Source organism: Lontra canadensis, unplaced genomic scaffold (assembly GCF_010015895.1).
Source record: "Lontra canadensis isolate GAN:19392208 unplaced genomic scaffold, GSC_riverotter_1.0 scaffold21, whole genome shotgun sequence".
Taxonomy (NCBI): domain Eukaryota; kingdom Metazoa; phylum Chordata; class Mammalia; order Carnivora; family Mustelidae; genus Lontra; species Lontra canadensis.
In genome coordinates, this window is record NW_022631015.1 from 24,099,720 (window position 1) to 24,156,436 (window position 56,717).

General features: G+C 45.0%; 1 protein-coding gene and 9 non-coding genes across 10 annotated transcripts; 7 read left to right on the forward strand and 3 right to left on the reverse strand.

Moving 5' to 3' along the window:
• Positions 1-1,835: 1,835 nt before the first annotated feature.
• TRNAV-CAC lies at positions 1,836-1,908 on the reverse strand. The gene has a single exon. It is a non-coding gene; the product is annotated as a tRNA-Val (tRNA).
• A 6,536-nt stretch (positions 1,909-8,444) lies between these two features.
• Positions 8,445-8,525, forward strand: TRNAS-CGA. Its single transcript has one exon. It is a non-coding gene; the product is annotated as a tRNA-Ser (tRNA).
• A 1,466-nt stretch (positions 8,526-9,991) lies between these two features.
• Positions 9,992-10,064, forward strand: TRNAR-ACG. The gene has a single exon. It is a non-coding gene; the product is annotated as a tRNA-Arg (tRNA).
• A 5,351-nt stretch (positions 10,065-15,415) lies between these two features.
• Positions 15,416-15,498, reverse strand: TRNAL-UAA. The gene has a single exon. It is a non-coding gene; the product is annotated as a tRNA-Leu (tRNA).
• Positions 15,499-19,076: 3,578 nt separating this feature from the next.
• TRNAV-AAC lies at positions 19,077-19,149 on the forward strand. Its single transcript has one exon. It is a non-coding gene; the product is annotated as a tRNA-Val (tRNA).
• Positions 19,150-22,642: 3,493 nt separating this feature from the next.
• Positions 22,643-29,536, forward strand: PRSS16 (serine protease 16). The gene is made up of 12 exons (XM_032861690.1): positions 22,643-22,712; positions 22,789-22,949; positions 23,237-23,336; positions 23,425-23,554; positions 24,754-24,877; positions 25,106-25,183; positions 25,264-25,311; positions 25,933-26,223; positions 26,948-27,089; positions 28,958-29,137; positions 29,217-29,362; positions 29,468-29,536. Exons 1-12 carry the CDS (start codon positions 22,643-22,645, stop codon positions 29,534-29,536), a joined length of 1,539 nt encoding a protein of 512 aa, XP_032717581.1.
• Positions 29,537-33,894: 4,358 nt separating this feature from the next.
• On the forward strand, positions 33,895-33,968 carry TRNAI-AAU. The gene has a single exon. It is a non-coding gene; the product is annotated as a tRNA-Ile (tRNA).
• A 12,299-nt stretch (positions 33,969-46,267) lies between these two features.
• On the reverse strand, positions 46,268-46,340 carry TRNAV-UAC. The gene has a single exon. It is a non-coding gene; the product is annotated as a tRNA-Val (tRNA).
• Positions 46,341-52,624: 6,284 nt separating this feature from the next.
• TRNAT-AGU lies at positions 52,625-52,698 on the forward strand. Its single transcript has one exon. It is a non-coding gene; the product is annotated as a tRNA-Thr (tRNA).
• Positions 52,699-56,116: 3,418 nt separating this feature from the next.
• TRNAV-AAC lies at positions 56,117-56,189 on the forward strand. Its single transcript has one exon. It is a non-coding gene; the product is annotated as a tRNA-Val (tRNA).
• Positions 56,190-56,717: the final 528 nt, after the last annotated feature.

Sequence of the window (56,717 nt, forward strand, 5' to 3'; positions counted from 1 at the left end):
AGATTGCTCTCAGCTCTCCGTGCTGGCTCTTCGCAGTTGAATACAAAGTGCCTTGCACCGGCATTGCCCCTGCGGGTGCCTGGATGAATATTTCTCTCCACTTCGTGGCCTTTTCCCTCAGGCCCCTTTTGGCTTCGTCTCCTCCGCAGAGACAATCAGCGGTGGTTTGGGCTGCATGGAATTCTCTGCTTGGGTCAAGCAGGCCCACCAACAAACCTTAAAAATCTCTTGGAGTTTCTTCCAGTTGCTCCTAATGGGGTCTTCATAGGTTTGTCTTTCTCTGCCCCTCTGCTCCTCTGCGGGGGATAAGGGCAACCAGAGGCCTCTTTTATCCTATGAAGGCCTCCTTGTGGAATTTAGTTTCCTTTGATTCTTTTGTCTGGGTTCAGAAACCGGATATTCTGAAGCCTATGGCCTTGCTTTAATCAGTAGGTTGAGAAGGACACAGGGTTGCAACTTCGCACAACCCAACCAAGTGTTTCCAGATTGCCAGGCCAAAATTGCTACTGAAACTAGTTCCCTTAAAATACATAGGGTAACAGCCTAGCTGCTCTTCATAAAGAAGCTGTTTGTGGTCCGACTCTGTGCCAGGTGATCTGCATGTCGGATATCACCACACCGAAATGACACAAGGAACAGTGTAATGTGGGCTTGAACAGAAAAGACCTGCATATCAACGCGAATTTTACCTGTAACTGGTCTTGGCTTCAACACTGCATCAAAGAAAAGAAGAATGTCCTGAAGGCTGCAGGCAGTTCAGTGAAATGTTACTGGAAAGGAAACAAAAAGTAAAAATATCCTACAGTATGGGACAGGAAGAAAAAGCCCATGTCATTAAATACAGGTAATATGTTTAATTTGTCCTATTGTATTTGTTTTCCTTTTGAGAAAAAAATATTACATATATGTACTTTATGCAGACACAACGTAGTCTACAAAACCGAAATATACAATAAGTTTAAGTTTCTGCGTCAGAGGACAGAAACTTTATAAAAATATTATGTTTCCTCACATATATTATTTGTTCATTTAGTCCTGCTGTTAGTTACTCAAGGCTACTTTTACCTGGTCCTATTGTTTCTATTAAATAACAGTATTCAGCAACAAACACCCATATTTTTATGTTACAGTAATAATACATATGTGTATAATCATTCCTTTTGCATTTCGTGATTGTTTTGACCTGGTACGGCGCTTGTCCTAGATTGGGCCTCCAAAGACTGGGCGACACGAGCCCCCTCGGCTCGCCTGAGCTGGGAACGGCCCAGGAGAAGCGCGCGGAGAGCTGCAGGGCGCCTTTCCCACCGCGAGGAGGCGGGGACTGCCTCGTCCCCCAGAGCCCGGGACAGCCGGGAAAGAAGCCGGAGCAGAAGCCGCTGCGCGCGGAGAGCCGCGCGGCAGGAGGGAAGAATCGGGGGCCGCGGTCCCACCTGCTGCCGCCCGCGCCCGGGGCCGCGCTCCGAGCCCCCGAGAAGCGCGCGCCCCCTCGGCGCCCCCGCAGCACCTGCTCCCGGGCGCCGGGGTCAGCGGATCGGGGGTGAACATCTGTGCCTGCCAAGAAACAGGGGCTGGCGGCTGGGGTCCCTGCCACTCGGCTTCGTGGGTTGGGGGGGGCGCCTTCCGTGGAGACCCGACCCCAAGACTGTGATCCTCCCCGCGCCTCCCCCGCCGCCCAAGGGCCCGGGACCCGCAGCGCAGGGCTCTCAGGAAAACTCGTTTCTAACAAACAGGAAGGGCGACGACTTGACATTTTCCGTGGTTTGCAGATAAAAGTTCCAATCTCTAGAATCTCTGAAATCAAGTTAAGTGCATTTCAGGAAAAATAAACTAGCGCATGTTTCCGCCCGGTTTCGAACCGGGGACCTTTCGCGTGTGAGGCGAACGTGATAACCACTACACTACGGAAACGCTGTGTTGCGGCTCTCGCTTCGGTACCTCTGACCCCGCGCGCGTCATTAAGGCGGTTTGCGTCCACAGGGCCCGGGCGTACTGACTCCAGGCCGGCTCAGGAGATGGTCGTTGTGCTGCGTTTCTCCCCCTCCTTTCTACTCACACAGAAAGAAAATCCTCATAACCGAGCGCAGGCTTCACCCAGGGCCCTAGTTCTTGCACCAGCTTCAGCCATGAAAAGCCCAGGCAGCATCCTGGAGTACTGGGGGGGGGGGGGGGGGGGGGGGGGTGGGGGGGTCAGACTTGTAATGACCTACAATATAAGGGTTTTTTGTTTGTTTGTTTGTTTGTTTGTTTTTAAGTAAAACTTGACGGACAGCATTGTATAAGTTTAAGGAGGGCAGCGTAATGATTGGACTCATACACAGACCGTCAAATGACGACCACAACTGGAGACTTTGATCTCAAGACCTCCCCATGCTGGCTACGCTGTTTCTCGGCCTCTGCAATGGGCCCTGATACTCATCTCTTGGTGACAGAAAATGACTCTTTGGGAACCGGAATTGAGCGGCTTGAGCTCAGGAGATGGTCAGAAGCCACGGAGTCTTCCTTTGGAGATAATTGACTAGAAACAGTCGTGGGGCTTCATCTCACCACCAGGCTCCTGAGACCCATACAGGAGAAAGTGAAGTGTTTCGAGAACATTCGCTGGCACAGAATGCAAATGCAAAAAGTCTTTGACCTCGAGGAACTCAGAGTCTGGAATTAGTCTTCCTTACAGAAGCATGGTTTCTTCGTTCTACTGTTTAATTTGCCGGAACTTAGAGCTGGTACGAACAAGAATCAAGACAAGATTGTCACCTCACGCTCGAATGTCATGCTCTCGCCATCATAGTTGAATAGGACACATGATATTAAAGCAAAAAAAAATTAATATAAGGTATTATGCCAACCAAATTGGCAATATTTGGCAACAAAATGTAACGCCACCATTACTCTTGATGAAACTCAGACCGAGAAACAGTCTTTCTAAATTTATTGTTAAAAAGTAAACTGACTCCAATAAAAATGAACTGATTTTAGGTAAAAGATAAATTCTAATCTTGGGGAATGGGTAAGGCTAGGATAATGAAACAGGAAAGGAGGAAATTGCATACTAATTTAATAATAGGTGGGTCTGTATTTTAGTCAGAGATTTTGCTAAAAATTAGAAATATTGCAAACTTTATTTTCTGGATGAGATAAGCTTAGAAGAGGGAAACTATCACCTCGCTAAACCATATTTAGGGAAATTATTCTACACGTCCAGATTACAAGCCCCTAGTGCTAACTGGTAGAAGCAGACCTTCGACAGCCTGAAGGGGTTAGTGTCCTCTTGTCTGAGATGTTTGTAATGGCCTCTTTGGTACTTGTCTCATAAGCTCAGCTGATTCTCTCTAGACCCTATCACTACCACCTGTCTCCTTTTTTGAGACTCCGGAGGGTCAAGTACAAAGTGTGACCCATGAGGGGTTGTGATCCACATCAAAATAATTGCATGAGTTCCCCCAATTTATATCGACAGATACCTGGCCAGTGTGAATGGGAATGGGTCTTAAGTGGATAGGAACAAGGTGGCAGCACACAAAGTTGTGTCAGACCAAGCTCACTGACAGTATCACTTGGCTGAGGGCCCCAAGTCAATGTTTTAACTCGAGGGCCTGGGAACAGCTCTACATTTTCATTCATTAAAAAATCATAATTAATAAATGATTAATATATGAACCAACACAATAAAATTGAAACATCAGTTTTTCCTTAGTGTCTGCAGAGCAAACTAGAGGTGTAAGGAGATTGAAATTCTAGGATGAATTTATCATGGGCTTCTCCAGAGGAACGTTCACCAAGGTTGTGAGAAAGAGATTCACAAGGAGAGCCTCGGCATCCCCAAGTTGTTCTGCCAACTTGTTGTTTTCCTCAAGGCCAGAAGTTACAGGGGGACCTGCTGCCACGAGACTGGGACCCCTGAACATAATGGACATGATGGGATCCCAGGATGAAAGGAGCCAAATGTTGGCGATGAATTCCCAAAGACTAGCTGGGCGTTGTTACAGACTCGAAATTCACATGTTTAAGCCCGAACCCCTAATGTGACTGCATTTGGAGATAGGAACTTTCGGGAGGTAAATAAGGTAAAATGAGGTCATAATGGTGGGGCCTTCATCCAATTGGACTGGTGTCCTTATAGGAAGACAAAGACATACCAGAAATTGCTCCCCAAGTTTGCACAGAGGAAAGACCGTGTGAGGACACAGTGAGAAGACAGCCATCTACAAGCCAGAGAGAGGTCTCATCAGAAACCATCTCTGCAGGCACCTTGATCTTGGACTTGATTTGCATGAGCTCCCATACCGGAGCCAGTTTTGAAGATAGAGAAGTCCAGTTTCCCTTGAGAAAGCCCATTGACATGTTGCCAAAAATTGATATCGTTCTTCTTCTTCCTAGCCTTTCCTAAAAGGACCTGTGTCCTTTTACCAAAGTGTGCATTAGGGAAAAGGAAATAGAATTTTACTGGCATTACTAGGAAATGACTCAGAGCTGGCATTAATTCCTAGAGGTACAAAGCAACACTGCTGTCCACCAGGCAAGGTAGGGACTCCATGAAGTCTGCTTCTGGTCCATTTCACTGTGGGCACAATGGGTCCCTAAACCTATCTGGAGATTATTTCCTTAACTCCAGACAGTATCTTTAACATTGTTTCTTTTATTTATTTTGAGAGAAAGAGCATAGGGGGAGGGGCAGAGGGGAAGAGAGAATCCCAAGCAGACTCCTTCCTGAATATACAGCCAGAGGTGGGGCTGGATCCCACGACCCTGAGACCATGACCTCAGCCGAAATCAAGAGTGGGACGCTTGACCAGCTGAACCTTGCAGGTGCCCCTAATATTGTTTCTATGACTGATGGAGGGAATGCTAGTACCTCAAAAAAGGCCAAGCGGAAGCCACTAGAAATTCCTCTAATCGTGGCAATAGTAAGCCAAAAGCCACACTGGCGGGGTTGCAGAGAGTAGTGACAACATCAGGGACTGGAAAGATACAAGGGTGGAGATTGCCGCCAAACCTCTGCTCAGCTCGCTTACTCAGCTGGAGAAGTCAAGTGCGCTACGGAGAACGACAGTGAGCACCTGCAAATTTATTTATTTATCAAGGATTTATTCCCATTATATCTGCTCTTCAGGGGGCGTGTCATTAATGGGAAAAATTAACAGGTGCGCTGATGCCCAGTACACAGCCACCAATGTGGTGCATGCTGTTTTCTCTGTACTGAACCAGAAAACCCATCAGCAGCAGGGGGCTTTCATCTGGCTGAGCCAGCCGTTCCCCTTACCAACACAGCCTCACGGGGAGATCAGCACTCGGGTCCCATGTCATAAATGAGCCATAGAGCCCCTTACCATGTTGCCATGCTCTAAAGTTGCAAGCTGATCGTTGTCTCACATTTGGACATTTTGGGCAGATGTACATGAGGCAAACCGTTCTCAAGGGGCATAGACCTGCCTTTCCAGAATAGCTCAGTCTTACCGCCTCCATCCCAGTCGTAGTCCACTCGGGCTGCCTGGACCAGGCAGCTGAAATGACAAGCACCTTACCTCTCCTTGTTCTGGGAGGCGGGAAGTCCAAGCTCAAGCAGGTGCAGATCCGGAGTCTGGTGAAAGTCTGCTTCCTGGCCTCTTGGCTTCTGAGGACAGACGTCCCCCCTGGGTCTTCACGTGCAGGAATAAGTCAAAGAATTCTCCACAGTCTCCTTGATGAGCACCTTCTCCCATTCTTGGGGGCTCCCCACACATGACCTAATCACCTCCCAAACACCCCTCCTCCAAACTGCCCTCCCTCCAGACACCATCATCGGGCTGGGGATTAGGTTTCAAAATACCAATTCTAGAGGAGGACAGGCAGTCTACAGCAACCCCCTCAAACACTCCTTTTTTTTTTTTTTTTCTGATTTCAAACTCTGTTTGTCCGGAGTAAGGGGACACCCACGTCCTATGCAGGGAGACCAGGGGCCAAGGGGTCCCAGGCATGACTGGGGTCACAGGTCACTGCTGACTGTCTCAGTTTTCTTTCTTCTTTCTTGTGAGAAGCATCTTTCTTCCTATATTGTTCAAAGAAGTGATACTGAACCACGACACTCAGTCTGGCGCTGAAAATAGTTATTACAACATTTTGAGAGAAAATTATCCTGAGTTGATTCGGCACATCCAGACCTCCTGGGGTCTGCTGAGCCTGAAGGTCTGGAGAGGCAACAAAGGAACCATCTTCTAAGATTTCTTTTTACCTCCCACTTCCTGAAACTGAAAACAGACGTTGACTGAGAAAGTCTCTGGGACAAATTTTGAAATCAAAGACTCTTTAAAGAAAATTATAATAATTCACCAGGTCTTTCTCTACCAACTTTTCCCCTGTTGGGCAGCATCCACACGGGCTTCTCAGGGTTCCCTGTCCGGGGGGGGGGGGGGCAGTCCTGGAGGGAAGAGAAAGAGCATCTCTTTGGGGGATGTCGATGGGGGCAAGAACACGGCAAGTTCCCAGTAGCACAGAGTCTGAGAAGCCGTTTGAGATTGAAAAGAATCTCTGACAAAAGTTAAACTCCCCAGGACGAAGCAGGAAGGACGGGATGAGCTGTGACAGCTCCTGGATGGTGTCCTTTTATTTTAAATATATATATATATATTTCATTTATTTATTTTGGGAGAGAGAGCAGCAGAGGGCGAGGGACAAAACCCCAAGCAGACTCCACACCGAATGCGGAGCCCTACCCCAGGACCCTGAGATCATGACCTGAACCGAAACTGAGAGTTGGCAGCTTTACCAATGGAGCCATGAAGGCATGCCTGGATGGTGTCCTTCCAAACAAATGGCTCCTTTCTCTGTTTTTTCCTTAGGGAGTCCTGGATTGCTTGGTAGGGTAGAGGGACTAGGAGAAAATCACGATCTAACTAAGAACCACAGGCATTTCTAAGGAGCCTTTGATTTGTGGATGGACTCGACAGTCTTCATCGAAAGATTACTTCAGTCTCCAGAGGGTTCTGTCAAACCAATCAAACTGTCCCTTGGCTAGCCTTGGGTTGGTCCTTGGTCTGTTGCAGAGCTGTGAACTGGATAAATGGCAAAGCTGGGAATGGGGACTGGAGATTGCTACTGAGTTACTGCACTCAGTGCTCTTTGTTCCTAAAGCCAAGAAAAGATTTCCTGTAGAAACAGCTCCTAGAAACTGTACATTGTAAGGAGGACTGTGCTCTGGCCCAGACAAAAAATACTACTTTCTCTGCAAAAATAAAATACACACACACACACACACACACACACACACACAGGTTTTGGAAGTTGTTACTCTTAGATCCAAAGGAGGAAGTTTAAGCTACTTAAGTTCTGTGGTTTGGGACAAAATAGCCCAAGATTGCACTGGGGAGAGAGGACTTCTTCCACTTCTCCCAGAACATCTAGAACAAATCAAGATGGCTCTCCCAACAAGCTTTGAAATCAGGTGTGCATTCCAGGTCTCCCTGGCCCTGGGGACAGGCTAGAACCCCATTCCAGAGCCTTCCTGTCTTGTTGCCTCAGGCTTCTCCACTCACTACAGACTGACTCCAAAATGCAATTCGCTCTCTCTGGGGCTCCAGGTGAGGCCTCCTTCCGAGCCCTCCAGGTTGCTGTGTTCTGAAATAGGAAACTCCCCATCCAGCATTCCAGAGGGGGCCTCTGGTAAAAACAGTTTCTGTCCCCTACCTCCTCATTTGTAGTGTTTTCTTGAGGCTTTATTTAATATTTTTTAGTAGGCACATCCGAAGTCCCAAATGCAGGCGGTAACTTGCTCCCTCCTGCTCCGGAAGTTCCATCTCCTCCGTCTCCAGCCCCTCAACCGGTCACTGTTGTCATGAGTTTCCTAAATATCCTTGAGATATTTTTTTGTAAAATACATATATAATCTAACACAAATGTACTTGTAGTGGTAGCATTCTATGCCGATCGCTCTGACCGTTGCTTTTATTTTAAAATATGTATATGTACACCATGATCTTTCTCATTTTCTCTTCAATACGCATAGCATTCCACTCTTTAATTATGCCATGATTTATCTAATTAAATAATTCTGAATAATTAGGTTTTTTCCCAATATTGTTATTAATGCTGGAAAGACTAGACTTCAGCACAGTATAACCTCTCATGTGTGCCAGTATTTGAAATATTGGCGGGTCCTGACAAATTGTCCTCCCCAGCAGCAAAGCCTCCTGGATATTCTGTGACGAGCGTGGCTGAGTAGGATACCAGCACTCAGCACAACTCCTCACTTCACTTCCTGCCAACTATGAAGTAAATCCTGAAAATCAAGGATTCTTGTGATGCTGGAATATTGCTTTCTCTGGGAGAACCTTGGGAGTGATTTCTTTCTGGGTCCCACTTAGAGTAAACGTGCCAAACGAACAGAAGCAGCCAGCATTGGTAAGATGGGAGTGTGAGAGCCAGGGCCTTGCACCAATGTGAACTCTAGTGTCCAAAATGCCCACCTGCGTGGGGCTGTGATGGCCGAGTGGTTAAGGCGTTGGACTCGAAATCCAATGGGTTCTCCCGCGCAGGTTCAAATCCTGCTCACAGCGCTTGGTGGTCTTTTTCCATCCAAGTTACAACATCACATTCTCACCATTCTCATTCTCACCAACAGATGTGTTTTTGGCTTTTCATCTTATTCCGCAAACTGGACTGTAGTAAGGCAGCTTCCTACCTCTCCGGAGGTCTGAACTAACCACCACCGCCACACAGCACACATCACACACACACCCCGCGGTGTATGTTGGCCCTGGTATCCTTCTGGAAGCCGCGCACCTGTGAATCGCCCGCCCCGGCGCTGGCGCGCTGCTTCCCGAGGCCCCAGCGAGCAAAGCCAGAGACTCGGCGCTCAGGACCGTCTGTTCGTTCTGCCCTGGGATTATGAAATCTGGAGGGGCAAAGAGAACCAGGAAATTTTACTTCTAAAACTCTTTAATGAAGACCTCCTGCTGATGATAGCAACGTAGGTCAGTTTCCTTAAAGACTTCTCTGGTGTTTAAAAAAAGGAAAAGGAAAAGCAAGCAAACCAACCTAAAACAGACTGGTAGGAAGCATTAAGGTCTAGGATCGTAAAGATCCATTAGTATGCGTGTGTGCCAAGTGCTCTTTAAAACATCGCACAGAAATGAGGAGATGGAAGCAAGGAGACAAAGAACAATTTGGCCAAGGCAAGAAGCCTAGTGGGGCAGGTGTCAGGTTCTCCCTGGCTGGCCTGGGACCCCAGCTCCTGTCCTTCTCGCCCTCAGAGGAGGGGACCCGAGTCACTTACAGTTGCTCTTGTGTTTCTATGTGTCTATTCCGCCTGCACTGACTGCTTTAATTTACTAGCCGATTTAGGTAATGATGGCTGGTAGTCTTTAATTTTATAATTATAAATCCAAACTTCTAGGTTCCTATGTGAATTGAGTTCTTAAAATGTTTACCTTTTTTGAATTCTTGCCACCCCGCGGCTTAATTTGGGAAGGTGGGTGTTTCTGAATGTCTGTTCTGTTGCACAGAGTCTGAAATCATCTCGTCCAGCCCAAGTTTGGCTCTTTGGAGAGTGAGGTGGAAAACATATGATTAATAATCAGTAGTGTATTTTATTCCACTTTCCTGGTCATTATATGAAAATTGTAAATGATGCAAATGTATGTAAATGATGATGTAAATGACCACTAATAACTGATCCACGTACATAGCCTCAGTATTAAGTACAGAAGAAAAATGCGATGCTGATGGACCAGAGAACCCATTGCATAAACTACTGAAGAGTTCACAGATAGAAAAAATAGAAACAAGCATGCACATAAATGAAAAAAAAATGGAAGTGACATCGTGTCACACACATGATGTTTCAAGGCAGAAAATCCTTTCAGAAATGTAATTTTTTACCGGAACGTACTCATGCAATCTAGCTAACCCTGATCGGTCTGCTTTACTGGAATCCACAAGTCTTTTTTGTTCAATTCTCTTCTTCCCACGTCAGGAAGCAACTCAGTGATTCTAATGAATAATCAACACCCTTCAAGCAGGAGGGCCAGTGGCGCAATGGATAACGCGTCTGACTACGGATCAGAAGATTCTAGGTTCGACTCCTGGCTGGCTCGAGTTTCCTCTTTTTTCTTTTCTCACAAGAATGTCTTTTTGTATTTCTTCAAGTTGGTAAGAGAAACCCTCAAAGTGCTCTGGAAGGTAATTCATCCGATCTGGCTCCTCACCTCAGTGGCAGCCTTGGCCCTCCGGTAAGTGGGAGTAAGTGCTCAACAGCCCCTCTTCTGCATGTCCCTTTTGCCATACTAACAGGGACTGAAAGATCTTCAGAAAGACAACTTCCAGATCAAACGAGGTATATTATTTGGCCATGAAAAGGAATGTTGTCATATATGGTACAACATGGATGAACTTTGAGGACATCTGCTGAGTGAAAGAAGCCAGCTGTGAAAGGCCACATGGTGTGATTCCACTTATAGGAAAGGTCCAGAATGGGCCTCTCCACCAAGATGGTAGCTCCCAGGAGCTGGGAAAGGAGGGAAGGTACAGAATTTGCTGGGGCTGATGGAAATGTTTTGCAGTTAGATAAGGGTGATGGTTGCACAACTCTGGGTGCACTAAAAACCACTGAACTGTACACTTTTCCGTGAATTTTATGGTATGTAAACTGTATCTTAATTAAAAATCAAAGAAGCGTCAAAGAGAAAAAAACAAACAAAAAAAACCACTACAAACCAGTATTTTCCTCGCGACATTTTCCTGCATTGGGCAGGGCTCTCTCTCCTGCACACTTTTCTGTCCCTGAGCATCGGTCCCGGAGGAAAGAGAAGGGACATGCCCTGGAGAAATGTTGAAGCAAGAAAGACCCGGCTGTGGACAAACGGAATCAGAGCCTCGCTTAGACCCTCAATTCGCGGATCTCCGCAAAGATGCAAGTTGACACCGAAGAAAACGACTCAGCCTCCTTGGCGCCGCCCCGCCCGCCCCGCGAGGTCCCCAGAGAACCGACACCCGGAGACTGTTCAGGGTCGTAAAGGATCCCAGACAGAAGTGGAGCAGACGAGGGGGCTGAGGATGTGAGGGAGACCAGGGAGCGACAGCCTTTGGCGCGGGGTCTCCAAACAGGGGCCTCCTCTGCAGGCGCCCCTGCGCGTGCCTCCCGCGGCGGGGCCGGGCGGGGGGCGGGGGGCGGGGCGGCGGGTGGGAGCACCTGAGAAGCAAACGGAGCTGAAAGAGTGGTGGGAGGGGCGGGTGGAGGGGGACACGGACGAGCGAAAGTGACCTTCAGGGGCCGATGTACACGTCTTTATCCTACAAAAGTGGGCTGGCGCTGGGCAGCGTGCGTCGTAAGGGGGAGCCCGCCGCGCGCCCAGACCAAGCTGGATCCACCAAGGTGAATTAAAAGGTAGGGAAGGACGAAGAATGGTCCAGAGGATTTGGAGTCTCCTACAGGAAATGCTTCTCAAATTTCCGCGCGCAGCAGAGTCCCTGCGAGGGAGGCGTGAGCGCAGTTTCTGGGCCTGGCTCCGGAGAGGACACCTGGGCTCGCAGGAGGCAGCCGGTGACTTTTTAGCAAGGGGATCCCGGCGCGACTAGTCCGCGGGCCACACTTCACTGCCCGACTCGGGCTTTTCAGTTTATCACCCGCTTTTGACAGCTAACACCACCACGGAGCTTCCACGGTAGAATGAAAAAGAAAAGCGCGTCTATACGGACAGGAAAATCACTGCTTTAGCACTATTCCCCTAGGCTTGAACCAAGGTAATCAATTTTTTCCCAGGGTTATTCATTTTAAGGTAACCGACCGTTTCTATTCTCAAGATTTTTGTTTTCCTCAAGATTTTTGTTATAAACGTGTCGATTTCATCGAATACTTTTTATTTTCCTTTTTGGTGTCTTGTTTTAGAAAGAAGTACATTTCCATCTCCCCCTCAAACAAAAAGACCTTAGATTTAATAATCACAATCTCGAACCTAAAGAAAATTTAGGCTTCTTCTTTTTTTTTTTTTTTTTGTAATCTGCACGTCGGGAACTTCTCTTCCCCATAAAAACATCAACAGAATCAACAGATTGTTTTGTGAAGAGAAATTTTTTTTTGTTTCCCCCCGGAATGTTCTAGTGCTGCACTGTCCAAAACAATAGTCATTAACACATTTCTAAAACTTAGTTCTAGGGATGCCTGGGTAGCTCAGTCGCTTAAGCCTCTGCCTTAGGTTTGGGTCATGACCCCAGGATCGTGGGATCCAGTCCTGCATCTGGGCTCCTTGCTCAGCAGAGAGCCTGCTTCTCCCTGTGCCTGCTCATGTTCTCTCTCTCTCTGTGTCAAATAAATAAGTAAAATTTAAAAATAAAACTTAATTCCAGAAAAAAATGTATGATTTCTTATTTATGGATTTTTTTTATTGATTCCATGTTGGATTATAATATTTGGGAAAAAGCATTACAATTCATTACACTTGTTTATACTTTTTAACTATGGCTACTTGGAAAATTAAAATTACTTATTATATAGTTTTAAGTCTCACATCTTCTTGTGGTTATTGATGTGGTAACACCAGTAAAGGGCAACCAGTTTGCCAGGATGCCATTCTTTGGGGCAGACTCCGTGGTGGTGACACATTCCAAAGAATCTGTTTTTCACTTAAAAAAAAAATGCATGTATTCTTCTCCAAAAGCAATTCTTAGGGTGTGAAAATGAAAAAAATTTTGAACTTCATTTCTTTACCTGCCTTTTTTTTTTCTATGCAAGAGGGCTCTGTGTGTTGTCTGCTTAGTAAACAGAAGAACCTGGGTTGCAGTTTGGTGAGGCTCTGTCTGCAGGCTTTGTCACTTTGAAAATGTTAGTCCCAGTTTTGATGCAGCCCGTTTGGTGGATTTATTCTTGAAGCAACCTGAGTTACTCAATTGTTACATGATGTGGAAGACTAAAATCCTGACATTTACTTTATAGATGCCTTCAGTTTCAGAAGGTGGTGATAATAGAAGTTTTCAAAGAAGAGACAGAAAGACTGGCTGGAAGGTGTTAAAATTTGCATGAAAAAATCACTCCTCACTGCTCGAGACTGAAACACCATTAACTATTACCTGAACACCAAAAAATTCAGAATTCTCGTCTGATGACAATGCCCCTCCCCTATGCAATGAGATTATCGGTGATTTGTTTTTTTTTTTAAGATTTTATTTATTTATTTGACAGATAGAGATCACAAGTAGACAGAGAGGCAGGCAGAGAGAGAGGAGGAAGCAGGCTCCCCGCCGATGTGGGGCTTGATCCCTGGGATCATAACCTGAGCCGAAGGCAGAGGCTTTAACCCACTGAGCCACCCAGGCGCCCCTCAGTGATTTGTTTTGCAGTGATTGGAATATTTTGTCTTTGACCTCTGAATTTATCATCTGACAGCTTATAAGAAGAGCTCCAGCAGTTACTGAAAATGCTGATTTTTATTTTAAATGATCCCCACAACTGCTTTTAATTCTTTTCGCTTCCTGAAAGAGTCACCATAGGTGTGATTCAACCTCACACATCAATAGCTTACTAAAAGCAACATATCCATCTCAGCCTAAATACTATTTGTCCCACAGGCTACCGTCCTAACACTATAAAAATGATGAGACGCTCATAAATGGGAGAAGAAACCATGCACTGTCGAGAGAAAAACTAATCAACAAAGTGGGATTCAGAGATGTCCCATGTAATGGAACAGTCAGAAAGGAAGTTTCAAATACCCATGAGTATGATGTGAGAGGCTCTAGTGGAAAGTATAGACCACATATGTCAGCAGATGAGAAATTTCAGTAGATTGTTGGAAACTGAAAGTCAAATGGATACGTTAAATTTAAAAAAAACATACACAAGGTAATAGAGCTACAGGATGCTTTTAATGGTTTACCAAAAAAAAAAAAAAAGATGAAAAAAAAAGATCATTGAAGAGTTAGTGATTAATGTCAAGTGGTCTAACATATTTATAACTGAAATCCCAGAAGGCAAAGAAAGAGAGAATAGAAAAATTATTTGAAGAGATAATGACTGATTACTTTCTCAAAATAATGAAATCAAGCCACAGCCCCAAGACCATAGAACCCTAAGCATTTCATATTGGGGGGGGGGTGACCCTATTTACCTCCAATTCAAACTGCTGAAAACAAATAGAAGAGAAAATACTGAAGGCAATGAAAGAAAAAAATACATATTATATATAGCTGAAAAAGATAAAAGTTGCTGCAGACTTCTTACCAGAAATTACATATGTCATGAGACAAGGAAATGACACTTCCAAGTGATGAGAGACCAAAAAATCATAATAATTTTTAAAACCCCAAAAAACTCTTAACCCTGAATTCTCTACTAAGCAAAAAATATTTTTCAGAAATGAAGAAGATATGAAGATATGTCCAGACAAAAAAAAAATCTAGCAGACTTGCACCATGGGAAATGTGAGAAGGTATTGAAGAAGAAGGAACAGGAGACAAAAGAGATATGAAGGACTGAAGGTACACAGAAATGGTTACAGTGCAGGCACACAGAAGACATACATTCCCCAATTTTAATCACACTTGATAAGATTGACTGCATAAAGCAGTAGTAACGTGCTGTACCGTAGACATGAAAGCAAACACATGACAATGATAACACAAACCAGAGAGGGCTAGTCTCTCACCCCACACAAGCAGCAGCAGGGGACCTGGGCTAATTGTACGTGTGTATATAGAAAGCCCTAGGGAAGCCAGTCCAGATCATTTTAAAAAACGTGAAAGACAATAAGGCAATAGTGAAGATAAAATTAAACCATGTATCAATCAGAGAAAGACAATTATCATATGATCTCCCTGATATGAAGGATTTGAGAGACAATGTGGGGGGTTTGGGGGCTAGGGAAGGAAAAAATGAAACAAGATGGGATCGGGAGGGAGACAGGCCATAAGAGACTCTTAATCTCAGGAAACAAACTGAGGGTTGCTGGGGGGAGGGGAGTGGGAGGGATGGTGTGGCTGGGTGATGGACATTGGGGAGGGTATGTTCTATGGTGAGTGCTGTGAAGTGTGTAAACCTGGTGATTCACAAACCTGGCGATTCACAAACCTGTGAATAATACATTATTTATTATACATTATATAATACATACATTAGTTACATATACAATAATATAATACAAAAATTAGTATTACAAAGTAATACAACAATATATTATACATTAATAAAAATAAAAATTTTTAAAAAAATTAAACCATGTAAATGTTCATAAATTTCAAAGACAGGAAGAAAGATAAAGGAAAGAAACACCTAAAAAAATTAAGAAGACAGTGGATTTTAATAGCAATATTAGTGATGGCAGTGATGACATTATATATAGATTACCTGAAGGCATCAATGGTAGAGTCTGTCAATTTCTGGATAATAAAAAACTGGACCCAGCTGCAATGCTGGAGCAAACCCCAGCTCTTAACAAGGGAATTCTAATCTCACACCTACCGGGAGTGGGGTTCGAACCCACGCGGGCACACGCCCATTGGATCTTAAGTCCAACGCCTTAACCACTCGGCCATCCCGGTGGCATGTGCAAGCATTCTTTTCAAAATTACTAAATTAGAATTTATTAAAATTCTTGTCTCTGGAAGGTTATGAATATACCTGAGAAATCTGTGACCAGGCATCCTGGAGGGGGGAAAAAAAAAACTAACAAAATGTCTATGTGCAACAAATATTCTAATCACTAATTTGTACCATACATTACAGTGGGTGTTAGGGAAAGACTGACACATCCCTGATCTTGCAGACTTGCATTAAAATGAGAAATATTATTAAAGAAAAAGCACAAAAAGAAAGAAATACTATGAAAGAAAAAAAGAAAGAAAAAGAATACTCACATTGTCAGATTCAACTCACTTTATCACCACTTATGCTCAAGGGAAGACCCTTTTCTTAGTGGATTTGGAAAGAAAACCAAAAAGGAAAGGGAGTGGAGTAAGAGACAGAGAGAACCCAGCCACATGAACTGTGTCTCTTAACTCTCCAAAGGTGGTCTCTACCCTGCTCACTTCTCATCAGACAACACGGGTTTGCCTGCTGAATCTAAGCCCCCATTCCAAACCCATTGAATCTGACTGTCCAGGTGAGGGTTTTGGGTCTGGAACCAGAGAACAGTCAATATTGAGACAAGCTACCCTTGGACTAAGTTTAGAAAACCCCACCGTATACATACGGAGTTTGGAGTTTAACACATGATACTGGTTCAATAAGGACGTATCCTAACCAAGGGTTCTAACTCTCCACTAATGACATCTCTTTCCTGAGTACCTAGTATGTGCTAGGCACTGGGTCAGGTGCATATAATCTACTCAGGCAGTAATAAGACGCTGTCCAGACACTTCAGTTGGGACTGAGTTTAAGAACTTATTAAAACAGGTTCCAGATATGCATTCCGGGGGGGTTGTACTGAAAGTCTGTGAAGGCTTCTAGAATCTCCAACAGGGCTCCTTTTTCTCCATATTCCTGCCAACCCTTGTTTGTTCTTATCTTTTTTATAATAACCATTCTGACAGGTGTGTGGTGATAACTCACGGTGGTTTGGATTTGCAGTTCCCTGATGATGAGTGATGTTGAGCATTGTTTCATGTGTCTGCTGGCCATCTGGACGTCTGCTTTGGATAAATGTCTCTTCAGATCCTCTGCCCACTTTGTTTGTTTGATATTAGTTCTGTGAGTTCTTTATGATTTTTTTGGATATTCGCCCCATATCAGACATATGGTCTGCAAATATTTTCTCGCGTTCCATAGGTTGCCTTTTTATTTTATTTATGATTTCCTTTGCTGTGCAGAAGATTTTAATTTGATGTAGTCCTACCTGTTTATTTTTGCTTTTGTTGCCTCAATTATTGTGATTCTTAACACAGAGTAAAATTATCTATAGAATTTGTAAAATATACTGAATTAGAGAGTGTAAATACCTAAATGGGAGAAGTAAAAATTAGTAGAAATGTAGGTAGAGAAATGTCTTTGTGACCCAGAGGTCAGAGAGGACCTAAACAAAAATTCTAAAAGCACAAACAGTTGGTATAGTTTACTTCATCCAAACTAAAATCATGTTCAATGAAGGCCACAATGGAAAGGTCAGTGGACATGTGTGAGTAAAGTAGAAGATATCTGAAGCATTTAACGACAGCTTCATCCAGGTCATGTAATAAGAAGCCAAGAAAATCAGCAAAATCGGGCAGAAAATTCAACATAAAATGGGTAAAGAATAGGAACAGTATGCTCATAAAAATGAAGATAAATAAGACTCTGAAAAGATTAACTGATTTACAGCAATTAATATGAATGAAAATGCAAAATAAAATGAGATATTACTCTATCAACATAGAGTTTGAAGAATTAAAAGCTTGGATGCGCCCATTATTGCAGAAATGAGGATATCAGAACCCTCGTGTCCTGCTGATGCAAGTTCATGAGGAAGCAGCCATCCTGGAGAGCAGTCTAATAATTTTAACTCAAAATTAATCAGATCCAATGATCCAGATATTCTGCTGCTAGGTGTATATGACCCCCACTCCTCATTGCCTCCCCCAAATCTCAGAAAGTCACAGATCGAGTCATTTGTGGATGTTAACTGCAGCATTATTTTTGGTCCTTCAGAATCAGACTCAGCCATGCCCCCATCATTAGTGATAGGTAATAGATGATCGGTAGTAGACCAGTAAGTGTGGTAAATGCATAATAATGAGTGTTATGATACTATGAGATGTAATAGACTAGATGTTCATGAAACAACACTCGTGAACCCTAAAAAGAAAGGTTTTTTAAAAGATACCTAATGAAGTTCTTTCCTTCCTTACAGGATTATTCTGCTCCCTGGTCTTCAAAATCCTACTGTTGCTCCCATGATTCGTCTTTTTGTCCTTATACATTTATGCCTTCAAATACCCCTAGTGCTCTTTCTAACATAAGTTAGGATAGAGAGAAAGCAAATGCTGTGCTTATTTTCCCATAATTATAATCGGGTCCATCTCTGACTGACTATGATTTTTCATCACTATGGAACACAAAAGGTTCCTAAACTAGCGGGTGGTGATAGGGAACCACCATTTATATTGGGATCAAAATACTAAAGAGGCTAGAGAAGAATTTTTTATGTCAGATTTCCCCGTTTCTCATTTCACCACTGACCATTTCAATCTAATGAGGTTAAGCTAAAGGAATAAATGTCATTTAGGACATAATCAGAACTTCATTTGCAAGCTCTTTGCTACTTCTGATGACGCTTCCTAAATTCTGACACATGCTGACTGGGCTACCAGTATCCTTTGCCCGTGAATTATTTTTTTTCTGCCTTGTTTTTTAAACTTTCCCAACCCCATTCAGGAGATTTACTTCTTGCTGTCCATCTTTGCATAAGCACACCCCCCCCATCTTTCCTTTTCAAACCTCAAGAAGGTGTCTTATTTAGGAGTGTTAATAGCAGGTGTGTGAATGACTCTCACCACCAACAACATCCCGACAGGCTGCCAGCATGAGGGAAAAAACACGGAAGTGGGTGTCCTGCCTGATGAGATTTCAATTCTCCAGATCCTTCAGCTTCCAAAAGAAAAGAGCCTGTGAGGTCGTTTGTCCCCCTGGCAGGGAGAAGAACATTTGATACGTTCCCTCCCCCAGGCAGTTAAAAGAAAGTGAGCCCAGCCTGTCCTGGAAAGAAGGCTTGTCCGTGTCCCTCGCAAAAGCTAAGGGTAGGGAAGCTGACCATACTCACTCCACCTGTGGCTCACCATCGTGGGGTCCAGAGACAAGCGTCCTGGGCTCGCTAGTTGGTTCTGGCTCCAAAGGACAATTTTCAGCCATCCAGAGAAGGGCAGGGCATCTTACACGGTCAGAGACAGCAGCCTATGACAGATTAAGACTTTTCCCAGGAATCTGCCTAGAATCCCCCGCCCCCTGGTGTCTGCAAAGTGACTGGGGCTCTGGGGGAGACACGGGCCTGGCTATGAATTGTCCAACTCCGATACTGTGGATGCTAAGAATGGGAACGTGTAGAGGGGGAAACAGCGCCTGCGGCAAGAATACAGCCTCAAGGGAAGGATAAATTAATTGAAGATTAATTTGAACTAATTGTGGAATGGAAAGACCCAGAAGGCCGTGAGTTTCCGTAGTGTAGTGGTTATCACGTTCGCCTAACACGCGAAAGGTCCCCGGTTCGAAACCGGGCGGAAACAAGGTCTGTCCCTTTTCTTAAACTCTAAATTTTGTTCCCCAAATTTTCTACCTCAATTTGCCTACCTTTCTGCCAAATCTCAAGGTTCGTGCTCCCTTTGCAGCCCAAAACTCTAAGTTACAAGAATGACGTTACAGAGCAGGAGCAGGGCTGAGACGGGCTCCCTCTCCCCATCAGGTCGCATCCTGATCAGGTTGCATCCTCCCGGCGGCGTCAGAGAATCTGCGCTGCGCGGCCCAGACCGCTGAGCGAAGGCCTGGTCCGCACCCTCTTGGGGCAGAAGCGACAGGGACCAGCCCTAAGAGGGGAGCGTGGCTGGAGTGTGCAAGGGGGATCGCGAAGCCCGCGGCGGCCGAGCAAGCCGAGCGGAGAGTCGTTCCGGGGGAGGCCGACAGGTGGCAGAAAGGAGCCCACAGGTCAAGGGCCGCCCTGTTAGGCCATTGCTGCCTGACTGCGGCCTTCCCTCTGGTAAAACAGGAGGACGCTGGATTTCAAGCAGTGAAGTGCCTCCACAGGTCTGAAGTTTTTTAGAAGGACCCTTCTGCCAGACCCGCTGTGTGGAGCGAATAATGGAAACAAGGACATCTGTGAGGTCCCTTTCATCTTGCTGCGTATCAGAGAGAACGGTGGCTTGGATAGGATGGTGGCAATTGAGTTGGTGAAAAGCAGTTACAGTCTGGATATATTTTAAAGACAGGGCAAAAGAAATTCCGGAGAAGATGGATACAAAGAGTGAAAAAAGTGGAGTCAGTAAAGACTTTGAGGGTTTCCTTCGGGAAGGATGGAGTTGCCATTGACTGAAATGGGGTAGACTGGATGGAGCAGCTTTATTGGGGGGGAAGTGGGAGCTCTGTTTTAGATGTGCCAACGTGTAGATGTCTGGCATAAAACACTGGGGGTAATGCTAAGCAATCAGTTGATTACACAAGCCCGGAGTTCAATGGAATGGTCTAGACTATAGACTACAGACACATATATATGTATATAGACTATAGACACATGTATAGACGCAAGTTGGTGAGTTGTAGTCATTAAGCCATGAGAACAGAAGAAATCACCAAGAAATGAGTGTTTATAAAGAAGATGTCCAAGGACCAAACCCTGGGACATTCCACTATAGAAAAGGGTGGGTGAGAAGAGGGGAAACAGAGGATATTGAGAAGAAGAAGACAGGGAGGTAGAAAGACTACCAGGACAGCAGTGTCTTGAAAGTCAGATAAAGAAAATATTTTAAGAAGGATGAGTTATCTATGGCCCCTAAGAAGTCAAGGACTTAGAAGTGATGATAATTTTAGACATTTAGAGTCCATGGATAGGAAAGGGAGGGAGGGAAGAAGGAAGGAAGGTCGAAGTAAAATGCTGAGAATATAAATTAACCGCAAACTTATCAATAGCCACCAGAACCGATTTTAAACCAATTCAGCCTATTAATGATAATTGTTTTCAAGGCAATGAATCACCGTCAAACCCCTGCCTTCTGAAGTCAGCCGGTCAGAGATGGATTCACCTCAAGAAACAGGCCCTTGAGTGCTGACCAAGCAAGAGCATCTCTCCCCAAAATCATGCTTCCGCAGAGTATATCAACCGGCTCAGCCCCCCTGAAGTCCTTGCTTCCGTGAGTCCCCTCCCCCAAAAATATCTTCCCTCGGCTCCCTCAAAGGGCCAGAGCCCACCCAGCCTAACTCTTCCTCTAAGTGAGCTTCGGCTCCATATTTCAAGTTTTGAGTGATGGTTTCATCATCTTTTAAAAATGCAACTTTATCAAATCTGAAACATCTGCGTTTCTTTTTTTGCTGGGATTTTATTTTTTTATTCATTTCTCATTTCTGATATCCTTGCATATCCTGTACAATAATGTGGTCTTTACAGCCATGTTGTCTTGTCACAGATAGACTCAGGGAAGTGTTTGTCCTTTATATGGGTGTGTTAGTCAGATTCAGCAAACAAAATGCCAACATTTGAAAACACCCTTTGACAGAAAGGCTTTGCACACTCTCTCCACAAATAACTTACGGAATGCCCAGCTTAGGTTCAAAAGTGTTGTCAATCTGAGAGATCCAGAAAAAAGAAAAACAAGAACTGTCTTTGTAGGAAGAAATTCTGGTGGGAGCAAACAGGTAACTTTTTAAAAAGGAAAGGAAAGGAAGGTACACTTGCATACGATTTGATTTTTTTTAACAATAGGAAATATGGACTTCCGTGGTGTTGAGAGGCAGCGAGGAGACAGGGGAAGATCGGGTACGTGAAGCACGGAGGAGCCACGAGATGGGTGGGCGGGACTCAGGGAATGGGACAAGGACACATGGGAGGGTTGGTGGGGTGGCGGACAGCAGCCAGGCCAGCAGATCCTTTGCCCCCTCCAGTCCTACCCCTACTCCGGAACCTCCTTTTCTTTACTAAGATTTCTATCCGAAGGCTTTAAGCCACTTTTTCTCAAGATGGTGCTCCTTTTTCTTTCCTTCCCCCCTTCCCCACCTTGGAGAGGGGGACAGAGAAGGTGGGTGTCACTGCTGAGGACTAAGAAATAACGTCGACATTTTACCTTAGTTTTATGTTGGAGAGCCTCTTCCCAATGCCTGCGTCGAGTGCAGCAAAATTAATTTTATTTAAACACAGGAACTAACACCTTTCTTGGACTGTCTGGGGATCAAACCCCCAACATCAGTGTTATTAGCAGCACCTTCTGCCCACCTGAGCTAACAGCCAAAAAGTTGGGGTGCCTGGTTGGCTCAGTAGGTGAAGTATCTGCCTTCCGCTCAGGTCATGATCTCAGGGTCCTGGGAACGAGTCCCATGTTGGGCTCCCTGCTCAGCACGGAGTCAACTTCTCCCTCTTCCTCTGCCCTGCTCTCTCTCTCTCTCTCTCTCACACACACACAGCTGTTCACTCTATCTCTCAAATAAATAAATACAATCTTAAAAAAAGTAAAAAGTTTGCTGACATTCTTGTTTTCTTTAAAGCTAAGGGAAATCCTTCTCCTTTTCCAAAAGAGACTTTTTTTTTAAGGGTGGTGAGACAGGAGGCTGGGCTAAGGAGCAGAAAGAGGGAGACTGGGAAGCAGATGGGGCAAGACTGGGACAGGGACAGATGCTCAAGCAGAGAAGACAAAAGAGAAGAGAGTGGCTGAGGACACGCCAGGAGGAGTGAGGAAAGCAGAGCGAGTGGGCAGGGCCAGGTCCGGGGTGTATAATCTGTAGGACAGAAGGTAGAGTCAGGCCTAGAAATGGGGAGGCTGGGGGACAGAGGGATGGAAAATCCAGGGGCAGCGAGCGAGAAACGGATCTCAGGGCCCAGGTCTGCAGGCCTCCACACGCCCACTCCGGCGTCGCTGCCCCGCTGTGGTAACTCCCACAGACGCCTGTCCGGGGAGAAGCGTCTGAAAAGAACCCCAACTCCTGGCAACAGGCTATAAGTGTGAAGGCCACGCCGGGAACCTGACGAAGGGTGACGGGGGTGACGGGCGAGCAGAGCGCCCGGAGGCTTGCGCGGTCAGCATGGCTGGCAGGCCCGCCCTGTGGCTGGGCCCTCTGCTCCTGCTCTCCCTCTGGGCGTCCTTGGCTCCAGGTAGGAAGACGCTGAGGGTCAGGCAGGGTCTCCCAAGGGGGCCTGGCCTGACTCCTTCCCGGTCTGTGTTCCACAGCCTCCCTCCTGAGGCGCCTGGGGGAGCACATCCAGCGGGTTCAGGAGAGCTCGGTCCTGAGCCTGACTTCAGGCCCAGGGGCTGGGGCCCTCCCGAAACTGGGGTGGCTGGAGCAGCCGCTGGACCCCTTCAACACGTCCGACAGGCGATCCTTCCTGCAGGTGAGGCTGGGAGAAGGGGAGCCCGCCGCCGCCTTCCTTCCCTAGCTCTGCCCCCAGCCCCCACATCCCTGGGCCCCACAGCTCGTCCTCTGCCCTCTGTCAGCGCCCCCGTGGCCCTCTGAAGAGACAAACGGGAGAGAAAGGGACACATAAATAAACAAGCCTATTTCACGTACCACCAAAAACATGAAGGAAGAGCGGGAAGGGAGAGAGGCTGCGAGGAACCTGGAAGAAAGGAGAGGTCAGGCCTCTCCAGCCTCTTCCTTCTTCCCTATCCAACCCTACAGCGGTACTGGGTGAATGACCGGCACTGGGCCAGCCCTCGTGGACCCGTGTTCCTGCATCTGGGGGGCGAGGGCAGCCTTGGGTCAGGCTCCGTGATGAGAGGTAAGAAGCGAGGATGGGGGACACGCGGCTGGGGAGCTGGTGGGGGCAGGGGCGGCTTGCGAGCGCCCCGACCGCACACTCTTCACAGGGCACCCTGCGGCTCTGGCCCCAGCCTGGGGGGCCCTGGTGATAGGCCTGGAGCACAGGTTTTACGGCCTGAGTGTGCCCGCTGGGGGCCTGGACGTGGCCCAGCTCGGCTTCCTGTCCAGCCGGCACGCGTGAGTGACTTGTCCTGGCCGGTGGGATGGCGGGTCTGTGTCTCAGCCTCCCTACATCGTTGTGGCCCGTGCATCGTTGTTGCGAGGCCTGAAGCGGACCCCTGGGTCTCCGGTTCATGTTTTCTTCTCTTTTTCAGTGTCTTACGCTCTCTCTCTGGATCGCTGGGTCTCTGTGCTCCCTCTCTTTTCTCTCGGGCCATACTTGCCTCCCTCTCGGACACAGCGTCCCCACTGGTCTTCAGCTTCCGCCCCAGCCCCGCCGTGTACTGTCCAGACGAGGCTGAGGGCCGGGCACAGCACAGCCCCGCTCTTCACCCCCTCGCGGGCGTCTCTCATAGGCCTCTCCTCTCGCTTAGAGGAAAGGGGCATCTTTGCGGTGGCCCCGAGGTCCGCTGTGAACCCTCCGACCTCCACTTTCTCCCGCTCTCTGGGCTCCAGCTACGCAGAGGCCCCACGGTTCTCCGGACTTCGGAGCACGCTTCCCTCCGCAGTGAGGGGGCTGCCCCCCATGTTTGTGCAGCTCCCTCCTCCCCTCGCCCCCTCCCGGACCTGACTCCGTGACAGCCCCTCCGGGTCCTACACCTGCTCCGCTGTTCTCCACTGCTTCCCGCAGGACTGATCTGTCCCTTTCCCGCCTGGCGTCTCTCAGCCTCCCTTCGGCCTGCACCCCTCCCTGTCCCCACCTCGGTGTTTCTTTCTCTCGGTCTCTCCATTTTCCACAAGCGGTACCGGTTTCTGGCAGCAGGAGGGATGCACTCACCGTTTCCGAAAGTCCGGGAAGAAAGAAAAACACTTGGGATAGGAAAGAGGATGTTAGACGCATCCCAGAGCCCTCTTTTATTTGGGTCTGTCCTTCCTCCCGTGGCTTTGCCCGCTCCAGCCTGGGACCCCAAGTCTTCCCGAGTGGCTCTCCCTTTCTGCCTGGACTTGTCAGGTTTCCACTTAAAACGCCTCAGAGATTTTTCCTCCCCAACTAGCCCGGAGCGGGGGGGCTGGTGGAGGCTCTCTCGAGGGGCCTCCCCTGCCCCAGGCTGAGAACGCGGGGCGCGGGGAGCCCTCACTCCCATCCCGGGAGAAGAGCCCTGACGTCCGCCCCCCCCCCCCGCCCCAGTCACGTCTCCGGGTCCCCGCCCGCCCTGGGAGGGAATCTTCGGGGACTTCGGCAAGAAGGGTCCACCGAGCCTCCCCTCTGCCCCCAGGCTGGCCGACGTGGCCTCGGCCCGCCTGGCACTCGCCCGCCTCTTCAACGTGTCCGCCTCCAGCCCCTGGATCTGCTTCGGAGGCTCGTACGCCGGCTCCCTGGCCGCCTGGGCCAGGCTGAAGGTCCCCGGGACTCTGGGGGCGGGCTGGGGGTCCCCTTCGGAGAACAAGGGTACCCGGTCCCCGTTCGCTTCCCCCTGTGCACTCCTCTCCCCCATGAGGAGCTTGTCACCAGAGTCACCAGAGGGTGGGGTCTTGCCTAAGACCACAGGACGCGGGAGCGACGCGGGGAGGCGGGAGTGTGGGGTCCCCGGTCCCTCGGCCCGCAGGCTGACGGCTGTCCTCCCGCAGTTCCCCCACCTCATTTTCGCCTCGGTGGCCTCCTCCGCTCCGGTGCGGGCCGTGCTAGATTTCTCGGAGTATAACGAGGTGAGGACGGCGGGCGGCGGGTGCGGGAGGGGTCCTCGCGCGGGAAGCCTCCTGATTCCTTCTCCCGCGGCCCCCTGCAGGTGGTGTCCAGAAGCCTAATGAGCACGGCTGTCGGCGGATCCCCCGAGGTAGGAGATGGGGCCAGTCCGAGGGGGTAGGAGGACAGGAGGCCTTGGAAGGTGGGGGCTAGAGGAAAAGGGGGAAGCTTGCAAGGTGCGGGGGTCTGAGGGAGGCCCGAGACCCAGAAGGTGGGCGGGCTTTAGAGCGCTGCACGGAGAGATGGAGCGTGCACCGAAAAGCGGGGCGCCCTAGCAGGGGCGGGGCTGATATGGGGCGGGGCCTGGGGCTGCGACCCTATTAGGAGGGAGACGCTCCGCGCTTGTTGGGGTGGCTGGGATGCGACGACCCTATGGGGTGTGGTGAGGCTCCGCTCCGGGTAAGGGGTGGGGGGGCGACCCTCTCAGGGGATTGAGGCTCCGCGCGGGGAAAGGGGGTCCGGGAACCAACCCTATCAGGAGGGAGAAGCTCCGCGGCGGGTAAGGGAGTCCGGGGTGGGGGGGGAGGCGACCCTCTCAGGGGTTGTGGCTCCGCGCGGGGCGCGGACCTCTCAGGAGGGAGAGGCTAGCGGGGCGCGGCCTCGGGCGGGCGTCCGGGGAAAATGGAGCGCTCGGGAAGGATGCGGGTCGGGGGCCAGGAAAGGAGAGGCCCAGGCCCGAGTCTTCACCAGCGCGGACCCTCGCTCCCCGCAGTGCCGGGCGGCGGCGTCCGCAGCCTTCGCGGAGGTGGAGCGGCGGCTGCGCGCGGGCGGGGAGGCTCGCGGGGCGCTGCGGGCGGAGCTGGGCGCCTGCTCGTCGTTGGGCCGCGCGGAGGACCAGGCGGAGCTGCTCGGGGAGCTGCAGGCGCTGGTCGGGGGCGCCGTGCAGTACGACGCACAGGCGGGAGCGCCGCTGAGCGTGCGGCGGCTCTGCGGACTCCTCCTCGAAGGCCGGAGCAACCGCAGCCGCTGCGCGCCCTACCACGGGCTCCGGCGGGCAGTGCAGGTGAGCTGCCCTGCGCGCGGCTTGGTGCGGGGGAGGAGGATCAGTGAGCAAAGGGTGCCTGCTCCTCTGCCAGACCTTGGGCCAGCGTGAACCCTTCTGAGCTGTAGTTTCCTCATCTCTGAAATAGGGTTGACACCTCCGGGCCGTCTAGGAGGTGCAGTGACTTCGGTCAAAGGAAGTATGCAGTTTGCGGGCGTTAGCGCCTGTGACTGTTACCTTTTTTGCCCATCTTGTTCTGTCCACTTCCCCGGGCCTGCAACAGAGTCTAGCGCAGCGCAGAAGCTCAATTAGCATTTACAGAAGGAAGGAGGAAATGTAGTAGAGCCGGGTATTCCAGCCTCGGAATCCACAGCTACAAACAGCTCTTCCTTCTCCAGAGCTGTCTGAACCAAATGCTGTAAGAAGGGCTTCACATATATTATTTCACTGAATCCTCGTGATAGTTCTAGGAGCTAGGCACTGTTTTCATCCCCACTTACGGATGAGGAAACCGAGGTCCAGGAGATGATCACTTGCCCAAGGTCTCACAGCCATCTAGTACCTCTAACACACAGGCACCCAGGCACCGCTCACTCTGACCCCTGACTCCCACGAGAACTCTGCAGATCTTTGGACTTCTGACCTTTGACTTGCAAGGACTTATGTATGCTTTCTGGCCCTGGGCCCTGACTTGCTGCCGGGACAGGAGGAATGCATGTATGTATGTGTGTATATTATCCCCTAGGTTGTCATGCACAGCCTGGGCCAGCGGTGTCTCAGCTTCTCCCGAGCAGAGACAGTGGCACGACTGAAGGTCACAGACCCCCAGGTGTCCGGTGTGGGTGACCGGCAGTGGTTGTACCAGACTTGTACGGAGTTCGGCTTCTGTGAGTGACCCACCGCACCCTCACCCCCCAAAACAGTATTGTGTGCTGTGCCCAGAGGAGCTGTCTCCTGGAGGGTCCGGACTGATTTTCATTTCGCTGGCACAACTGGCCAGACTGCTGTGCATTGTCTAGCCTGCGGACGTGGGGCTAGAAGATAGACACTCCACTGGAGTGTGCGCGTGCCCTGGGCCCTCACATAGCTTCTCTTATACAAGCCCTCCACATAGGTGATCACCCCTCCAATCTGCGCTTCATCCGTGTCCCTGTCCCAGGAAGGGCCCCCACCATCTCCCGAGTTACCGTCTAGAAACCCTGGCAGTGTTTCCCGTGCCTCCTTCCCTTTGTCCCCACAGCCTGTCAGTCCCTGAGCCCTGCCTGTTCACCTCAGCTCCTCTCTGTTCCCAGCTCTGCTGTCCCGGTGGAGGCCCCCAGCCCCTCCTGCCTCCATCCCTGACCCAGCCTCCTCTCTGGTCTTCAGGTCTTCTTTTCACCCATAAAATCGAATTTCCTCACTGCATCGAGAGAGATCTTTCTAAATACGACCTTGTCCTTCCTCTGCTCAAAACCCATGGGTCCCAAATAAAATGCAGGATGCCCAGTTACATTTGAATTTCAGATAAACATTTTTTAGTGCATGACCTAAATATTGCATGGAACATACTTATACTAAAAAAGTGTTTGTTTCTCTGAAATACGAATGTAGCGGAACATCCTGTAATTTCAATGCTAAATCTGAGTACCATACCCCAGAGTTCAGATCCTTTCCACATCCCTTGAAGGCAATGAAGATATGGTTTAAAATGAAGTACTCGAAGTCCAATTCCATTGTTTCATAGCGATGTGATTTTGTACAAACTTGGGCAAATAACCTAAGCTCTCCCCCTGGGCCTTAGTTTCCACATCTGTAAAGTGGGAATAATGACAGCGCTTGTCTCATAAGGTGGTTTCCGGAATTAAGGGAGATAATATATGTCACATGCTAAAAATAACACTGGTATACAGCAGGTACTCACCAAACACTTATTATTATTATCATTATGATGATGATGATGATGACAAGACATTGCATATTTTGACCCCCAATGTACCAGCTTTCTTGAAACCTCAGGAACTCGGCCCATACTATTTGCTTGTCCTGGATTACTTGTCTTCCTCTCGTCACCCAGTTCACTCCTCACGAGATGCTTCCTCCTCAGGAAGCCTTACCTGATTGCTGGAGCTAAGTCTGCCCCCTGGCCTACCATCCCACCCCCTCCACAGTTCTGTGTTTCTCCCCCTAGCGCTTCCCACAGTCTTATCATACAGACCTTTTTGCCTGTAAACCTCTGCACTGTGAGCCCTGTCACCTCGGAGCCTGGGACTATCTTGGTTGCTGCTGTGTTCCCATTACTGTTCACAATGCCTCTGAGCATACAGGAGGTGCCCAATAGATGGTGGAGAAAGGAATGAGTGAGTGTCAGGCTAAGGGAGTTCCATGAAGGCTGGGGGTGGGGGGGGAGCTAAGGAATTTGAGCAAGGGAGGCGTGGTCCAGTTTGTGCTTTTCACTCCTGTGTCGGTCCCCCCACACACACCCATGTGCACGTGCAGGCTCCCCTCTTTATGAGGCTTTCTCTTTTCTGTCTTTGCCTCGTCTGGCTCACTCTTTCTAATTCCTGAAGGTTTTTATCCCTGGCCGGATGCTTTCCTGGAGCCTGTTATGCTCCCTCTGGGATTCCTCCTACCCGGGGCTTTCTCCGTCACAGACTCGAACAGGAACTTACTGAAGGGAGGGTATGGAGCAGATTTGGTCCTCACCAGAGAAAGCTCTATAAGTGATTAGTAAAGGGGAGGGCTGTAGGCCCCAGGATGACAGACTCTCCTTCCACAGATGTCACCTGTGAGGACCCCAGATGCCCTTTCTCCCGGCTCCCCGCACTGCCCTCCCAGCTGGAGCTCTGCGAGCGGGTGTTTGGTCTCTCCACTTCATCCGTCGTGCAGGCCGTGGGCCAGACCAACTCGTACTATGGTGGCCAGACCCCGGGGGCCACCCAGGTGCTGTTCATTAATGGTAAGCCGGGCATCGGACCCTGCTTCCTAGATCCGCAGCTAGCCAGGGCACAGGACACCATTCTTCCCTTTCTTACCAGGGGACACAGACCCCTGGCACGTGCTGAGCGTAACACAAGCCTTGGGACCCTCGGAAGCAGCCCTTCTCATCCCCGGTGCCTCCCACTGCATGGACATGGCCCCGGAGAGGCCCTCAGACTCCCCCAGCCTCCGCCTAGGGCGCCAGGTATGAGAGCCTCAGGCTGGGTCCTCAGCATGCTCGCTTGCATATTGCTTTGCACGTGCCGCCCTCCGCTGGGCCGGAGTCTGACCTTTCCAGTTCTCCCCACAGAGCATCTCCCAGCAGCTGCAGATCTGGCTCGGGCTGGCAAAGCAGAGCTCGGTGAGCAGTGGGGGCTGAGGGGCCCATACCCTCGCCTCTCCCTGGGTGGCCACCTCTGTCCTGGACTGACTCACCAGAGGAAGCAAGCAGCTCATGGGGAAGGAGGAGGGAACTGGGCTTCAGCCCCTGTGTCCACAAACGTGGCAGAAAGTGTTGTGGGACCCAGAGTTGTGAAAATATAAGCGGAGAATTACCCTCATTGTGAATACTGGTTTTTCATTTTATTTTTTAGGGAGCATTTTATTAATCGTTTCATGGCTATCCTTTTTTGTTGCTTCAAGTATCTTCTGGAAAGCCACTTTATGTCTTAGAATTCTGGACCGATCTCACATTGATTATTTTTTTCCCACTTCCGGAAACACAGCGATCTTGGTAGGAATCAAGTCAAGCTTGGTGGGAGCCCCTTTGGGCTGCTGTAAGAGAACACGCGATAGATGGGGTGGCTTAGAGACAAAGCTAGTGATTTCTCATGGTTCTGGAAACCGGGAAGTGTGAGATCAAGGCACTGGAAAATCAGGTGTCTGGCAAGACCTCGCTCCCCGGTTCCTATTCAGCTGTCTTCTTTCTGGGGTCCCACATGACAGAAGGAATACTGGTGTTTTTAATGCCCAATGTCAGAGCAATGCGCTCTGACCCAAGTCCTGCTCAGACCCTGCTCAGACCTCGGACTCCGAGCTGCCCCTTCCTCTCACTGTTCCTCTCAGGGCCCTTCACACCCCCACCTCTGCCTTTGTCTCTGAGTCTTGTCCCTTCTCTGGATGTCATCATTTCTGTCTCTCTGTGTCCCAGTCTGTCTCTCTTCGCTTCCTCTCTGACGGTCTCCACTGCAGTCGGCTTCTGTCCCCCATTCTTGGTCTCTGGGTCACCTGAGTCACTTTCTCCCTCATCCTCTATCTCTGCTCTGTTTCCCTCCCCCTCAGACTTGTCCTGTCTCTCCTTTGCTGCTTCTCAGTCTCTGTCTCCCTGAGACCATCTCCGTTTGTGTCTCTGATATTCCTCTTCCTGCCATTTAATCTTTGCCCTTCTCTCTCTCTTTCAGCCTTCCTTCCTAAGCCATCACTCACCATCACTTCCCACCACCTGATGCCACTTTGGCATCCTGATAGGGACACCTCGGGTTTTGGGAGGGCAGGAAGGAACAAGTCAGGGAGACAGCATCTCTGGGGAGCTGCGAAGGGCAGAAGTAAAGACAGGTCAGGACAAGGGAGGGGGTAAGAGAAGCCACAGCCCACTCTCCATGAGGAAGTTCCTCCTTGCCTATCTTGACTTCAAACCCAGAGGATGAGCTCTTTCTTCCCTCGCCTAGAGCTAACCCAGCCCTGTTCAGCAGGTGCTACCCTGTACCACTTACTGACCTTGAACCATAGCCCATTGTGCTGGGGTCTAGCCTCAGTGCCTTTCTTTACATGTTCAGCACGGGCACCACAGTCTGACACATCCTGGGCACTCAGCACCTTTTGGGAAATGAAAAGATGGGGTCTATGCTCAGCTTGTCACACACTTCTGGTTTTCCTTCCACTAGGCTGGATGCAGCTTCCCTCCATCTCCTTTGCAAACTTCCTTGCAACTTGACATCCGAATGCATTTGGGTTTGGGGTGAGGCTCTGTTCTCAAGCATTCTTGGCGCTCCTTGTGGGGGGCCTGTGGCGCTAGGCTGACCTATGGGGTGTACATTGTGGGGGTGCATCATGGCTCTGGGGTGGCCAGAGTCCCCAGAATGGCTGCTGGTGACGGGGCAGCCCACTGTTTTCTCCCCAGATGGCTCTGCAAACAGCATTACTGTCCCTGTTACAAAAGGATGGAAAATTCTGAGCTGTTCTCCCTCCCTGGCCTCCTTGTCCCATACTTGGCCCCTAGTATCTGTTCTTTTCCTGGCAACCACAGTGATGCTTTCAAAAGGTCAGTCAGGTCATGATACCTCTCTGTATAAAACCCTCAGATCACTTCCTGCTACAACCAGAATAAAGTCCAAATTCCTCCCCATGGCTACAAGGCCCTGCATACTTTGGCTTTGGAAGTCTTCTCTGAACTCATTTCCTAGTACTCTCCACGCTGCAGGCCAACCACATGGCCTCTTTGGTTACTTAAAATCTAGGGCCAATTCCTATCTCAAGCCCTCGCATTAGCTGTTCCCTTTGCCAAGAGGTTGTTCCCTTTAATGACCTTTAAATGACTGTTTCCTTCTTAACATTCAGGCTGAACTCCCAATGTCACCTCCTCCAAGAGGCCTTTTCCCCCACTGCTCCCAGGTCCCAGTCACTCCCTATCACATTACCTATTTTATGTACTTCCCAGCCACAAGCGCTATTTTCAGAATTGAATTTTAATGAAGATAAACAGTTTTGAGGAATGTAGAAGCATTATGTTCTGAAGACCCCTGGCTTGTTGCACGTAAATTCCATCCTTAAACATGAACAAGTGGGGCGTCTTTCCTGAGCGATCTGCTTTGGAGGTTTCTGCTCAGGTGCAGATGTGGGCATAACCGTATCCCGAAGTGAGAGGTCCAGGGGCCTTGGGAAGATGCCCTGTCCAGGCACCCTCTCTAGACCGTACTGTCAACAGGACACAAACCTCTCACATCGAATCTAGAGAAGAACAAAGTTGGAGGACTGGTACCACCTGATCAAAAAAGATTTCCCATAAAGCTCCAATAATTAAGACACTGCTGTTTGGGCATTACATATAGACAGATCTACCGGGCAGGGGCAAGTTCAGAAGTAGATACACACACACACACACACACACACACACACACACACACGGTCAATTAATTTTCTACAAAGATGCCAGTGCTCATCACAGAGAAGAACGGTCTTTAAAACAAGTGATTCTGGAACACTTGGATAAATTATAGACCTTCTCTCAATCTCTTTTGCAAATACCTTTGCAACTCCTCGTCTGAATGGGCCTGGGTTTGGTGCTAGGCTGCTTACTCTTCCTCAGCCTTCTCTGAGCTCCAGAGCTGGGGGGAGAAATGCAACCTCGCCCCTACGATGCCATCCTCAAAAATTAATACAAGTAGATCATAGATCTAAATATAAAGCTCAAACTATAAAATATCTAGGAAAAAATAGAAAAATTATTTATGACCTTGTAGTAGGCAAGTACTTCTTAGGGGAGAAAAGAATAGCGTGAGATACACAAAAAGGGATAAACTGAGAAGTTATCAAAATGAAAACTTCTCATTAAAAAAATTATCATTAAAAAACATTAAGAAGGGGAAAGACTGAAGGAAAACGTGCACTACATACATTTGGCAAAGGATCTGTGTCCAGATTAAAGAATTCCTGGAAATCAATTTTTTTTAAAAAGAAAAGCCAGTAACAGGGGCACCTGGGTGGCTCAGTGGGTTTAAACCTCTGCCTTTGGCTCAGGTCATGATCCCAGGATCCTGGGATCAAGCCCCAAATCAGGCTCTCTGCAGGGAGCCGGCTTCCTCTTCTCTCTCTCTCTCTCTCTGCCTGCCTCTCTGCCTACTTGTGATCTCTGTCAAATAAAATAAATAAAATCTTAAAAGAAGGAAGGAAGGAAGGAAGGAAGGAAGGAAGGAAGGAAGGAAGGAAGGAAGGAAGGAAGGAAGGAAGGAAGGAAAGCCAAGCCAGTAACAAACGGTTAGGACAGAAAGCCCCGCTGGGCGACTTTCGTCAGAATCTTTTCGGGTCAGAATTGGGATTTGAGAAAGATGCGCAAGAGGAGGTTTCGTTCATTCACACCAAATGTTAAACTCCTCTCCTTTTTCCCATCCAAGGTGGGGGAGCGTGAGCTAGGAAGACTGTGGGGATTGATTTCTATAATGTTCATCCTTCGTGGGTTTTGTTTTGGTCCCTTTCTCCCTCCCCTCGCCCTCCTTCCTCCTCACACGTCCCCTTCCCGCCCCCGCCCCGCCCCGCCCCGCCCCCCGGATTTGAAGAAGCCGTGATGCCCTAGGTTTTTGTTTACATCATCGGGGGAGGGGTGAATCCCTGCGGTAGGTTGTCGGTTAGTTCCGCTGGTTGGAGCGTGGTGCTCATAGTGCCAAGGTCGCCGGTTCGAGGCCCATTACCATTTTCTGCGCACAGTTCCCAGGTACCAACTCCAGAGAACACCACTGCTGAACAGAAATACTTATGAGGGCTGTTTTGACCTAACCTCTTGTTCTTGTTTTGTTTTGTTATGTGTTGTGTGGTTGTTTTTTTTTTTTTTTTTAAGTAACATACGAAAGCTAAAATGGAGAGTATTTTTAAAGGAAATTGAGTAAAGTAGGGCAGGTACAGTTAGGTAAGAGGGGAATAGGAAGAGTTGGAGAATTTCCTATTTCATGTTGGGGGAAAAAAAAACTGAAATGGTTTTGCCTTGTATTACACTCTCAGCAGGAACGAAGGAGACATTTTATCGTTGGCCGGTTAGCTCAGTTGGTTAGAGCGTGGTGCTAATAACGCCAAGGTCGCGGGTTCGATCCCCGTACGGGCCACTTTTATATTCAGATGTTTATTGCCTTTAGATGTTCAATCTCTGAAAAAGTCGCCTCTTAACTTTGACTGTGAAATACTCTAACCTTTTGCATCATTGATGGAGAGAATGTGCACAGTGGGAGGCCTTGGAAGACTTGAGAACGGGGCGGGGCGAGGCGGGGCGGGGCGGGGCGGGGGGGATAACCTCCATCATGTTCAAACAAAGCACTTTCTGCCTGAACTGTGAGCATTAAAGGAGCTGCGAAAGAAAATTATGCATGATTTAACGTTTGTTTTTAAATCTCTCCACTCTTTAGAATGCAATAATTAGCTGTTATTTTGTGTCTGGTAGATGCTGGAGACATATTGTTATGTGAAAAAAGCAGAATCCAAAACAGTTTGTGTAAGATTCTGATTCTTCTATTTTAAAATCAGCTTTATTATGAGATGATTTACATACAATAAAATGCACCCAATTTAAGCATAGAATTTGACATATTTATACACACAAGTAACAACCACCACAAAGTAGAGACCATTTCCATGATCCCCAAAACCTCCCTGTGCTCTGTGGTAGTAAGAGTAATGCCCTCCCCCAAAGAAGACCACATCCTAACCCTTGAGGTCTATAAATATGCTAGTTTTCATGGCAAAAGGGACTTTGCGCATGCAGTTAAGGATCTTAAAAGGAAGTGATTACCCTGAATTATCTGGATTGGGTCCGATGTAATCACAAGGGTCTGTGAGAAGAGTCAGGGTCATAGAAGGAGACGTGACCCAGAAGCAGAGCTTGGAGAGACGCAGGACTGCTGGCCAAAGAATCCCAGTGCAGTCTACAAGTTGGACAAAGCAAGGAAACAAATTTCCCTCTAGAGCTTCCAGGAGGAACGCAGTGCAGCCGACCCAATTTGGACTGACTTCCAGGACTTGAAGGTAGTAAGTTTATCTTGTTATAAGCCACTGAATTAGTGGTGATTTGTAACAACTGCACTAGGAAACTAATGCATACCCTTTCTGGTGAGTTATACCTTCATCCCAGCCCCAGGCAACTACAGATCTTCTTCCTGTCGTTTAGGTTCTGCCTTTTCTGGAATTTCTTATAAATCATGGATGATATAGCCTGTGTTCCTGGCTTCTTGGACTCAGCACAATACTTCTGAGAGTCATTCATGTATCAGTGGCTTTAGTCCGTTTTATTGCGGAGTCCTCCTCCATTGTAGGGATGCATCACCATTTGCTTTCTACTCGCAGTGAATGGACATTTTCACTGTTTTCAGTTCTAGCTATTATGAAGAGTACTGCAATGGAGATCAACGGAACAGTCTTGGTGTGGACATGTGTTGCATTAGTCAAGGCTCCCCAGAAAAAGAGAGGGGGAGATTTTAAGGAATTGGCCCAGGCCATTGTGAAGGTTGGCAAATACACATCTGCAGGGTAGATCATCAGCAGAGTGGAAGCCCAGAAAGGAATTGATGTTATTCCAGGCAAATGGCAGTCTGCTGGCAGAATTCTCTCTTCCTCAGGAGAGAAGGTCTTTTTTCTTTTAAGGACCTCCACTTTTTGGACAAGGCCCACCCATATTACAAAGGGTAATCTGCTTTATGCAAAGTCCACTGGTTTATGTTTTTTTTAAGATTTTATTTATTTATTTGACAGAGAGGGAGCACAAGCAGGGTGAGCAGCAGGCAGAGGAAGAGGGAGAAGCAGAATCCCCACTGAGCAGGGAGCCCAACTCAGGGCTCAATCCCAGAACCCCATAATCATGACCTGAGCTGAAGGCAGATGCTTAACCTACTGAGCCATCCAGATACCCCAAAGTCCACTGGTTTAAATGTTAATCTCACCTGAAAAACGTCTTCACAACATCATCTAAACTAATGTTTGACCAAGTATCTGGATTCTGTGGCCTAGCAGTGTTGACACATAATGTTAACCATCACATATGTTTTCATTTCTTTTTTTTTCCACCCATATTTTCATTTCTTTTGGGGTAAAATACCTACGAGTGGAATTACTGGGTTTCTTGGTCAATGTATGTTTGACTTTAAAATAAACCACCAAGTGTTCTCCAAAATGATAACACCATTTTATATTCCAAACAATACTTTATGAGAGTTCCATTTGCTCCAAACTTCTCCAACATTTGATATTGTCAGACTTCTAAATTTTAGACAGTCTACTGGATTTGAAGTACTATCTCATTGTGGTGTTAATTTGCATTTGCTATAACTAATAATGAGTATTTTTTCATAGACTTATTGGCTATTTACATATCTTCTTGTTTGAAGTGTGTGTTCAGCTCTTTCATGCATGTTTTTCTTGGGTTTTGTTATTTAGTACTGAGTTATAAGAGTCCTTTATAGATTCTGGATACCTGTCCTTTCTTAGTTATATGTCTGAATATCCTCACAGTCTGTAACTTGCCTTTTCATTTCCTTACTTTTGATGGAGAATATTTGATCAGATGTTTGTATTTTATACTACATACAAAGATATCCTAAGACATCTTTGCATTTTCCAGGGTCATGATGATCTTCTCCTATGTTGTTTTCTCAGAATTACATAAACGAGTCTTTTGTTTAGGTCTACAATCTATTTTAAATTGCTTTTTACATATACTATAACTTTTTTTGGAGACAATTTATTACACAGCAATAGATACACAGATACAGAGTGCCACATCAAGCTTAAGACTACTATAAAATATGTTATAATAAAGTAAAATCATTACTCATTTGACAATTTAAAATATATTTTTAAATTAACATATGCTGTATTATTTGCTTCAGGGGTACAGGTCTGTGAATCATCAGGCTTACACACTTCACAGCACTCACCATAGCACATACCCTCCTCAATGTCCATCACCCAGCCACCCTCTCCCTCCCCCTCCCAGCAACCCTCAGTTTGTTTCCTGAGATTAAGACTCTCTTATCGTTTGTCTCCCTCCAGATCCCATCTTTTTTCACTCTTTCCCTCCCTACTCCCCACGACCTCCTGCCCTGCCTCTCCCATTCCTCATATCAGAGAGATCATATGATAATTGTCTTTCTCTGATTGACTTATTTCACTTAGCATAATACCCTCTAGTTCCAACCACATCATTGCAAATGGCTGGATTTTGTTTCTTTTGTTGGCTGCATAGTATTCCATTGTACATATACACCACATCTTCTTTATCCATTCATCTGTTGATGGACATCTAGGCTCTTTCCATAGTTTGGCTATTGTGGACATTGCTGCTATAAACATTTGGGTACACGTGCCCCTTCAGATCACTACATTTGTATCTTTAGGGTAAATACACAGTAGTGTGATTGCTGGGTCGTAGGGTAGCTCTATTTTCAACTTTTTGAGCAACCTCCACGCTGTTTCCCAGAGTGGCTGCACCAGCTTGCATTCCTACCAACAGTGTAGGAGGATTTCCCTTTATCTGCATCCTCACCAACATCTGTTGCTTCCTGATTTGTTAATGTTAGCCATTCTGACAGGTGTGAGGTGGTATCTCACTGTGGTTTTGATTTGTATTTCCCTGATGCTGAGTGATGTTGAGCACTTTTTCATGTGTCTGTAACCAGGATGTGATCTATTCTGGAGAACGTTCCATGTGCATTAGAGAAGAATGTGTATTCTGTTGCTTTGAGATGGAATGTTCTAAATATATCTGTGATGTCCATCTGATCTAGTGTGTCATTTAAAGCCTTTATTTCCTTGTTGATCTTTTGCTTAGATGGTCTGTCCATTTCAGTGAGGGGGTGTTAAAGTCCCCTACTATTATTGTATTTTTATTGTTGTGTTTCTTTGATTTTGTTATTAATTGGTTTATATAATTTGCTGCTCCCATGTTAGGGTCATAGATATTTAAAATTGTTAGATATTCTTGTGGGACAGACACTTTAAGTATGACATAGTGTCCTTCCTCATCTCTTATTATAGTCTTTGGCTTAAAAATCTAATTGATCTGATATAAGGATTGCCACCCCAGCTTTCTTTTGATGTCCATTAGCATGATAAATTGTTTTCCACCCCCTCACTTTGAATCTGCAGGTGTCTTTGGGTCTAAAATGAGAGATAGCATATCATTCTTGCAGATAGCATATCGATATGTCTTATTTTTTTATCCATTCTAATACCCTATGTATTTTGATTGGGGTATTTAGCTCATTTACATTCAGGGTAACTATAGAAAGATATGATTTTATTGCCATTGTATTGCCTGTAAGGTGACTGTTACTGTATATTGTCTCTGTTTCTTCTGATCTGTTACTTTTAGGCTCTGTCTTTGCTTAGAGGATGCCTTTCAATATTTCCTATAGGGTTGGTTTGGTGTTTGCAAATTCTTTTAGTTTTTGTTTGTCCCAAAAGCTTTTTATCTCTTCTATATTCAGTGACAGCCTGGCTGGATATGGTATTCTTGGCTGCATATTTTTCTCATTTAGTGATCAGAATATATCATGCCAGTCCTTCCTGGCCTGCCAGGTGTCTGTGGATAGGTCTGCTGCCAATCTAATATTTATAACATTGTAGGTTACAGATCTCTTGTCCTGAGCTGCTTTCAGGATTTTCTTTTTGTCACTGAGACTTATAAGTTTTACTATTAGATGACGGGGTGTTGTTGGTCTTCTATATCACTAATTCTCTTTTCTACCTCATTTTTCCTAGCAATAAGAGCCTCCTTTTTTTTTTTCTTTTAAAGATTTGACTAGTTTTCTTGACAGAGAGTGAGAGAGCACAAGCAGGGGGAGTAGCAGAAGGACAGGGAGAAGCAGGCTCCTCACTGAGCAGGGAACCTGATGTGGCTCAATCCCAGAACTCTGGGATCATGACCTGAGCTGAAGGAGATGCTTTATCATCTGAGCCACCCAGGCACCCCAAGAGCCTCCATTTTTTATTGCACCTCATTAATAGCTTTTTTTTATTTCCATTTGATTAGATTTTAGTTCTTTTATTTCTCCAGAAAGGGATTTCATTTCTCTGGAAAGGTATTCTCTAGTATCTTCCATGCTTTTTTCAAGCCCAGCTAACACCTTGATAACCATCATTCTGAACTCTAGTTCTGACATGTTACTAATGTCCATATTTATTAGGTCCCTAGCCATCAGTACTGCCTCTTGTGTTTTTTTTTTTTTTGAGGTGAGTTTTTCTGTCTTGTCACTTTATCCAGATAAGAATAGATGAATGAGAGAACAAAATACCAAAAGGGTAGCAACAACCCCAGAAAAATTTACACTATCCAAATCAGAAGAGACCCGAAACTGGGGGGAGATGAAAGAAGGGGGGAAAAGATATATATATATGTACATATATATATCTATATCCAGATAGATTGATAGATATATTATTCATACATATATATATATATATGTGTGTGTGTGTGTGTGTGTGTGTGTGTGTATTAGACTGGTGAATAGAACAGAGCCACACACTTGATTTTGGGTATATTTTGGTCTGTAGAAGAAACTGCCTCCCAAAATTTTAAAGAAAGAAAAACTTATATATATACACCAAAATAAGGGTAAACACGATGAAAGGATGGAATATGACTGTAAAGATGAAAATTTTAAAAGATTCTAAAAAAGGAATTGATAAGAAGTTGGCTGAAAAAAGAGGAAAGAATGTGATCATGCTGGAGATTAGAACAAAGCCATGTGCTAGATTTAGGGTATATTTTGATCTATTAGAAGAAACTGTATCCCAAAAAGAAAAGAAAGAAAAACTGGAAAGAAAAACCAGTATGTATACAAAAAATAAGGTTAAATACAATGAAGGGATAGAATATAACTGTAACAATGAAAATTTTAAAAGAGTTTTTTAAAAGGTATTGATTAGATAAAATAGTTTAAAAATGTTAAAATAGGAAAGAGGAAAAGTTAAAACGTAGAATAACAAAAAAATTTTTTTTTAATTTAACTTTGCAAGACTAAAAGGTCATGGGAAAAAAGCCATGAGTTCTATGTGTTTCATTCCTGTATCTCTGGAATTCCGCAGTTCTTATTGATCAATGAGCTTGGTCTTGGCTGGATGGTCTTGCTAATCTTCTGGTGGAGAGGCCTGTTGCTGTGATTCTCAGATGTCCTTGCTGGAGGCAGAATTGTACTGCCCTTGCCGGGACCGGGCTAAGTAATCTGCACAGTTTCGGTCTTGGGAGCTTTTGTTCCCTGAGTGCTTTCCGTACTGCTTTGGAGGACAGGAACGAAAATGGTGGCCGCTCAGTCTCCTACCCAGTGGGAACGAGAGCTCCAGGCCCCGATCCTCAGTGCGCCCTCAGAGAAAAGCTGTCAGTCCCTCCAGTCTCCCTGGTCTTTAGCCACACTCTGAGCTCACCCGGCCTGTGACTGACCATTTCTGTCTCTGGCGCATGGGCCCGTTTGGAGTCTCCAAACCCAGCAGATTCCTGCTGCCCTGCTCCTCCTGGTGAGTCTCCCCAGACTTGCCACTTGTGGGGTCCCTGCTCGAACAGCAATAGTCCAGCTGTGCCGCGGATCACGGTTTAAGTTAACCCCAGCTGAGAGCCACCCCTCGGCTCTGTCTCTGTAGCTGGCTTCCCCACTCAGCTACCTGAGAGGCCCCTGGTCTTTCTGTGACCCCACAGATCCTGAGACCACACTGTCCCCACGAGGGCTCCACCCCCCCGCTAAGCCTCTGGAGTGACGTCCTTCAGTGGAACCGACTTCTGAAAGTTCTGATTTTGTGCTGCGCTGCTCCGCGGCTTCCTGGGACCCGGCTCCTCCCCCTACCCCTGCGTCTCTCTTCCCATGACTTCAGAATCACTTCTCTGCACGTCCTACCTTCTGGAAAGTGGTTGATTTTCTGTTCCTAGAATTGCTGCGTTTCTTCTCTTTGATCTTCTGTTTTGTTTGTGGATGTTCAGAATGGTTTGATAACTATGTAGCTGGACTCCTGGGACCCAGTGATCTTTAGGTCTCCTACTCCTCTTCCCAAGGCTGAGTCTTATAAAACAGTAAGCTCCTGTTAGGACCAGGGTGCTGGTTGTAACGGTTCTGCTTAATGGAACTTACTCTGCATTGGAGCCCCCTTTGTGACATGCTACCTCACCAGCGTTTGTCAATGTTCCCTGGAGAAAAATGCATATTCTCTAGAGGAGGTTATAAATTGGATAGATATCCATAAGGTTTACCTTCTTGACTATGCTGCCCGGCTTCTCTACATCCTTTTTTTAAAAAAAATATTTTATTTATTTGATAGAGAGAGAGATCATGAGTAGGCAGAGCAGCAGGCAGAGAGAGAGGGAAGAAGCAGGCTCCCTGCAGAGCAGAGAGCCCAATGCGGGGCTCGATCCCTGAGATCATGACCTGAGCTGAAGGTAGAGGCTTTAACCCACTGAGCCACCCGGTGCCCCTCTATATCCTTTCTTATTTGAGTTCTCTTCACCTATCTTGTGCTGAAGGTGTCCTTTTAAAGTCTTTATTATTATTGCTCTGAAACCTATTTTTTGTGTCTTCCATAATTTTTATTTTATAAATGTAGTTGGTGCATTCTTTAGTATGTAACTATGTATAAGTGTTCTAACTTTATTGGATTTATGAATATTTTTATGAATTTTTGCCTTTAACATTCAAAACTGATCTCTTTTGTAATGTTTAATTTTGGGGTGCTTAAATTCAAAATTATCTCATGTCAAGATCACAAACCCTGATTTTTTATGGTTTCCTCCTGGTGTACCTTACTCTGTTTCTTTTCTTCTCTGAATAATTTTGCTTTGGATGTGTATCTTAACATTTTTTTTAAAGATTTTTATTTATTTGACAGACAGAGATCACAGGTAGGCAGAGAGGCAGGCAGAAAGAGGAGGAAGCAGGCTCCCCGCTGAGCAGAGAGCCCTATGCAGGGCTTGATCCCAGGACCCTGGGATCATGACCTGAGCTGAAGGCAGAGGCTTTAACACACTGAGCCACCCAGGCTCCCCTGTATCTTAACATATTGTTATGTTTTGTTCCACGAGCCAATTTGAAAACATTTTAACATATGACTTAAGCCTATTAATATATATGATATGATTGATACATTTGTTCTTTTTTTTTAAGATTTTATTTATTTATTTGACACACAGAGATCACAAGTAGGCAGAGAAGCAAGCAGGCTCCCTGCTGACCAGAGAGCCCGATGTGGGGCTTGATCCCAGGACCCTGAGATCATGACCTGAGCCAAAGGCAGAGGCTTTAACCCACTGAGCCACCCAGGCACCCCAATACATTTGTTCTTAACTCTGTCATATTTTTATCATTATAATGTGTATTTCTTGTATTTCTCATTTAAAAAATTTCTTGTGACATCTAAAATGGTTTGAATTTTTGTCCAAGCAGTTACCTTAATGCCCATGTTTCCCCCATTTATTTACTCTAACTTGTTTTTCCCTAGTTTTGCTGCTGTTGTTGGCCATTTGCCCTTGCTTACTGTCTATGTGGTCAGTACATTTATTTTGTTTCCTCTTTCCTTTCCTTTCTGTTCCTATTTTTTAAAAAGATTTTATTTATTTATTTAACAGACAGAGATCACAAGTAGGCAGAGAGACAGGCAGAGGGAGAGGGAGAAGCAGCCCCCCGCTAAGCAGAGACCCCAATGTGTGGCTTGATTCCAGGAGCCTGAGATCACGACCCAAGCCGAAGGCGGAGGCTTAACCCACTGAGCCACCAGGTACCCCTGTTCCTATTTTTATATGCATTATATTTTTTGTGCCAGAATGGAAACATTTAATATTATGCTCCCACTTTGCCCTTGCATTTATTTGAGTCATCGATCTACCATTAAATATATTTAATGTTCACCCAATAAAGTTTCTTTATTTCTTAACTGAATAAATCCATGTTATCATATACTCTGCAAGAAGAGTCCAGTATGTACATAGTTAAAACTCTCTTCTCTAATCTTGATTCTTGAAGATTTCAGCTGCTAGATATAGAATTCTTGCTTCACTCTTCTATTTCTATTTTTTTCATGTTAATCTAATTTTTTTATATTGCTCTTCAGAAGTCTGATGTTAGGCTTCCTCTATTTATAGAAACCTCTTGGATTATAGATTTAATTATTATTTGTATTTTGTTGACTGTTTTTCTTTCTCTTAGGAAATCCAATTACTCATATATTGGAATTTCTTTGCCTGCTTTTTATTTAAATCATTTTTATCCAACCCATTTTTCTTCCTTCTTTATCTCCTTTTCACTTTCTTGGTGGGTTCTCTTTCTTCAATTCCCATTACCAAACATTTGTGTTGTAAATTTATTCTCCTTTAGGTGCCTTGTAATGTAGTCTTCATTTCTGTTGTGATTTTTCTTTTTTTCTTGCATTTTTTCCTATGTTCAACCAACTTTCATTTCATTTCTTCCCATTTTTGTGCATGTTTTAGTTTTTTAAATTTCTGACTTAATGTGATTTTTTTTTAATCCAAAAATGTTTGTTTGGAAATGTCTCTTGCAACAACATGGATGGAACTGGAGGGTGTTATACTAAGTAAAATAAGTCAGTCAGAGAAAGACAGTTATCATATAATCTCACTCATATGTGGAATTTAAGAAATAAAACACAGGAGCATAGGGGAGGGGAGGGGAAAATAAAACAAGAAAAAATCAGAGAAGGGGACAAACCATAAGAAACTCTTTTTTTTTTTAAAGATTTTATTCATATTTGACAGAGAGATCACAAGTAGGCAGAGAGGCAGGCAGAGAGAGAGGAGGAGGCAGGCTCCCCGCTGAGCAGAGAGCCTGACGTGGGGCCCGATCCCAGGACCCTGGGATCATGACCTGAGCCGAAGGCAGGGGCCTAACCCACTGAGCCACCCAGGAACCCCCCATAAAAGACTCTTAATCACAGGAAACAAACTGAGGGTTGCTGGATGGGAAAGAGGCCAAGGGATGGGGTAACTGGGTGATGGGCATTAAGGAGGGCACGTGATGTAATGAGCACTGGGTGTTATATAAGACTGATGAATCACTGAACTCTACCTCAAACTAATATGCTATATGTTAATTAATTGAATTTAAATTTAAAATATCAAAGAAGGGACGCCTGGGTGGCTCAGTGGGTTAAGCCTCTGCCTTTGGCTCAGGTCATGATCCCAGAGTCCTGGGACTGAGCCCCGTATCGGGTTCTCTGCTCAGCAGGGAGCCTGCTTCCCTCTCTGTCTCTCTCCCTCTCTGCCTCTCTCTACCTACTTGTGATCTCTATCAAATACATAAATAAAATCTTTTAAAAAAATCAGAAAGAGGGAAAAAATGAAATAAATAAAAGGATCAAAAAGTGAGATTTTCTTAATTACTAAATGCAACAGATATTTAGCAAGTATGTAATGTTCTTTATGTTCACTTTAGTTTATTGGTGCACCTTATCTTTTCCTTCAGTAAATGAGATTCTATGAAGTCTTAAAGTGATAATGTAAAATTTTCGTTAAGTGTTAAAAAAGGAAATTATTGTATGTCATGAGTATTTCTTATATGAAAATAATGGTTTAAGTTAAAATGGCACTTTATTCAATATGATTAGGACTAATAGCCACTTCACATTATTGGAAAATAATATAGATATGAAAATAGTACAATCAAAATAGATTTTTTCCTGAGAAACACTACAATTTGAAACTAGATTAACTAGTTTTAAATACTTTTATTTAAATACTTTTAAACTAGTATTTTAACTTTTATTTAAAATACTTTAAACAATACTTTTAAACTAGGTTACACTTTTAGAATATACTTTTTTATATTATTAATTTATGCACAAGTGGTTTTAGATTTTCAGAACATAAACTTCTTGTTAATTTTAGCAGATTATTCTCTTCAGTATAAAATTATAGTTATTAATACTCAATAATGTCATGATATAAGTTTGTGAATTTGTTTTTATTAAAATTGCTTTTGAAATGCAGAAAAAAAGGAAACTGTCTCCTTCAGATGAGAGCTGTGTTAAATTTTTCTTCTGCTTCTTCATTTTTGGAAGAATTTTCAACAGCTACAATATTTTGACTCTGTGTTTTCTTGTAGTTGTTTTGTATAAAGTTTATTCAGATATTGTGTGAAGAGATTTGGGATAATTTACACAACTCCTAGTTCAAGACCAACTGCTTCTATCCCTACGTAACAATACAGTGACTTTAATAGATGTCTTTGGGAGAGGGGGTGGGGGTCCACGAGGAAAAATTTCTGTGTCTTCAGATTTTTGTCTCTTTCAGTCTCACAGGATTTTGAATCCACTTCTTCATTTTTCTTTTACCATCCAGTCTCCAAAGGGAGCTACTCCCTCTTGTTTTTGTTTTTTTTTTTTCCTTTGTGCAGCTACTGCCTTATTTCTAGCTGACCTCCACATTCCTTCCCTGTAGACAGTGCTTTGATCTACCAGGGGTCCTTTTCAGTGTTTTCTCACTCAGAGTGGAATTTCTATTTGAGGGGAGGGGAATTTTAGCTGATTCTTAGCCTCCCCGTTCCCATTTTCTTACCTCTAGGTGGATTTCTGGACCTCCTTTCATTCCCTGCAAAGACTTACCTTTGGGAGCTCCTGAAAGGTAGGTCGGCTAGGATTGGCTGTTTATAGTTCTCCTTACAAGTAACTTGAAGTTTGTAGTGTTCTCTCTTCTAGTCGGGGAGAAGGTATGGTTTTATTGCTATGTGCGTATGTTTTAATATGTTGGAAAATTCAGATCTAAGTGATTATTACTATCCTCAGGTTTTAAATCACCACCCCAATTACGAGACATTTAAAAATTACATAGTGCTTTGGGAAAAAAGTGTGCTTTCCATTTTATTTAATAGTGTCAAATTTTCTCGCGTTGGTAGTGTAGCAACTTTTCTGTCCACAAGCATGTGAATGTTTGTGTTTCCTTACAAAACTGCAAAAGATGTCTGATCTACCCTCCTTAAAATCTGATTCTGTGGGAAACCACACACATCTGATTACATGAAAACTAGAGACTTCCAGTTTCTGGGATCAAAGACTTGGGGTTTCCTTTAAGTACATTTCTCCACCTGTACTGCTTCAACTTGCTAAAATAGATGCTGTTTCTGCAATTATAAATCTTTAACATTGTAACTACTACAGAATTAGAATAATCTTTTCAATCAGCCCCTGGTTGTGTACTATTTTAAAGTATTCCACATTCGTTATTGATCAGGAGTTGCTTGTAACTGTTTTCTCCCGGCCATCACAAAATGCAGAGAAATCCTCTGATAGTGCAAGCCCGCGTGCCCAATCAACTGAGTGTCCAGAAAGGGAAACTGAGGACGCAACCCACTGGGCCCTTGATTATCTCAGCTTCTGGAGGGAAAAGGAGAATTCCCAAATTTCTTTTGAATGGAAGCCAAAGGCAGCCTTTTGGTTCCACTGGGAATCGAACCCAGGATCTTCTGTGTGTAAGGCAGATGTGCTAACCACTACACCATGGAACCTGAGGGCAATGGAAGTTTCAAAGAGCTCTTATTAGAATCAAGGTGAGAAAAGAAGACCAAAATTAGATATAGATTCTAATTATGACTGAGAATTAACTCCTGTCAACTTGGCCCAGGGGGGACATGTAGGACAAATGTGCTATCTGCATCTCACATACACAAGCTTGAAAGTCTTTTTTTTTTTTTTTTTTAAGATTTTATTCATTTATTTGACCGAGAGAAAGAGATCACAAGCAGGCAGAGAGAGAAGGGAAACAAGCTCCCAGGACCCTCAGATTGTGACCTGAGCTGAATGCAGCAGCTTAACCCACTGAGCCACCAGGCGCCCCCACAAGCTTGAAAGTCGTAATGAGTACTGTGACTTCTGCATTTCCACTCTCCTGGAACACTTAATCTGGCCAACATTTATTGTTTTTCTACCCATATTTATTGAGAGCTTACTATGCGCCAGATACTTTTCAAGGTTCTGGGATACAGCAGTACATACAAAGGTTACCAAAACAAAAACAAAACAAAAAAGAAAAATCCCTTCTTGAGATGACATTGTGGTACTAGCCACTAAAAAAGTACATTTCTATTTTCTGGAAACTATCCTTGAATTTAGCAACAGTCCACATTAACTCCTCCTTTGCCCCTTGTCCTGAAATTACTGTGCATTTCAATTCACAAGATTGAAAAATGCATTCATTAAGATCACTGTCAAGCCCATCATAAATATCTAGTATTACTATGAAATTAGTTTAGAACTTGCAGATCTCTTGAAAGAGTCCCGAGGTTGTCTATATGCCTTGCCTTAACTAACAGAAAGTTAGCGGCCTTGGCATATCCAAATGTGCATTTGGGCTTGTTTCTTTGGGATCCCGCAGGCAGAAGGACATGCCTTAGCCAGTCTGCTAACTCCGTGAGGAGGAGGAGGAGACTCACATGGAACAGAGTCCACTCTCCCCCTCCCCCACTCTGAGTCTTCATCAACTGATCCTCAGACGCTTCAGCAAGCCCGGGTGAGATCAGATCTAGCCGCCTGAGTCCAGCCTATATCAAATGACCCAGAGCCAATAGTTGTCTCTTGGGAATAGATAACTATGTTTTACGTTGGTGATACTCCGGGAGATTTCTTATGCAGTAATAGCGGATTGACACAGGAGACAGAATTAGATTGTCCACTCTGAGATGAAGGCACAGCTATTACACATCCTGTGCCCACACCTGTTCAGCCACGAGCCAATGAGTGATAGATACACTCTCTGTCTCTGTGGGAAATTTCCACTTAGCATTGAACCAGTATATTTGGTTAATTCTCCAATGGTCTCAGATAGAAACTTTTATTTACCTCTAGGATATATATTAAAATATGCATACCAAAATGAGACAAAGCTATAAAAGAAAACTTAGCACAACATCTCTCTTAAACATGGGCACAAAAATCCTTAAAAATATTGGCAAATCAAACTCAGAAATATTTAAAAGGATAATACTTTATTACTACATGAAATTTATCCCAGCCTGTTTTAACATTCAAAAATCAATCAGGGAAATTCACCACATTTTTGTAATTCACCATATTAATAGGCTAACTAAATACAAAAAAAAAAACCCAATATGATCATATCAATAGAGGCAGACAAAGCATTTAGTAAAATTCCACATCAATTCATGATAAAAATTCACAGCAAACTAGGGATAGAAGGGAGCTTTGCTTACCTAATCAAATAAAGGCTTTCTACCAAAAAAAAAAAAAAAGTACAAACAACATCATACTTAATGGTGAAAGACTGAATGCTTCCTTCTAAGATTTAAATCAAGGCAAAAATGTCCTCTTTCTCACTTTTCCTGATCAAGGAAAGACTTAGAGATCTTAGCTACTACATTAAAACAAAATGTGCAGATTGAGACAGAAGAAATAAAGCCATCTTTATTCACAAATAATGTGATTTTTTTATGTAGGAAATCCCCTACAACCTGAATAGACATTTTTCCAAAGAAGACTAACATCATTAGTCATCAGGGAAATGGAAATCAAAACCATAGCGAGATATTATCACCTCACACCAGTCAGAATGGCTAGTATCCAAAAGATAAGAAATAACAAGTGTTGGTGAGAATGTGAAGGAAAGAGAGCCCTTGTGCACCATTGGTGGGAATTTAAATCAGTGCTGCCACTGTGGCAAACAGTATGACAGTTCCTCAACAAATTAAAAATAGAACTACCCTATGATCCAGTAATTCCACTGCTACTTAGTTACCCAAATGAATGAACACACTAATTTGAAAAGATACATGCACCCCTATGTTTATTGTGGCTCATTTACAATAGCTAGGATATGGAAACAACCCAAGTGTCCGTTGATAGATGAATGGATAAAAAAGATATTACACACACACACACACACACACAAGCACACACACACACACACACACACACTAGAGCATTACTCGGTCATGAAAATGAGTGAAATACCACCATTTGCAACATGGATGGACCCAGAGGGTATTACGATAAGCGAAATAACTCAGATGGACCTTGCTGAATTCTTACCTTGTTTTTTTTTTCCTTTTTCATGCCTTCATCTGACACACTGTTTTAAAATAGTGGCAAGCATTTTTCTTTTTTGTAAAATAATGGTTTTTTGTACAATAACAGTAGCCAGAGACATGACGGAGTCCTTACAGGTACATCTCGTGTTCCAAAACGTGCTTTGTTTCAGACATCCTGTATTACAAAAATTAAGGTAAATTGTGGAGAGGGGTGAGTCAGCAGGGCACTTTGCACTGGAAGAGGAAAGTTAGTCTTTTAGAGTGAAAATCCAGGAAAGACTTCAGAGGCTTTAATCAATGTGCTGGAATAACAACTTGCAAAGCGGAGGCCACTTGAACTTCAGATGCTGTCATGAGAAAGATGAATTCTGGAAGAACAGGGTTGCCTGTGGAGTCTCAACAGAGGCCCAGACCAAGAACACCCCTAATCTCATAAAGAGAGTTCCCACATCCCCAAAAGGATAGCATAATTTGTAAAAATGTACAACAGAAGAAACTACAGTGCCTTATTTCAGTACTCCAATTTGTTTAGAAAGGAAGGACAAATTGAAAAGGAGGATGGAATGTTTGTAAAACATCACTGTATTTCAAATAGTTAAAATACACTCATACCTACACCTCCTGCCCATCTTTTCCCATTGGGTCACTGCAATAATATTCAGAATGAACATAATTTATCAAGGGCTTCACCTCCTTGTTCAAATTACTTGCTTTTTGTATAGAATAATATTAGGATCTCTTGAACAGCTGCATTTTCCCTTTATGTGTTTCCTTTATGTAGGAATTCTTTCTCTTGTGTATTTTTATTAGAAGCAGTTTCTCTACTTACTATAATCGTTATTATAACTTGAGTACTTAATTTCAGTCAGTCAAGGCAATTCTGTTCAAGTGAGACCTATAGTTTAAGAAACTTCCGAAAAAAAAAATTAAATATAACTACTTTCAGGGTAGGCTGGAATGTTGAAAGTTTCTATTGAGGGTTCTTATTTATTTTTTTCTGTGCATCCAAAAATTGTAGATGTTATTCACCAGCTGTAAATATTTGAATGTCTTTGGTGCCTACTATATGCAGAAATGCAGTGAGGGAAGGTTACTAATGCAATTGGCTTGGCTTCTCTGTTTGCAGTAGAATTTTTGAGATAAAATAGGGTAGAACACCATGATATTGAATTAACTTACCATATTAAAAAACACATTTTCTCCCACACATGTCAGACTCCACTGAAAATAGGCTAATTCTTTCCTCTGGTACAATTTTTTGCATGCTAGATTAATTTCTTGGTTAATTTCTTGAATGATAGTTGGAATAACATAGGTGCTATCTTTTTGCAGCATTTAATCTGTTTAAATTAATAGAATACCAACAAAATAAATAAGTCTACTTAGGAGTTACCATTAGGAATTAAAAACTGTCAGTCTTAATTAAGGATTTCTCCACATTCTCAGGAATATGAGAGACGAAATTCAAGTGGAAGTACAGAGATCAAGCAACTGCAAAATAGTATTTTGCAAGCTCAGAAGTAGACAAACACGAAAGTATAAACATAAGCAAAAAGACCTTCACAGAACCACATCCATTCTATTGCACATAAAAATGGTCTAAAGGGTAAAACACAGATTGGTTTTTTTTTTTTTTTTAAAAAGATTTTATTTGTTTAGCTGAGCAGAGAGCCTGATGCGAGGCTCTATCCCAGGACACTGGGATCCTGACCGGAGCCAAAGGCAGAGGCTTTAACCCACTGAGCCACCCAGGTGCCCCACACAGATTGTTTTTTGTTATGAAAGAAATAAATGAACCTAAAAAGTCAACCCAAACTTTCCAGATTCAAGAACTGATTGGCTTGCTCTTGTCCTTTTAAAAAAGATCTCTCTTCCTAAATAATTTTGAGCGATCAGGGAATGATTTGGAGATGAACTGCCCAAACTGTTCCCTCGTCTCTCCCGATGCCGACCCCAATGAACAGTGGGATGTCAGGTTCACACACAAGACAAAGCCTCTCTTAACCCCCAAATCCACTAGTTTCTTGTTGTACAGGGAGACGAACACTTGACTTCACCTGTGTCAAAATCATTTACATTTATCTACATATGAGGCAGAGAGCGAGGTGGTGGGATTTCCTGGTTATTATGTTTGTATTTATAGGCTGTTGCTTATGTTTGCGAGCGGTCAACTGCGCTCTTCCTACGGATTATGCAAGCAACCAGGTAACAGGGAGCAGTGCTGAGACTCCCCGTGGGTCGGGGTAATCCGATTTGTCTTGTCCCTCTCTTGCTTTGTTTGACTCTGGACCTTCCTGATTTTAAGCCTCAACCCTTGGTTTCTTGATTAGTCACTTTGCTCTGTTTCTCTCGGGTCACTCTTTTCCATTTTATTAGCACTTTTTTCCCTCAGGAAGGGCTGCAAATTTCTCAGCTTAGCTTCATCTTTGCAGGACTCGGACTGGAAGTCGCGCTTACCTATCTTTTGGGCTCTCTCCAACCGCCTGCCCCCTTCAGCAACACTGGCTTGGGGGTCAGGATGGGAGGCGTGATGAAGAGGGTGGAGGGGAGCACCAAGCAGCGACGTCTTAGCAAGGCTGCTCACAAGAAAACGCTGTGTATTTTTTTTTTAAAGATTTTATTTATTTGACAGACAGAGATCCCAAGTAGGCAGAAAGGTAGTAGAAAGAGAGGAGGAAGCAGGCTCCCTGCTGAGCAGAGAACCCGATGTGATGCCGATGCCGGACTCAATCCCAGGACCCTGGGATCATGACCTGAGCCGAAGGCAGAGGCTTTAACCCACTGAGCCACCCAGGCGCCCCAACACTGTGTATTTTTGATAGAAGTTTGTGCAACTTTATTATAGATATGTGTGTCTAATTGGTGTGTGTTACAATATATTCCTCCAACATTTGTCTTAAGGATAGGCGAGATGATCTAAAGGATTTGTCCAGTTCCAACCTCTTGGAATGAGAACATGTGCCTTTTCCAGGTCATTTTCAGTATTTGTTTCTCAGAAAGAAAGGAATCATTACTAGTTTTAATATCAACATCAGGAAAAAGGTGGGAAAATGTAAGGAAGTTAACATACCAGTGAAGTTTTCCAGTGTTTTGATATTTATATATAATTTCTCTTTTAAACAAGTTTTTTCCAAGTTTGTATTTAAATTCCAGGTAGTTAACAGACAGTATCATATTAGTTTCAGGTGTCAAATTTAAGAAACTCCATGTATTTTTAATGCATTCCCCTTTGCTACAGCAAATCACCAGTCTCAGCAAATACAGAAAATGGTCAGTTTTACAAGGGATTAAAAGGCAACCGCTTAGCCACAAAGAGAAGAAAAGTCAGAGTGCCTGCCTTTTGCCAAGTGATTTCTGGGTCATCCCAGGAAAGCCCCAGGGCAATCCTCATTGCTCGAGCCTGTGCAGCCGAGAAGCCCCATCGTCTCCCTGTTGCAGATTCGAAGCTGAATCCACCTTCTGTGTGGAGTTGTAAAGGCTCCTGGAGGGGAGATGGTCTAGCTGCCCTAGTGCAAGGGGCCCAGGAACAGAGGAAGTCTCTCTTCCCCGCACAGTGTAAAGTGCTGGGCACCTTTCAGGAGACAGTAAGAAAACTCGATCAAAATCCTGAGAATTAAAAAAAACGCTAATAATCCTGAGAATGAATCTGGATGCCCTTCTGTTGGTCAAAAATTCTTGGGAACCACAGCAGCAGAGCAAACAGCGAAGTCACCCTCAAATTCTATGCAAGCAAGCCACCTTCTAGCAAGGGCTCTGTGGCTTAGCTGGTCAAAGCGCCTGTCTAGTAAACAGGAGATCCTGGGTTCGACTCCCAGCAGGGCCTTCTAGTGTGAGCTTTTGTAATTTGGCATTGGAGAATTGGAGATAAATTGAAATTTACATCCCTACAGCCCCAGAAGGGGAAGAGACAGCATCAGATGAAGAATCTTATTTAAAAAATTTACAACAGTCAAAAAGAAAAAAAAAAATCTGTCCCAATAGTACAGCGATAGAAAAACCAAAATATCTGCTGAGAACTGAAAAACTCAGAGAACTAGTTCTACTGTTAGGATTTGAGTACTGGAATGGCCTAAGATAAGTAGGGTTTGCTTCCTTGGTCTTTTACCATTTTAGATCAAATGTCAGACACTCACCACTTAGGTTTTATGTGATATCTGTGACTGTCTTAATTATATTGCCTCCTAGACTCTTTACCAACTAGAACATTGTTTTTCTTGAATGGCTCCTTGAGTGGCTCCTGGAATGGCTCCTTGAATGGCCATTTCCCCCTCCTCCAACCCCAGTTTGCACCAATAACTTTTTGGCCCACTGAATAGTGCATTGAAGCAGAGCCATGGTTCTCAAAGTTTAGTGAGCACATGAATTACCTGGTGGTCCATTAAGATGAAAAATTTAGTTCACTACACCTCTGATGGGGCCTGAATGTCAGCCTTTAGACAATCTCCCCGATGAGTGATATTTATGCTGCTGTTATATGGACCCTCTTCTGTGTGGAAGGGTTAGTGACTTAGTGATCTAGTTTCAGTGGTTGTGATTTTTTTGGGGGGAGAGGTAAAGTTGGCATGTAATATTATATACCTTCTAAGTGCGTATTATAATTAGACATCTGTATGCACAACAGAGCGATCACCACCAGAATGTCCTTTTCCATTCCGTAGTTGTCTTTTCATTTTGATGGGTGGTTTCCTTTGTTGTGCAAAAGCTCTATGGTTTGATGTAGTCCCCTTTGTTTATTTTTGCTTTTGTTTCCCATGCATTTGGGGTCAGATCCAGGAACACATTGCTAAAACTGATGTCCGGGAACTTACCGCCTATATTTTCTCCCAGGGATTTTATGACTTGAGGACTTACATTCAAGTCTTTAATTAATTTTTAGTTAATTTTTGTGGATGGTGTAAATGTGGTCTAGTTTCATTCTTGTGCTTGTGGCTGTCCAGTTTTCCCACCACCTCAATAGTTGTGGTTCTGAGTTCTATTCTTTTATATGCTTATGGCTATTTTCCACACCCGTTAGTAAGCCTGGAGTTGTGTTTACTTATTTGGTTTTTGTCAAATCCAGTTCAAAAGAAATGAAAGAAAAGAACCACGTAAAAATTCTAATATAATTTAGTGTAAATCAAGTAGTGTTATAACTGTTTTCTCCTTTTCATGTGATATGGGACTCTAAGATACACCAGAAATTTTGGAAGGAGGGGTAATATGATTTGTACCTTTTTTTAAAATTAAAGATCTTATTTATTTATTTTACAGAGATCACAAGTAGGCAGAGAGGCAGGGAAAGAAAAAGGGGGAAGCAGGCTCCCCACTGAGCAGAGAGGCAGTGGGGCTTGATCCCAGGGCCCTGAGATCCTGACCTGACCAACCCACTGAGCCACCCAGGCACCCCATATGATTTGTATCTTAAAGAAGAGAGGATAAAAAAGAAGAATTAACAGCAAAGCACACAAAATTCCTTTTAAAAATGCTTTAGGCAATTAGAAATAAAAGTATAAACCTGAAAACATTTAGCACATTTATTAGTTAGATAACTCTAAAACATAATAGACCTGGAAAAATACTCTGAACCCTGAGACCTGAGACTTTCTTGTTTATGTGCTCTATTTTTTCGACATTCCAAGAAATACTTTTCAAGTATTTGTCATATGCCCTAAATGCTCTCCGCCCTACTCATGGTGCACAACATCTCTCAAACAATGGGTTTCATTTCAGTTAGTTTCTTGCTTCTCCCCATAGTTGTGTAACAGGTTGATTTCTCCTTTTGTGGGCCATCTGGGAGGAATGCTATCTGTCAGAAGACTAATATTATAGCTCTCTTGTCATGGGATGCTGGCTACTGTAAGAAATCAGGGTGATAAACAGTGATATGAAACACTGCTGGGAGAGGTGAGTGCTTAAATATAGTAACTGGAGAATGTTTGTTCTCTACAAATTGATCCCAAATGGGATCTGGAAATTCACTGATACGTCTTTATGAAAGTATCTTGTCTTTAACTGAAATCCTATTTCTCCACTGACTAAAGTGAATGTATCCTCATCATTCCTAGGTCCCATGACATCTCCCCAACCCATGACCAACCATGCTGCCCCTAATGCCAGATCCCCTGCTTCTCTCCACCTTTCCCCCACTGATGTATTTCTTTTCATCCATCCAATCTCAGATCAGTGATCACTTCTTTTGAAAGCCTTTCCTAATCACTAGGAGTTGGAAAATTGCCCCGTTCCTATGCTTCTGTGAAAATTCATGAGTATTTATCTCTGTGGTTTCTTTTGGCAATTTAAAAATCATTACCCTATTTTGTTCAATCATATTATAATAATCAGCGCATGTGCCCTTTACTACCCCAGCCTGTCCAATTTTTCAGGACATCTGATACCTCCAGAGCCTAGGTCAGCATTGGGCACATTGTGGGCTACTCATTAATTCTTTTAAAGTAAATGCTTAGCAACTTACTGAAAAATGAACTATTATTTATGCTGTTGAGTTGATACCAGAAGAAAAAAATAAGACTGGCGATCTTGCCATCTAGGAAATACCGGTTCTCTTCTGTTTCCTGCAACATTGCAACCAGACCAGTTTTGGGTGAAGAAAGAGTGTTTTCCACATTGCCATTTGCAGGAGGCGAGGGTACACCCACAGAGGATTTGAGGAAAGGTCATTTGGCAGTGAGCACCTTCCAAACCCCTCATGGAAACGCTGGGGAAGAATGACAGTTTAAATGAAGAGAAAAGTAAAAAGTAGGCAAGGGCACCATCTGTTAAGCAAATTGATACCAATCCCTGAGCCCTGGTGTTGCAGAGCCATGGGAGGGACACGGAGTCATCATGACACCTCTTTGTCACCTCCCCCCCCCCCCCCCCCCATAAGCTGTGCACAGCCCCCCACCCCCAACCCGGCAGAGATCCCCAGACCAGCTGGGCTCTCGCGGAAGTTTGGGGGCATCTCCAGCTGGCTGTGGTGGCTCCTGCTTCTCAAGGTTAGAAGAGAGGTGGACACCGCAGCCCTGAGAGCCTCAGGTGACCCTGCCTGGAGTCTGGGAAGGAATCTGGACTCTGGTTTCCAGTTACCTTTGGTGGTAGTCACAGTGTTTCTGTGTTATTTTAACAAAAAGTGTAAGGGGAAATAAATACACCGTGAGTGAAGAGACACTAAAAGAAAAATCACTCGAAATTACTAGGTTTGGGAGCACTCAGGAGACGCGTGTAAAAATGCCTGCACGCGCGGAGAGGTAGGTTTCAAGGGGGTTTCCGTAGTGTAGTGGTTATCACGTTCGCCTAACACGCGAAAGGTCCCCGGTTCGAAACCGGGCGGGAACAACCATTCCTGGGAGTTTTCTTTCACTTTTGAGGAAATGCCATCTTATAAGTGCCTAACTCTTTGTGACACCTCCACCCCCGGGTTGGCCCTACATGAAAAAATACGGGGTTTCCAAGTTATCCGGATTCCAGCAACACTGAGACTTACGCCCTTACCTGCGGGGCGGGGCGCACCTTGGAGCCTGACCTCTGAGAATAGGCCCATCCTCGAAATCCACCCGGTTACCATTAAAATCCTTTCTTCTCATGGATTGCACTTTGTCATCTGGAATCAAGAACTTTTCCAGCATATCTGTTAGAATATTTTCTTCCAGGCTGTGGCTAGTGTCTCCTCTCTTAAATCAGCCTTCTGAGGAAATATGTGTCTACCTCCGCTCAGGTGTTTCCAATCTAATAACCTTATAAAATGAACATCAATACACAGTTTACAGAAAAAGAAATAAAATGTCTTTTATAGATTTGACCAGATACTTGACTTACCCATTATCAGAGAAATGCAAATAATTAAACTATGGAGGATCCCTTTTC

What these genes read in the sequence shown, in the direction of transcription:
- PRSS16 (XM_032861690.1), top strand. Translation starts at nt 22,643, where the DNA reads ATGGCTGGCAGGCCCGCCCTGTGGCTGGGCCCTCTGCTCCTGCTCTCC. An exon ending in CCGCCTGGGCCAGGCTGAAG is followed by an intron (nt 24,878 to 25,105) that starts GTCCCCGGGACT and finishes GTCCTCCCGCAG; the next exon opens with TTCCCCCACCTCATTTTCGC. An exon ending in GGCTCCGGCGGGCAGTGCAG is followed by an intron (nt 26,224 to 26,947) that starts GTGAGCTGCCCT and finishes ATTATCCCCTAG; the next exon opens with GTTGTCATGCACAGCCTGGG.